At 44.1% G+C, this 72,089-nt stretch overlaps 1 protein-coding gene and 2 long non-coding RNA genes across 3 annotated transcripts; 2 read left to right on the top strand and 1 right to left on the bottom strand.

The window, feature by feature from the left end:
- The first annotated feature begins 13,051 nt into the window (after positions 1-13,051).
- On the top strand, positions 13,052-14,020 carry LOC125556291 (uncharacterized). Its single transcript, XR_007305051.2, has 4 exons — positions 13,052-13,138; positions 13,257-13,361; positions 13,555-13,651; positions 13,741-14,020. It is a non-coding gene; the product is annotated as an uncharacterized LOC125556291 (long non-coding RNA).
- A 32,929-nt stretch (positions 14,021-46,949) lies between these two features.
- LOC147972011 (uncharacterized) lies at positions 46,950-47,531 on the top strand. The gene is made up of 3 exons (XR_015603359.1): positions 46,950-47,029; positions 47,147-47,242; positions 47,418-47,531. It is a non-coding gene; the product is annotated as an uncharacterized LOC147972011 (long non-coding RNA).
- A 5,955-nt stretch (positions 47,532-53,486) lies between these two features.
- On the bottom strand, positions 53,487-58,412 carry LOC147972010 (G-type lectin S-receptor-like serine/threonine-protein kinase At2g19130). Its single transcript, XM_087522908.1, has 2 exons — positions 57,962-58,412; positions 53,487-56,245 (listed from the first exon to the last, which is right to left on the bottom strand). Exons 1-2 carry the CDS (start codon positions 58,149-58,151, stop codon positions 53,991-53,993), a joined length of 2,445 nt encoding a protein of 814 aa, XP_087379034.1. The 5' UTR covers positions 58,152-58,412; the 3' UTR covers positions 53,487-53,990.
- Between the last annotated feature and the right edge of the window lie 13,677 nt (positions 58,413-72,089).

The following is a 72,089-nucleotide window of genomic DNA, read 5'->3' as shown; positions in this document are numbered from 1 at the left end:
TTGGCCGCCGGCCCCCTTGGAGATTGGATCTCCTAGGGCCGGCGCCCCCCCTAGGGGTCCTATATATAGTGGGGTAGGGGGCTGGAGGGCAGCCGCACCCAAGTCCCTGGTGCCTCCCTCTCCCTCCGTGACACCTCTCGCTCTCGTTGGTGCTTGGCGAAGCCCTGCCGAGATCCCGCTGCTTCCACCACCACGCCGTCGTGCTGCTGGATCTCCATCAACCTCTCCTCTCCCCTTGCTGGATCAAGAAGGAGGAGACGTCTCTCTGTTCCGTACGTGTGTTGAACGCGGAGGTGCCGTCCGTTCGGCGCTAGGATCATCGGTGATTTGGATCACGACGAGTATGACTCCATCAACCCCGTTCTCTTGAACGCTTCCGCTTAGCGATCTTCAAGGGTATGAAGATGCACTCCCTCTCTCTCGTTGCTAGTATCTCCTAGATTGATCTTGGTGACACGTAGAATTTTTTTGAATTATTGCTACGTTCCCCAACAAATGCATCATCCCATTACATCACAATGATCCAAAATTAACATAGTCTTATAAACCACTAGCCAGAGGCTAGCCAAACAAATAGCCTTTAAAACGTAAATAGTTCATAATAACGGAAACACACACAAAAAACTAATAGAGCCCCATCTTCGGTAGAACAGTCACCGAGCGAAACCCCAATATTGGCTTGACATGCCATTTGATGCTCTCCCCGTGGTGTCATTCTTTATGCCCAAAAAGCTGTCCAAATCAGAAAACAGTCCGAAAATACATGGCAAAGAAACTCAAAATAGATTTGCAATCAGATTTATATCATGCATTTGAATTGTCTACGGAAAAGCATGTACTAAAAAAATTAACTGCCATGATAGCATGAAAAACAAAAATCAACAAAAAAGGACAAATAAAGTAGAACACATATTTTCCATACAAAAATTGCCATCGGATATGTATAAAATTTTCCATGGTAATGTCATATTAAATTGTCCTTCCGAAATGTGTGCTTTGACATTGTATATAAAATTTTTGGGCCATAAAAAATAAAATTGCCGTCCTCTTAATAATCACTTGGCCAAATAGTATATTTTCTATGTGTTAACATAAACTCCCACACACAAAAATTTCCATGATTGAATCGATAGAACTGCCATACCATTTAACTAAATTACCATGATCTAGATAATAAAATTTGCCATGATACGCTGAAAGAACACTTGAAAAAGACAGTGTATTTTAAGTTGCCGTGGTTGTATAATTCAAATTGCCACTTCAACAAAGGTTAAGTTTCTATGGCAAGAAGTTTTTTCTTCAATGATAATGATGCACAAATTGTAATCTTGTGAAAACAAAGAAAATTGCATGTTCAAAATAATTAAATTACCATGACATTAGAAAGAAAAATGTCGTGTTCTTCGTAATAAAATTTTCATGCGATATATTTTCTTAATAAAAGTGATATGCCATTAAAAATACATTGTCTTGCTCTTAATAAAATTTGTCGTTCTCTAATAATAAGAAAATACCATGATTTAGATGGGAAAAGGCCCAACTATCCCATGAGAACAAAAAATAATAATTATCTATAATTGATCTATAAGAATTATGTACATAAATAACTATCTACAAAAAATTCACAGGAGAAAAAAGCATAAAAAATTGCATGCCCATAAAATTGCCATCTCGAAAATTACCGTGAAAAAGTTTAAAAGTACATAACATGGATATTGGATAAAAATGATAGACAAGTAAGTTTTCCATGATTGTGATTAAAGTCCTCCTATATATAACATAAAAATGTCCCATATTCGACATTACATATATATGGATAAAAGATATAAATTAGAGAGAAATTGTCATGACAGAGTTAAAAAATCCACCTATATCTAAATTTAAAATTGCTATGATGCATTAAATAAAATTTCCATACTATACTAGATAAATTTCCCATGCTAGAAAATATAATCTGCCATGGTGATATAGAGAAAAAAAACATACACATGATAAATGGTCATGGTACTGTATGAGAAATTAGGAATAGTTCAATTTTTGGCATGGTCCATGGAAACTTTGATAGAAAATGTTCTATATATGGAAAACATGGCAAGTGTGTAGGCAATTTTGTAATCATCGCATGTCAACTTGTTTTAAAGAAGTTTAACTTATCACATAGAAAATTAGATAATTCTCGTTACATAATTCACTAAAACTTATACGTAGAACACATAGCAAATTGTTTTCATATGTATTTTGTATTTTGTTTTGTTTCATTTGTTTCATGTAGAGGGAGAATCACTAGGCATTGCACATGTCAATTCCACATAAAAATGGTGTTGGCAGTTTTTCTAAAATAATATTCTCAAGACAACATTGTTTTCATCATATCAAGTACTTTTATATACCCTGTGACACATATATTACATAGATCATGGAGAAATTATACATATTATGGAATTTTTTGATGAAAAAAATTATTTCTAATGCGTGACAAATTTAGAAGTATTTTTTTACTGGTCACATAGCAAGCTTTGGCAAATTTGTGATCTAGATCATGGCAACTGTACATATTATGATTTTTTTTGTACTAGTCACATGGCAAGTGAAGGAAATATGCCCTAGACGCAATAATAAAGTTATTATTTATTTCCTTATATCATGATAAATGTTTATTATTCATGCTAGAATTGTATTAACCGGAAACATAATACATGTGTGAATACATAGACAAACAAAGTGTCACTAGTATGCCTCTACTTGACTAGCTCGTTAATCAAAGATGGTTATGTTTCCTAACCATGAACAAGGAGTTGTTATTTGATTAACGGGGTCACATCATTAAGTGAATGATCTGATTGACATGACCCATTCCATTAGCTTAGCACCCGATCGTTTAGTATGTTGCTATTGCTTTCTTCATGACTTATACATGTTCCTATGACTATGAGATTATGCAACTCCCATTTACCAGAGGAACACTTAGTGTGCTACCAAACGTCACAACGTAACTGGGTGATTATAAAGGAGCTCTACAGGTGTCTCCAAAGGTACATGTTGGGTTGGCGTATTTCGAGATTAGGATTTGTCACTCCGATTGTCGGAGAGGTATCTCTGGGCCCTCTCGGTAATGCACATCACTTAAGCCTTGCAAGCATTGCAACTAATGAGTTAGTTGTGGGATGATGTATTACAGAACGAGTAAAGAGACTTGCCGGTAATGAGATTGAACTAGGTATTGGAATACCGACGATCGAATCTCGGGCAAGTAACATACCGATGACAAAGGGAACAACGTATGTTGTTATGCGGTCTGACCGATAAAGATCTTCGTAGAATATGTAGGAGCCAATATGACCATCCAGGTTCCGCTATTGGTTATTGACCGGAGACGTGTCTCGGTCATGTCTACATTGTTCTCGAACCCGTAGGGTCCGCACGCTTAAGGTTACGATGACAGTTATATTATGAGTTTATGCATTTTGATGTACCCAAGTTTGTTCGGATTCCCGGATGTGATCACGGACATGATGAGGAGTCTCGAAATGGTCGATACATAAAGATTGATATATTGGAAGCCTATGTTTGGATATCGGAAGTGTTCCGGGTGAAATCGGGATTTTACCGGAGTACCGGGAGGTTACCGGAACCCCCCGGGAGCTATATGGGCCATAGTGGGCCTTAGTGGAAAAGAGAAGAGGCAGCCCAACATGGGCCACGCGCCCCTCCCCACCCTTGGTCCGAATAGGACAAGGAGAGGGGGCCGGCCCCTCTCTCTCTTTTCCCCCCTCCGGGAATCCTATTCCAACTAGGATTGGGGGGGATCCTACTCCCAGAGGGAGTAGGACTCTCCTGGCGCGCCTCTCCTAGGCCGGCCGCACCCCCCCCCCCTTAGTCCTTTATATACGGAGGCAGGGGCACCCCAGAAACACACAGGTTGATCCACGTGATCATATTCTTAGCCGTGTGCGGTGCCCCCTTCCACCATAGTCCTCGATAATATTGTAGCGGTGCTTAGCCGAAGCCCTGCGACAGTAGTACATCAAGATCGTCACCACGCCGTCGTGCTAACGGAACTCTTCCCCGACACTTTGCTGGATCGGAGTCCGGGGATCGTCATCGAGCTGAACGTGTGCTAGAACTCGGAGGTGCCGTAGTTTCGGTGCTTGATCGGTCGGGCCATGGAGACGTATGACTACATCAACCAAACACTTCCGTTGTCGATCTACAAGGTATGTAGATCACACTCTCCCCTCGTTGCTATGCATCACCATGATCTTGCGTGTGCGTAGGAAATTTTTTGAAATTAGTACGTTCCCCAACAGTGGCATCCGAGCCTAGGTTTTTTTATGTTGATGTTATATGCACGAGTAGAACACAAGTGAGTTGTGGGCGATATAAGTCATACTGCTTACCGGCATGTCATACTTTGGTTCGGCGGTATTGTTGGACGAAGCGGCCCGGACCGACATTACGCGTACGCTTACGCGAGACCGGTTCTCCCGACGTGCTCTGCACAGAGGTGGCTTGCGGGTGACAATTTCTCCAACTTTAGTTGAACCAAGTGTGGCTACGCCCGGTCCTTGCGAAGGTTAAAACAGCACCAACTTGACCAACTATCGTTGTGGTTTTGATGCGTAGGTAAGATTGGTTCTTGCTTAAGCCCGTAGCAGCCACGTAAAACTTGCAACAACAAAGTAGAGGACGTCTAACTTGTTTTTGCAGGGCATGTTGTGATGTGATATGGTCAAGACATGATGCTAAATTTTATTGTATGAGATGATCATGTTTTGTAACCGAGTTATCGGCAACTGGCAGGAGCCATATGGTTGTCGCTTTATTGTATGCAATGCAATCGCGCTGTAATGCTTTACTTTATCACTAAGCGGTAGCGATAGTCGTGGAAGCACAAGCTTGGCGAGACGACAACGATGCTACGATGGAGATCAAGGTGTCGAGCCGGTGACGATGGTGATCACGACGGTGCTTCGGAGATGGAGATCACAAGCACAAGATGATGATGGCCATATCATATCACTTATATTGATTGCATGTGATGTTTATCTTTTATGCATCTTATCTTGCTTTGATTGACGGTAGCATTATAAGATGATCCCTCACTAAATTATCAAAGTATAAGTGTTCTCCCTGAGTATGCACCGTTGCGAAAGTTCTTCGTGCTGAGACACCACGTGATGATCGGGTGTGATAGGCTCTACTTTCAAATACAACGGGTGCAAAACAGTTGCACATGCGGAATACTCAGGTTTAACTTGACGAGCCTAGCATATAACAGATATGGCCTCGGAACACGGAGACCGAAAGGTCAAGCGTGAATCATATAGTAGATATGATCAACATATTGACGTTCACCATTGATACTACTCCATCTCACGTGATGATCGGACATGGTTTAGTTGATTTGGATCACGTGATCACTTAGAGGATTAGAGGGATGTCTATCTAAGTGGGAGTTCTTTAAGTAAATTAACTGAACTTAAATTTATCATGAAACTTAGTACCTGATAAGTATCTTGCTTGTTTATGCTTGATTGTAGATAGATGGCTCGTGCTGTTGTTCCGTTAAATTTTAATGCGTTCCTTGAGAAAGCAAAGTTGAAAGATGATGGTAGCAATTACACGGACTGGGTCCGTAACTTGAGGATTATCCTCATTGCTGCACAGAAGAATTACGTCCTAGAAGCACCGTTGGGTGCCAGGCCTGCTACTGGAGCAACGCCGGATGTTATGAACGTCTGGCAGAGCAAAGCTGATGACTAATCAATAGTTTAGTGTGCCATGCTTTACGGCTTAGAATCGGGACTTCAACGACGTTTTGAACGTCATGGAGCATATGAGATGTTCCAGGAGTTGAAGTTAATATTTCAAGCAAATGCCCGGATTGAGAGATATGAAGTCTCCAATAAGTTCTATAGCTGTAAGATGGAGGAGAACAGTTCTGTCAGTGAGCATATACTCAAAATGTCTGGGTATAATAATCACTTGATTCAATTGGGAGTTAATCTTCCAGATGATTGCATCATTGACAGAATTCTCCAATCACTGCCACCAAGCTACAAGAGCTTCGTGATGAACTATAATATGCAAGGGATGAATAAGACTATTCCCGAGCTCTTCGCAATGCTAAAAGCTGCGGAGGTAGAAATCAAGAAGGAGCATCAAGTGTTGATGGACAACAAGACCACTAGTTTCAAGAAAAAGGGCAAAGGGAAGAAGAAGGGAAACTTCAAAAAGAACAGCAAGCAAGTTGCTACTCAAGAGAAGAAACCCAAACCTGGACCTAAGCCTGAAACTGAGTGCTTCTACTGCAACCAGACTGGTCACTGGAAGGGGAACCGCCCCAAGTATTTGGCGGATAAGAAGGATGGCAAGGTGAACAAAGGTATATGTGATATACATGTTATTGATGTGTACCTTACTAATGCTCGCAGTAGCACCTGGGTATTTGATACTGGTTCTGTTGCTAATATTTGCAACTCGAAACAGGGACTACGGATTAAGCGAAGATTGGCTAAGGACGAGGTGACGATGCGCGTGGGAAACGGTTCCAAAGTCGATGTGATCGCGGTCGGCACGCTACCTCTACATCTACCTTCGGGATTAATATTAGACCTAAATAATTGTTATTTGGTGCCAGCGTTAAGCATGAACATTATATCTGGATCTTGTTTGATGCGAGACGGTTATTCATTTAAATCAGAGAATAATGGTTGTTCTATTTATATGAGCAATATCTTTTATGGTCATCCACCCTTGAAGAGTGGTATATTTTTATTAAATCTCAATATTAGTGACACACATATTCATAGTGTTGAAGCCAAAAGATGCAGAGTTGATAATAATAGTGCAACTTATTTGTGGCACTGCCGTTTAGGTCATATCAGTGTAAAGCGCATGAAGAAACTCCATACTGATGGACTTTTGGAACCACTTGATTATGAATCACTTGGTACTTGCGAACCGTGCCTCATGGGCAAGATGACTAAGACACCGTTCTCCGGTACTATGGAGAGAGCAACAGATTTATTGGAAATCATACATACAGATGTATGTGGTCCGATGAATATTGAGGCTCGTGGCGGATATTGTTATTTTCTCACCTTCACAGATGACTTAAGCAGATATGAGTATATCTACTTAATGAAACATAAGTCAGAAACGTTTGAAAAGTTCAAAGAATTTCAGAGTGAAGTTGAAAATCATCGTAACAAGAAAATAAAGTTTCTACGATCTGATCGTGGAGGAGAATATTTGAGTTACGAGTTTGGTGTACATTTGAAAAATTGTGGAATAGTTTCGCAACTCACGCCACCCGGAACACCACAGCGTAATGGTGTGTCCGAACGTCGTAATCGTACTTTACTAGATATGGTGCGATCTATGATGTGTCTTACTGATTTACCGCTATCGTTTTGGGGATACGCTCTAGAGACGGCCGCATTCACGTTAAATAGGGCACCATCAAAATCCGTTGAGACGACGCCTTATGAACTGTGGTTTGGCAAGAAACCAAAGTTGTCGTTTCTGAAAGTTTGGGGCTGCGATGCTTATGTGAAAAAACTTCAACCTGATAAGCTCGAACCCAAATCGGAGAAATGTGTCTTCATAGGATATCCAAAGGAAACTATTGGATACACCTTCTATCACAGATCCGAAGGCAAGACTTTTGTTGCTAAGTTCGGAAACTTTCTAGAGAAGGAGTTTCTCTCGAAAGAAGTGAGTGGGAGGAAAGTAGAACTTGACGAGGTAACTGTACCTTCTCCCTTATTGGAAAGTAGTTCATCACAGAAAACTGTTTTTGTGACACCTACACCAGTTAGTGAGGAAGCTAATGATGATGATCATAAAGCTTCAGAACAAGATACTACTGAACCTCGTAGATCAACCAGAGTAAGATCCGCGCCAGAGTGGTACGGTAATCCTGTTCTGCAAGTCATGCTACTAGATCATGATGAACCTACGAACTATGAAGAAGCGATGGTGAGCCCAGATTCCGCAAAGTGGCTTGAAGCCATGAAATCTGAGATGGGATCCATGTATGACAACAAAGTATGGACTTTGGTTGACTTGCCCGATGATCGGCAAGCAATTGAGAATAAATGGATCTTCAAGAAGAAGACTGACGCTGACGGTAATATTACTGTCTACAAAGCTCGACTTGTTGCAAAAGGTTTTCGGCAAGTTCAAGGGATTGACTACGATGAGACCTTCTCACCCGTAGCGATGCTTAAGTCTGTCCGAATCATGTTAGCAATTGCCGCATTTTATGATTATGAAATTTGGCAGATGGATGTCAAAACTGCATTCCTGGATGGATTTCTGGAAGAAGAGTTGTATATGATGCAACCAGAAGGTTTTGTCGATCCAAAGGGAGCTAACAAAGTGTGCAAGCTCCAGCGATCCATTTATGGACTGGTGCAAGCCTCTCGGAGTTGGAATAAACGTTTTGATAGTCTGATCAAAGCATTTGGTTTTATACAGACTTTTGGAGAAGCCTGTATTTACAAGAAAGTGAGTGGGAGCTCAGTAGCATTTCTGATATTATATGTAGATGACATATTACTAATTGGAAATGATATAGAATTTCTGGATAGCATAAAGGGATACTTGAATAAGAGTTTTTCAATGAAAGACCTCGGTGAAGCTGCTTACATATTAGGCATTAAGATCTATAGAGATAGATCAAGACGCTTAATTGGACTTTCACAGAGCACATACCTTGACAAAGTTTTGAAGAAGTTCAAAATGGATCAAGCAAAGAAAGGGTTCTTGCCTGTGTTACAAGGTGTGAAGTTGAGTAAGACTCAATGTACGACCACTGCAGAAGATAGAGAGAAAATGAAAGACGTTCCCTATGCTTCAGCCATAGGATCTATCATGTATGCAATGCTGTGTACCAGACCTGATGTGTGCCTTGCTATAAGTCTAGCAGGGAGGTACCAAAGTAATCCAGGAGTGGATCACTGGACAGCGGTCAAGAACATCCTGAAATACCTGAAAAGGACTAAGGATATGTTTCTCATATATGGAGGTGACAAAGAGCTCATCGTAAAAGGTTACGTTGATGCAAGCTTTGACACTGATTCGGACGATTCTAAATCGCAAACCGGATACGTGTTTACATTAAACGGTGGAGCTGTCAGTTGGTGCAGTTCTAAACAAAGCGTTGTAGCGGGATCTACATGTGAAGCGGAGTACATAGCTGCTTCGGAAGCAGCAAATGAAGGAGTCTGGATGAAGGAGTTCATATCCGATCTAGGTGTCATACCTAGTGCATCGGGTCCAATGAAAATCTTTTGTGACAATACTGGTGCAATTGCCTTGGCAAAGGAATCCAGATTTCACAAGAGAACCAAGCACATCAAGAGACGCTTCAATTCCATCCGGGATCTAGTCCAGGTGGGAGACATAGAGATTTGCAAGATACATACGGATCTGAATGTTGCAGACCCGTTGACTAAGCCTCTTCCACGAGCAAAACATGATCAGCACCAAGGCTCCATAGGTGTTAGAATCATTACTGTGTAATCTAGATTATTGACTCTAGTGCAAGTGGGAGACTGAAGGAAATATGCCCTAGAGGCAATAATGAAGTTATTATTTATTTCCTTATATCATGATAAATGTTTATTATTCATGCTAGAATTGTATTAACCGGAAACATAATACATGTGTGAATACATAGACAAACAAAGTGTCACTAGTATGCCTCTACTTGACTAGCTCGTTAATCAAAGATGGTTATGTTTCCTAACCATGAACAAGGAGTTGTTATTTGATTAACGGGGTCACATCATTAAGTGAATGATCTGATTGACATGACCCATTCCATTAGCTTAGCACCCGATCGTTTAGTATGTTGCTATTGCTTACTTCATGACTTATACATGTTCCTATGACTATGAGATTATGCAACTCCCGTTTACCAGAGGAACACTTTGTGTGCTACCAAACGTCACAACGTAACTGGGTGATTATAAAGGAGCTCTACAGGTGTCTCCAAAGGTACATGTTGGGTTGGCGTATTTCGAGATTAGGATTTGTCACTCCGATTGTCGGAGAGGTATCTCTGGGCCCTCTCGGTAATGCACATCACTTAAGCCTTGCAAGCATTGCAACTAATGAGTTAGTTGTGGGATGATGTATTACAGAACGAGTAAAGAGACTTGCCGGTAACGAGATTGAACTAGGTATTGGAATACCGACGATCGAATCTCGGGCAAGTAACATACCGATGACAAAGGGAACAACGTATGTTGTTATGCGGTCTGACCGATAAAGATCTTCGTAGAATATGTAAGAGCCAATATGAGCATCCAGGTTCTGCTATTGGTTATTGACCGGAGACGTGTCTCGGTCATGTCTACATTGTTCTCGAACCCGTAGGGTCCGCACGCTTAAGGTTACGATGACAGTTATATTATGAGTTTATACATTTTGATGTACCGAAGTTTGTTCGGAGTCCCGGATGTGATCACGGACATGACGAGGAGTCTCGAAATGGTCGAGACATAAATATTGATATATTGGAAGCCTATGTTTGGATATCGGAAGTGTTCCGGGTGAAATCGGGATTTTACCGGAGTACTGGGAGGTTACCGGAACCCCCCGGGAGCTATATGGGCCATAGTGGGCCTTAGTGGAAAAGAGAAGAGGCAGACCAACATGGGCCGCGCGCCCCTCCCCTCCCTTGGTCCGAATAGGACAAGGAGAGGGGGCCGGCCCCTCTCTCTCTTTTCCCCCCTCCGCGAATCCTATTCCAACTAGGATTGGGGGGGGGGGGCAATCCTACTCCCGGAGGGAGTAGGACTCTCCTGGCGCGCCTCTCCTAGGCCGGCCACACCCCCCCTTTAGTCCTTTATATACGAAGGCAGGGGCACCCCAGAAACACACAGGTTGATCCACATGATCATATTCTTAGCCGTGTGCGGTGCTCCCTTCCACCATAGTCCTCGATAATATTGTAGCGGTGCTTAGGCGAAGCCCTGCGACAGTAGTACATCAAGATCGTTACCACGCCGTCGTGCTGACGGAACTCTTCCCCGACACTTAGCTGGATCGGAGTCCGGGGATCGTCATCGAGCTGAACGTGTGCTAGAACTCGGAGGTGCCGTAGTTTCGGTGCTTGATCGGTCGGGCCGTGGAGACGTACGACTACATCAACCAAACGCTTCCGTTGTCGATCTACAAGGTACGTAGATCACACTCTCCCCTCGTTGCTATGCATCACCATGATCTTGCGTGTGCGTAGGAAATTTTTTGAAATTACTACGTTCCCCAACAACAAGTTTAGGAGATTTTTTCATAACATGGCAAACCCGTATTTGGTCACATAGATCTTTTTTACAAGCATGGCAAATTGTATATATCTTATTAATGTCCACATGGCAAATCTATGAATTTTTAAACTTGTCGCATGGAAAATTATATATTCTTGGACATGAAAAATTACGCATATTTGGTGTATAAGACATGGTAATCCCCCATCTCGTCCATCGGGCTAATTTGGACATGACAAATTACGCATATTGGTGTATAAGACATTATAAATTGTTTTCTTATCATATCATGTACTTGTATATACCCCACTCACCACCCTCGTTGGGGCTTCGTAGGGACACAGGAGCTGCCGCCACAGCACCATCGCCAGGTAGATGGACGATTTTTTTAATTTTTATTTGCAGGTTGGGGGAGATGGAACATTTGACGGGGAAGAAGGCGAAGAGAAGTGGGGGTGGGGTGAATGAGATACGCGAGTGGGTGACGTGAGTGGGCAAGGAGGCGGCGGGGGGGGGGGGGGGGGGCGAGGGAGGAAGAAGGGGGCGACAGCTTTCCTTCGCTTAGTCTTGGACACGGTGCGAACTATTCAAACACATGACGTGGCACTAGCCTTGCGCCGGTATCTGTATTGTGTGATCGGACGATAGAAAGAGCGTTGCACAAGATGGACAGAAATTTGACGTTACACGTATAACATTTAGGTTTAATAATGCACACATGGAGTAGTATACTGTATAGGTTAACACGCAGTATGTTGAAAATGCTATTTTTTGTGAACTACTTCTATAGTACATTGCAAAAAAAAATACTTCTATAGTAAAGGGCAGGTAGGTAACAGTCAACCTAGTGTGAAAAGAGAAGGAGAACACATGTGTAGTATAACCAGGTGGTACATCAGAAGTACACGTTCCCAGAAATACACAACCATCTTTCTAACCACCCGTTCAATACTAGTTCTTTCCATGGTTGGGGCATTTAATTAAGCTATATGCATGGCTGTACCTGTTTGTCCTCCTCATCCTCCTCTTCTTCTTCTCCAGACATAATAATCGGAGAACTAATTAATGTAGTACTCCACACGCAAACGACTCGGAGAAAAACTACATTGATCTGTCTCCTGAATTCATGTAGAAATCGAGCCTCTCAGTTAATTGGGAGTTGGACGCCCGCGCGTGTCGGTGTGTTTCAATTTGCATGGAAATGTGACCGAAATTACACATGATGAAACCTGCGATTTGAGTTCAGTGTCCAGGCATTCGTCAAGTCCATTACATTCATGACGTTTTCCATGGCAGAGCATCGATCTGTCCACAAGCTGATCAGAAACAACATTGATTAAGTTCGACGAGATTGATGGGAAAAGTTCCGACGGGCTGGTATAACAAATCTGCTATTGTCATATTCTGACGACTTTTGTTCAAGGGCGCACATTGCAGGCAATAACACCATTTGAATCGAAGGTCATTATTTCAAATAAATACTACGTCTACATCGTATCGCAACTGCAACCGTACCAGCCGGACGTATGTCTTCTTGATACGCGGGAGATCCAGCGAAAACGCGCTGGGTCAAGGCCTAATGGCATTGGCTCTGTACAGTAGGAAACTAGGAATACATGTACACGTATGCGATGTATAATTCTAAGAAAAATAAAACATGATGGATGCAACCAGGTGAAATTTCCAGGATTTCCCCCTCTGTCCGTGCGTACTACCTGTATAGATGTATATATACCCCATCGATGGGCTGGCCCCAAACCATCCAAGCATTGAGCAACAAACTCTTCCAAAGCTAGCAAGCTGAATAGAACACAAGCAGACACGAAGGCCTCCAGGACTGAGCATGGAGGCGAAGGGTGAGCCAGCCTTCTCCAGATATCCAATTCGTCCATTGCATGCACATGCACGGTCGGAGTAAGTAAATCATCAACTCTGATGTTCTAATGTATTCTCCATACATACATATATATGCAGCACAAAGTGGATTTGTGCCTCCAATGCGAGGGTCTTCCGACCAGCCGAATGATCGACCATATGCTCCGGCGGAAGCTAGCCAAAAGGCGCCGTCGCCTAGCAGAGGTTAGTGAGTGTCGCTCATCCGATCGTTCAACACCTGAGCATACGTGATACGTGCATGCATGCATAGCTCTCCCTTTATCAGATCCGAACCTTTCTGGTACTACCTTTCTATAGATTCGACGGTTGTGGTCTCTGATGCTTTCTTGGACTTTCTTGACGCCTTTTGCATGCATTCGTGCGCTCCGTAAAGCAGCTAAAGCATCGTCGACAGGAACAACCCCTGAGCCCAGCAACGGCAACAACTCATCGAGAACGCCATACAAAGCAGAGTAAAACGACCTCACAAAAAGGTAAGTCAAGCGCATGTTTTGCATGATATGACGCGAAAATACTGACGTGCATCCATTGTAATTAAGAATTTCGTTATTTGACTTTTCAGGCAAGGGCATATCTAGGGGGTGAATGGTCTGCGTGCGGAAGAAGAATCATGTGAATAAATATCAGTTTGTCCTAGTTATCTATCAAGTACGATATTTTGTGGTCCAAGAAACCTCTATACCTACATATGGGTAATGGATTGTATAGCTTGTGAAAGTGGTCGTGTAGACAAGTAGTATTTCATTTGTTCATGCATGTTCTTCATTTATATCTATACCTTAGTTATGTTGGTGAATTTGTACGGTGGGTCATATATATTTATATATAATGTAATTGTATCGGTCTCGGTTTGTATATGTTTTCGCCCGATTTTTCGTTAATTAACTGGGCAATTCTTATTCGCCAAAAAAAACCCGGGCAATTCTCTTCTGTTTAATTAATCGATGAGGCAATTTTTTGCCTCCGTTTTAAATAAACAATACTGGAATTGTATATTGAATTTTTTTGCATCAAGTATATTGAATTCGTTGTACTAATAGATGCTTCATGGGGCATTATTATGTACTGCTATTCATGACATGCATGTTTACGACCTTCAGCTCACGAACCTATCATTGGATTCTTCTTTGTACTTGGCATACTCCGGTCTTCAAATCATCTAAACTGATGACCAAACAAACTAGAGTACCCGCAAAAAATAAATTAGAGTACGGCAAGGTAGCACGTACTACCAGCTAACCAGCTCTACACCTCATCGACGAGTTCAGGAAAATCAAGGAAAGGACGATACGCCGTTGCGTTGGTCCCCATGCGTAAGAGAGACAACGCTCAAGAAGGATCGAACAAAGATACTTTCCTACTCCTGGAAATTTCGGTCCTGGAAATTTTGGTGTGGTAGTTACAGATGAGATGACATCGTCGACATCTATCTGTGGCCACGAAGGTTGATTATCTCCTAGTAGCTACAACGTTTGAACATTCTAGATAGCTCCTCGACATCCAGCGGTCGACCGATCATCTCCGCCCGGCTGCCACTCTAGTACCTATCCACCTTCGGAATTATGTGTCTTGCAACTATATTCAAAATACATAAACATATTAATATTTGAAATACCATATTATGGAATTATAGATGTATTTGTACATCTTATTATTTTTACATGTTTAGCATGAAATAGTTACTTGCTAAATTGTAGGAGCCCGATATCTCCCGACCGTTCGGTCTGGGCAGGTGCCAGACCAAACGAGACGTTTGGTACGATACCTCACCCCTGACGAACGATTTGGTATGATACCTCACCCCTGACGAACGATTTCGTTCGGGAGGAGAAGCCCCCCAGTGCGTACCCCTCCCCTACTCCTAACACCCCAAAAAGGTGAATCAGAAAACCCAGTAACAAAAAATAGAAGAAAAAAGGCAAGATTTTGTTTTTTTTGCTGTGACAAAAATAGGCTAGTGTTTTGCTTTGTTAAGTAAAAAACATGCCATCAACTTTTAAACACGGAAAATTGCCATGGGTGAACAAGATTATATTTTAACAATAACCAAAAAAGTCATGGTAATTTACATCATACAAACCGAATAATTTGCAATGGCAAATTCATAGTAAAAAATGTCATGGTATTTTTACTTAAACTTACATATAATGTATGCGAAAATTGCCATGTGTGATAAAACACAAAAGGTTGTAAAAATAAAAAAAAATGAACAAGAAAAACACCGTAACCAAAATCATATTAAATTTTGCATATATTTGACATGGCAAAAAAAATAATATCTACCATGTTAATAAAGGTCAAATAAATAGTAAAACTTAGCATGGAGGTCAGTGGCGGACGACCGCGGGAGCCTTGCCTGTCACTGCTAGACTTTTAGCGCCCGTCCGACATTCCTGCAGTAGTGTATTAATATTTAGGTTTAATAATGGACGCATGGACACATAGACACATGGAATAGTATACTGTATAGGTTAATGTGCAGTACGATTGAAAATGCTATTTTTGTGAACTACTTCTATAGTAGTAAAGCGAAGGTAGGTAACAGGCAACCCAGTCAAATTTATGTGTTGGACACGACGCAGTGCGATAAAAGGACAACACATGTGTATAGTCAGGTGGTACATCAGAAGTCCCTAAAATAAATGTGGTACATCGGAAGTAGAAGTACACGTTCCCAGAAATACTCAACCATCTTCCCATCCAAGGTGCCGACCACCCGTTCAATACTAGTACTTCGTCTTTTCCACGGTCGGGACACTTCACTGAGTTATGCATGGCTGTACCTGTTGGTTCTGGTCCTGTTCTTCTTCTTCTGACATAATACTCGGAGAACCTAATTAATTTAGTACTCCACACACGCAAACGACTCGGAGAAATACTACATTGATCTGTCTCCAGAATTCATGTAGAAAATAGGACTTGGACTACCCTTACAAAAAGGAGTTGGACGGCCGAGCGTGTCGGTGTGTTTCGATTTGCACGGAAATTACACATGATGAGACCTGGGATCTCAGTTTAATGTCCAGGCCTTCGTCAAGTCCATTACGTTCATGACGTTCTCCATGGCAGAGCATCCATCTGTCCACAAGCTGATCAGGCACATTGATTCATGTTCAACGAGTTGATGGGAAAAGTTCCGACAGGTCAAAATAATAAATTGGTATCCTGCTATGTTTTTTTCATTTTCTGATGACTTTTGTTCAAGGGCGCACATTGCAGGCAATAACACCATTCGAATCGAAGTTCATTATTTCAAATAAATAGTACGTCTACATCGTATCTCAACTGCAACCGTACCACGAACGTATCTTCTTGATACGCGGGAGATCCAGGGAAAACGCGCTGTGTCAAGGCCTAATGACGTTTGCTCTGTACAGTAGTAATACATGTACGCCATGTATAATACTGCGAAAAACGAACAACAGGCCAGGGCATATATATGATGCAACCAGATGAAATTTCTGATTTTGCCCTCTGCCCTTCTGTACCTGTATATATACCCCATCCATTGGGTAGCCTACAACTATCCAAGCATTTAGCAATAAAATCTTTCCAAAGCTAGCTTGCTGAAGTGAAGCCAGACAGATACGAAGGCCTCCAGGACTGAGCATGTCGGCGAAGGGTGAGCCAACATCCACACATCCAATTCATCCATTGCATGCACATGCACGATCGGAGTAAGCTAATTACCAACTCTTATGTACTACCAACATATTCTCCTCCATACATGCATATATGCAGGGACAAGTAGGCCTATGCCTCAAATGCCAGGGTCTTCGGGCCAGTATGATGATCGACGTCCATATGCTCCGGCAGAAGCTGGCCAAACGGCGCCGTCGCCTAGTACAGGTTAGTGTCACTCATCCGATCGTTCAACACCTGAGCATATGTGATACGTGCATGCATGGATAGCTCTCCCTTTATCAGATCTGCACCTTTATGCATGGCGGTAGGACCTTTCTGTATATTCGACGGTTGTGGTCTCTGATGCTTTCTTGCACTTTCTTGACGCCTTTTGGATGCGTTCGTGCGCTCCGTAAAGCAGGTAAAGCGTTGTCGACTGGAACAATCCCTGACCCCAGCAACGGCAACAACTCTTACGCATCAAGAACGCCATACAACGCAGATGATGGTAAAACGACCTGAGAAAAAGGTGAGTCAAGAATCCTGGCTGCATGTTTATGTATACTTCGTACTCCTAGTGTTTTGCATGATGTGATGCGCAAATACTGACTGCATCCATTCTAATTAAGAATTTCGTTATTTGACTTTTCAAGCAAGGGTATCATCTAGGGGGTGAATGGTCTGCGTGCGGAAGAATAATCGTGTGAATAAATATCAGTTTGTGCTAGTTATCTGTCAAGTACGATATTTGTGTGGTCCAAGAAACCTCTTGATAGGATCTCTCTTGCAATACTTGGATTAACCACACTAGCTCTCAGGTACAGGCTTGATTCGGGTACAAGAATGGAGAGGAAGAACTAGGGTTCGAGGGAAAGGGGAAAGTGGTAGTCACCGCCGTCTCCGTGATCCTCTGGATGCCTGCCTTCTGAGGGGATGCGGTTAAGTAGTCGTCGCGTAGGCCTGGGCCGCCGTCACCCACTCCGGGCCCAGCACTCGCTTGTTGGCCACACGTGCACGCTTGGGCCGTGCACCGTGGGTTGGGTCAGCTTCAAGGACGCTGACATCCTCCCCTCCTTGACAAGCGGCTTGCCCCCAAGCCGCCGCCAGCGGAAAACGAGCGTGAAGCGCTTCTTTATCTTCCCAGGTGACACCCATGGTTGAAGGGTTGGACCAGCGAACCTGTACTTGCTCAACAACCGCCCCTCTTCTCTTGCGCCATCTTGTTTGAAGGATCTCCACAGGCACCGCCAAATCGTCAGTGCAAACTGGAAGCACGGGAATAATAGTATACCTGGTAAAAGAGCTTGGCGGAGTTGCGATACATGGAAAACTGGATGCACCGTGGAAGAAGCCGGCAGTTGGAGTTCGTAAGCCACGTTGTTGATCTCGCGGATGATTGGAAATGGTCCGTAGAACTTGAACGACAACTTGTGATTGGCACGGGAAGCAACGGATGTCTGAATATATGGTTGCAGCTTCAAGTATACCTGATCACCCACTTGAAATGTCATGACCGAACGCTTCTTGTCTACCTGGTGTTTCATGCATTGTCGAGCTCAGTGGAGGTGCTGCTGGATGAGGTCTTGAACCACGCGACGCTCCTCCAGCCATGCCTGGAGTGATGGAACAGACACTGCAGCTTCTGGCGTGAGACCCCAATGGTGTGGCTCGTGCCCGTACAACGCTTTGAACGGCGACATCCCAATAGCAGAATGTGAAGAAGTGTTGTACCAGAACTAGGCGAGAGGGGCCTAGAAGCTCCATCGCCTTGGACATGCGTGCGTAATGCAGCGGAGGAAAGTCTCCAGGCACTGGTTGACTCGCTCGGTTTCCCGTCAGTTTGTGGGTGGTTAGCTGTACTCAGCCTCAATTCAGTGCCTGCATATCGAAACAGCTCTCGCCAAAAATGGCTGGTGAACATAGGGTCGCGGTCAGAGAAAATGGCACCGGGAACCCATGAAGCTTGTAGATCTGCGACATGTAGAGCTGGGCACTTTTGCTGCAGTGTACGGGTGTGCCAGGGGTAAAAAGTGAGCAAATCGAGTCCGCTTATCCACCAGGACCCACAAGCAGTTGTATTTTCCCGATTGGGGTAGGCCATCAATAAAGTCCATTGTTATGAGCTCCCAAGGCTGTGAAGGAATTGGCAAGGGTGTGAGCAGGCTTGGGGAAGCCGCGCGATCGGGTTTGGCTTGTTGACAGGTTGGGCAGCAGGGGACATATTGCTTGACGTGGGCCTTCATCTTGGGCCACGCAAACAGCCGACGCACACGCTTGTACGTCACCGGGAATCCCGAGTGACCCCCGAGAGCACTGTCGTGGAATGCTGAGATGATGCGTTGCTGAAGAGCAGTTGATCCCCCAAGCCAAATGTGGTCTCGGAAACGAAGAATGCCTTGGTGCAGACTGAATCTTTTCTTTGGGTCAAGACGAATGGCTAGTTGCTCAAGCAGCTTCTGCGCGTGAGGGTTGGCATTGTAGTTGTTGACAACATCCTCCAACCAAGCTGGTTGGCACGACGTGATGGCAGATAGCATCTCTTGTGGTCTTGCTCGAGAGAGGGCATCGGCAGCTGAATTGTCTAACCCCTTCTTGTATTTGATGCAGTATCGCAACCCCAAGAGCTTCGTGATGGCCTTTTGTTGCCATGCTGTGGTCAGCCGCTGCTCCTCCAAGTGTACGAGGCTGCGTTGGTTGATACGTCTCCAACGTATCTATAATTTTTGATTGCTCCATGCTATATTATCTACTGTTTTGGACTATATTGGGCTTTATTTTCCACTTTTATATTGTTTTTGGGACTAACCTATTAACTGGAAGCCCAGCCCAGAATTGCTGTTTTTTGCCTATTTCAGTGTTTCGAAGAAACAGAATATCAAACGGAGTCCAAACAGAAAAATCCTTTTTGGAACGTGATTTTCTTCTCGGATAAGGCCCAGGAGACTTGGACCCTACTCCAAGAAGTACCGGAGGCGGTCACGAGGGTAGGGGCGCCCCCCCCCCCCACAGGGCGCGCTCCCTGCCCCGTGGGCCCCTCGGTGCTCCACTGACGTACTCATTCCTCCTATATATACCCACGTACCCCCAAACGATCAGAACAGGAGCCAAAAACCTAATTCCACCGCCGCAACTTTCTGTATCCATGAGATCCCATCTTGGGACCTGTTCCGGAGCTCCGCCGGAGAGGGCCGTCATCACGGAGGGCTTCTACATCATCATAGCCCCTCCAATGAAGTGTGAGTAGTTTACCTCAGACCTTCGGGTCCATAGTTAGTAGCTAGATGGCTTCTTCTCTCTTTTTGGATCTCAATACAATGTTCTCCCCCTCTCTTGTGGAGATCTATTCGATGTAATCTTCTTATTTTGTGGTGTGTTTGTTGAGACCAATGAATTGTGGGTTTATGATCAAGTCTATCTATGAACAATATTTGAATCTTCTCTGAATTCTTTTATGTATAATTGGTTATCTTTGCAAGTCTCTTCGAATTATCCGTTTGGTTTGGCCAACTAGATTGGTAGTTCTTGCCATGGGAGAAGTGCTTAGCTTTGGGTTCAATCTTGCGGTGTTCTTTCCCAGTGACAGAAGGGGCAGCAAGACACGTATGGTATCGTTGCCATCAAGGATAAAAGGATGGGGTTTATTTCATATTGCATGAATTTATCTCTCTACATCATGTCATCTTGCTTAAAGCGTTACTCTGTTTTTAACTTAATACTCTAGATGCATGCTGGAAAGCGGTCGATGAGTGGAGTAATAGTAGTAGATGCAGAATCGTTTCGACCTACTTGTCACGGACGTGATGCCTATATACATGATCATGCCTAGATATTCTCATAACTATGCTCAATTCTGTCAATTGCTCAACAGTAATTTGTTCACCCACCGTAGAAAACTTATGCTCTCGAGAGAAACCACTAGTGAAACCTATGGCCCCCGGGTCTATTCTTATCATATCAATCTCTATCACTTTAATCTTGTTTTGCTATTTACTTTGCTTTTACTTTTTACTTTGCATCTTTATATCAAAAATACCAAAAATATTCTATCTATCAGATCTCACTCTCGTAAGTGACCGTGAAGGGCTTGACAACCCCTAATCGCGTTGGTTGCGGGTAGCTATCGCTTTGTGCAGGTACGAGGGACTTGAGCGTGGGCTCCTACTGGATTGATACCTTGGTTCTCAAAAACTGGGGGAAATACTTATGCTACTCTGCTGCATCATCCCTTCCTCTTCGGGGAAAACCAACGCAAGCTCAAGATGTAGCAAGAAGGATTTCTGGCGCCGTTGCCGCGGAGTCTACGCAAAAAGTCAACATACCAAGTACCCATCACAATCCCTATCTCTCGCATTACATTATTTGCCTTTTGCCTCTCGTTTTCCTCTCCCCCATATTCACCCTTGCCATTTTATTCGCCCTCTCTCTCTATCCTCCCTCTCTTTCTCTATTTGCCTCTTTTTGCTCGTTTCTTGTTTGCTCGTATGGTTGGAATAGTTGTTTATTTATTACTAAATAGAGAACTTAAGATCTATGGATCCTCATCCGCTTGCCAATCTTTTTAAGGGATCCAATTATGATAAACCAATTCCTAGTGATTTGGATGCACTAGATTATCTTTATAAGCTTTTGCCTGACATCCGTAAATCTGAAAATCGTGATGAAGTGCTTTATGAAGTGACTCGTGATAGATCTTTGAATAAAAAGCATGATTACAATGATTTTATTATAAATTCTCTTGATGTCAATTGTGCTAATAAGATGCAAAACCCTAAGCTTGGGGATGCTAGTTTTGCTATGTCTACTACTTGTTGCAATGATTATGATTGGGGTGATTCTTCTTATGATCTTGAAAATTTATTTAAACCCCATGATGAATATGAGATTGATAATAGTGTTTGCAATATTATTGAAAGTGGGTTTGGAAGAGTGTCAACTTTAGATCCCACATATTTGGAGAATGTTCAATCTTATGAAAATCTTATTAAAAGTGGGTTTGGAGAAGTCATGACTTTAGTTAATGTTAATCCCACTATTTTGGAAGAGTGTCAACTTTGCATGCATGTGGATCATGTTGAAAATATTGTATGTGATAGCTATTTTGTTGAATTTTCTTATGATCCTACATGTAATTACTATGAGAGAGGAAAATATGGTTGTAAAAATCTTCATGTTACTAAATTACCTCTCGTTATGTTGAGATTGCTATTGTTTCTTTCCTCTTCCTTGCATATGCTAGTTTTTGATTGCCTTGATAATTTGTTTGCCTATAAGATGCCTATGCATAGGAAGTATGTTAGACTTAGATGTGTTTGTCACATGCTTTATGATGCTCCTTTTGTGCTTCAATTCTTGTCTTTCATGTGAGCATCATTAAAATTATGAATTCCTAGCTATAAGGCTTTAAAGAAAAGCTCTTGTTGGGAGTCAACCCAATATTTATCCTTCCTGTTATTCAATAAATAAATTATTTAGCCTCTGTTTTGGTTGTGTTTTTTTTTGTTTAATTAGTGTTTGTGCCAAGTAGAACCGTTGGGAAGACTTGGGGAAAGTCTTGTTGAACTTGCTGTAAAAAACAGAAACTTTAGCGCTCACGAGAACTACTGTTATTTTTATTTGAAGAGTGATATTTAGTTAATTCTTTTTGAAGAGTGATATAGGCAGCGGAAAGTAAAGCATGCAACTTGCAAGAATGTAAAGGGAAGGGTTTGGAGAATTCAAACGCAATTGGAGACAAGGATGTTTTTCCCGTGGTTCGTATAGGTGGTGCTATCTTACATCCACGTTGATGGAGACTTCAACCCACGAAGGGTAACGGTTGCGCGAGTCCACACAGGGCTCCACCCAAGGGTAATGGTTGCGCGAGTCCACACAGGGCTCCACCCATGAAGGGTCCACGAAGAAGCAACCACCCACAAAGGGTCCACGAAGAAGCAACCTTGTCTATCCCACCATGGCCATCGCCCACACAGGACTTGCCTCACTAGCGGTAGATCTTCACGAAGTAGGCGATCTCCTTGCCCTTACAAACTCCTTGGTTCAACTCCACAATCTTGTCGGAGGCTCCCAAGTGACACCTAGCCAATCTAGGAGACACCACTCTCCAAGAAGTAACAAATGGTGTGTAGGTAATGAACTCCTTGCTCTTGTGCTTCAAATGATAGTCTCCCCAACACTCAACTCTCTCTCATAGGATTTGGATTTGGTGGAAAGAAGATTTGAGTGGAAAGCAACTTGGGAAGGCTAGAGATCAAGATTCATATGGTAGGAATGGAATGTCTTGGTCTCAACACATGAGTAGGTGGTTCTCTCTCAGAACATATGAGTTGGAATGGTGTGTGTGTTCTGATGGCTCTCTCATCGAATGAGAAGAAGGTGGAGGGGTATATATAGCCTCCACAAAAAATCCAACCGTTACATAGTTTTCCAATCTCGGTGGGACCGAATCAATAAACTCGGTGGGACCGAATCAATAAACTCGGTCGGACCAAAAATGTAAACCTAGTGACCGTTAGAGATTTTCAGTGGGACGGACATGCAACTCGGTAGGACCGATATGGTTAGGGTTTGGGCATAACGTAATCTCGGTGAGACCGATTACACAAACTCGTTGAGACCGAATTTGGTAATTAGCTAACCAGAGAGTTGGTCAGGCAAACTCGGTGGGACCGATTTGCTCTTTCGGTGAGACCGAGTGGAACTCGGTGAGACCGAAAAGTTACAAAGGGGAAACACTGAGTTTACATTGCAATCTCGGTGGGACCGATTCGCTCTTTCGGTGAGACCGAAAAGTTACGAAAGGGAAACAAAGAGTTTGCAACCCCATCTCGGTGAGACCGAGATCCCTATCGGTAGGACCGAATTGCTAGGGTTTGGCAGTGGCTAATGACAAGTGAAACTCGGTGGCGCCGGATAGGAAGAATCGGTAGGACCGAGTTTGGCTTAGGGTTTAGATCATATGTGGATATGGGAAAGTAGTTGAGGGTTTTGGAGCATATCACTAAGCACATGAAGCAAGAGGCTCATTAAGCAACACCTCATCCCTCCTTGATAGTATTGGCTTTTCCTAAAGACTCGATGTGATCTTGGATCACTAAAATATAAAATGAAGAGTCTTGAGCTTTTGAGCTTGAGCCAATCCTTTGTCCTTAGTATTTTGAGGGTTCCGCTTTCACATCCATGCCATGCCAATCATTGAGCTTTCCTGAAATAATCATCTTGGAATAGCATTAGCTCAATGAGCTATATGTTGTTATGAATTACCAAAACCACCTAGGGATAGTTGCACTTTCAATCTCCCCTTTTTGGTAATTGATGACAACATATAGATCAAAGCTTCGACAAATGATAATAAGCATGAAATATATCGTCGCTTTGAGAAGTATGTGATAAGTAAGAGCTCCCCCTAAATTTGTGCATATTTAAAATTTGCTTTGGACTGCAAATGCACAAAGAGTTAGAGTCATGGGTTACTCTTCCATGTCACATACATCTTGGTGGAGCGCTCAAAATGATAAGAATGAAATACATGCACTCATCACCAAGAATAGTGAATGATCACACAAGATAGATAGTATAATAGCAATAAGCAAGCATTAAGTGTAGCTTATGATCAAACACATGATCATCAATGTCTTACAAATAATGAGATAGTATCTCAAGCACTCAAAAGCAAACAAGTTTGAAAAACCACCAAATAAAGCAAGAGAAAGCAACACTCTCTCTCTCGAAGCCTAAGATCTATACATCTTCTCCCCCTTTGGCAACAAGTTACCAAAAAGTTCCTAGAAAATGCATAGTGCTAAATCGACGCTCAGGCTTGATCTTCTGGTGGTGGTGGAGTCCGGATCACTCCAAGGACGAAGGCTTCGGTAGATGCTGAAGTAGTCACTGGAGTTGGAGCTGAAGTAGATGCTGGAGCTGAGGCTGTAGCTGGTGCGGAAGTGGTGGCTCTGGTGTCAGCAACTGGCACGGCAGATGACCTCGGGCCTCGTGGCACTCTGGAAAAGGCATGAGTGGTAGTCCTGCCTCTCCTCTCCTGCATGTCCTCCTGGAGCTGCTCCACTGCAGACTGAACTTCCGTTACTTTGACATCCAAGTCATAGAACTTTTGTTCCATGATTCTCTCTAGGCTCTGCTGATTCTGAGTGAGGGTGGCCAGACTTTTCTCAATCCTCAGCGTGGATGCAATCAAGTAACCAAGCTGCTCTTGTTTGGTCTTCAAGAAATACTCAGATGCCTCCTCTTGAGTAGGCATCTTGGCAGCTTTCTCCTTCCTCGCTTTCTCCTTTTTTGCAAATGCTTGGGCAGATGATGGCTCATTCTCAGTCATGACAACTTGATTGTCCTCGAAATCTGGACGGATGGGCAGGTGTTCCTTGTCCAATAGATATATGCCCGTGCCCATCTTGGAGTTGATGAGCTCCTGAATCTGAGGGGCATATCCGCAGCTCCTCTTCTGATCTGCTGCAGTCCTCTTGATAGTTTCCACTATGAGGCTCATCACCTTGAACTTCTGAGGCACATCAAACACATGCAGCAAGTTGATAGCATGGCCTCTGATCATCTTGTGATCTCCAGACTTGGGCAATAAGGTGTGCCTTAGTATCCAATTGATCATAGGCAGTCCTGACAGAAGGTAATGCACAGACCCAAATTTGAAGGTGTCAAGAGCTTCATTGGGAATTTCCTTGTACATATTGGACATGGAGTTATGGTCCATCTTCTTCTTGGCATAGATATCCAAGTCATAATCTTGCTCCTCTGGGGCATTAATGATCTGTGCCCACTCAGCAACTGTGGATTGGTACCTTGTACCCTCAGACATCCAAGTGATCCTCCCATCTGGATAAAAGTGAGCTGTGGAGTAGAACTGCATGATAAGCTCCTCGTTCCACTTTGTGAGCTTCTGCCCAACAAAGTCAGCTACTCCACAAGCTATGAAGTTGTCTTGTACTCCAGGATAGTGCTCTTCGTTTTCCTTAATGTATTGCCAATCAACCCAACGCATATCGCAGACAATGGGCTTCTTATCTAGCAGCACTGTCTCATAAAAATCCTGCTGCTCCTTGGTGTGAAACCTGTAGTCCACGGCTGTCCTTCTCCTTGAAGCATATGGGTCTGCTTCTCTCCATTTCCTCAGTCCCGAATCTCTCCTGAGCTTCATGTCCTCAGCCACAGGATGAGCATCGTTGTGGTCTGGGATCTTGGGCTTTAGCTTTCTCAGGACATTCTCTTCCTCTTCTTCAGCAACAGTCTCAGGCACTGGGGCCTTGTTCTTCTCAGCTGCAGGAATGCTCCTTGTATTTCTCTTAGGCTTTGGCTTTGGAGCTGGCTTGGCCTTGGAAGCAGCTCCCCCTAATTTTATGGCATCTCCCATTAGCTTGGGTGCCTTGGGCGCTGGTGCAGCTGCCTCTTCTTCTTCTTCCTCTTCCATGATGGAAGCTTTGCCAAGCACTCTAGCCACAGTCTTCTTCACCCTTTCCTTCCTTTTCTTGCCCTCAGCTGCAACTGGCTCTATGGGCTTCTCAGTTGACATTCTGGCCTTTGACATTGGCTGCCTGCCTACTGGCCTTTTGATTTTCAGACCTGGCTTAGTGCCTTGAGCTGGCTCAATTCTCTTGGAAGTGGCCTCTTCCTCTGCCACATAGTCCTCATCTTCGGAATCTGAAGTCCTCTTCTTCCTTTGTCTCGTGGCAGCCTTTGGCAAATTGCTAGGAGTGCTCCTGTTGCCTTCATCAGATGAACTGGAGGGACTAGTGCCCTCACTCATCACCACTTGCTGCTCTGACATATTTTGGCTATCACTTTGATCAGACATGCTGCAAACTGACTAATGACCCTGTGAATAGATTATAGAAGACATAGAAAAGATGAGCATCACAAAATGCAGAGATTTTTGCAAAAGAATGATCCAAAAACTTAGTTTTAGTTTCCCACTGAAATCATCTCGGATCTACCGATTTTCAAACTCGGTGATACCGAAGCAGTTTTGGAACCTAAACTAGTGAACTCAGTAGGACCGAGTCACAGTTCGGTGGCACCGAGACTGCTAGGGTTTCACTGAGTTCAAAAATCGGTCACACCGATAAGTAATTCTCGGTCAGACCGAGTCTCACTTGTGCAATGGCATAAGCCAAATCGATGGGACCGAGTTTTTCAACTCGGTGGGTCCGAGATAGTTTCGGCGGAAACCTAAACCTAGAATTTTCGAATCAAACCTAATCTATGAGTGTTTTGACTGGATAGGAGTGTTTCAATCGTGGCTAGAATCAATATGATCACAATGTGCTAGGCAGATTGAGGAATAGCACAAAGATCAAGTCCATACCCTAGTTCGGTGGGGACTTGCTACGGCGGCAACGGCGGGGCAGAATTCCCGTTGACGGCGATGGAGACCAGTGACTGGAGGCTACTGGCGGCGAGAAGACGATCCGGAGACCACGAGGGCAGAGCAGGCTATCGCACGGGCGAAGGGGTTCGGAGAAATTTCCAAAATTTTGCCCGTGACTATATATAGCCCGACCCTGTCGGTGTGACCGAGTGGAACAACTCGGTGGCACCGAGATTCATAACTGCAAGCAGTTACTGAAACTCGGTGTGACCGAAAGGTTCAAATCGGTTGCACCAAGATCGAAAACCTAGATCAACTTAATGATCTCGGTAGGACCGAAAGTGGAGTATCGGTCAGACCGAGAATCATAAAGAGGTTTTGGAAGTTTAAGTCTATGACGAATCGGGGACTCCGAGCGCTCCTCACACAGAGTGGTTCGAATCTGACTTGATCAAATTTTGTGATGCAGCATGAATAGAGTTTGAGACGAGAAAAGCATAGATAGCTAGAGGAGGTTCTTAGGCATTCTTGTCCATCCACTTGGCAAAAGAATATAAAACCGAACAATCAAAACAACAAGTGGATGTCCTCGAATGAGTAAATTATGCAACCAGCATGCTCACACAATAAGATGGCAGATGAAATATGTGGCAAGGCATGCACAACCATTTCTAGCATCTATCAAGCAATTTGCGATGACTAGGTCATCTATATATGAGTATATTGACTTAGGAGTCAAGTGAGAGCACTTGATCATAGGTCATACTCATCGTTTAAGCTCAAGTGGGGTTACCACTTTTTCATAAAGCATTGTTTTGTTCACATCTTTAGAGTTGCTTTAGCTCAAGTCTTAGAGTAAAGCTCCCCCTAGATGTGATATCCCCCCCTAAGAGGGATGAACTAACCTTGGGTTTTGTCGATGATGACTTCATGTAGATATTGAAGATGTGGATGCTCAATGTTGATGTAGATCTCTTGGAGCTATCCATTTGAGTGAATTGCACTTTCAATACCTACATGGGTTAGTCCCACAAGGAACAAACAAGGATGTCCATAGACATAGAGTGATGCACACAAAGATGATGTCCATGAAAACTTTAAGGTTACCTTGTCCCTTGTCTTACCAACAAGAGGGTTTGTGACCCCTTAAACTAGTGCAAGATGTGGAAGTTGATTGCACTTTTTCTTGCCAAAATGATAAGAGTGAAGTACGTTGGCGGAGTCACCCTCAAGAACTCTCTAGTTCTTCTTCTTTTGGATCCACACCATCTTGATGGGAATCCTTGGAGTTGTAGTCGTACTTGATGAAGTTGAACTTGAAGTAGTCTTGGGAACCCACTTGACTAAGGTCTTTGGAGCTTCTTCAAATGCATCAATTTCCTCTTGAAGCTTGTCCTTGCCTTTTTGCTTGTAGTCTTGTGGTGGAAGATCATCTTGAGCTTGTGTCCCTTTGAAAGAAGTATACTTCTCTTGTTGAGGGACAAACTTTGTCTTGGGGTATTGATCTTCTTCCCACTCAACTCCATTGGCATTGAACTTTTGTTCAAAACCAATACCTTGATTCTTCCGGTGCATTCCTTGCTTGCGCACAATTTCCTCGAATTGCTTACTCCCGGCAAGGCTTTTGTACACTCCTTTCTCTATAATTCCCTTCAATAAGCTATTTTCTTGATCAAGTGTAACTTGGCTAAGAGAATCATTAGTGGAATCAAGAGAGCTACTAGAAGCAACAATATTGGATTTAGCATGATCATTGTTACTACTAGAGGAAGAATCTTTCTTGTTCTTGTTACTAGACTTGACTTGAGGCATGTAAGTGGATAAGAGTAAACGCTTGGCAATATAGGAAGAACTTTTCTTGCGGAGATCATCATTGATTGCCTTTAAGAACTCATGCTCTTGCTCAAGATTGAGCTTTTCAAAGCGTAATTTCTCATGAGCTCTTAAAAGTTCTCGATGATCTTCGAAGATGGTTTCATGAGCTAACTTAAGAGTGTTTAGTTCTTTAGTTAGGGCCTCAATCTTCTCCTTATCATTGTCATTCGTTTTATCTTGATTAGCATGTTTAATTGATATTTCATCATAGTATTCATCACTAAGCAAATCATCACCTAACAAGTCATCTTCATCACTATTGAAATCAACATACTCGGGGTGTGTTACCTTAGGACCTTTGGCCATGAAGCATCTTCCAATTCCTTCATTTGGTGAGTCAAATATGTCGTAGGAGTTGGTTGACACAAGTGCTAGACCGGCAACACCTTCATCTTGAGTATCTTCCGAGCCGGAGTAATAACTTCTCTCGGAGTGGCTGTCGGAGTCGGAGCCGGATACCCATTCACCAACATGAGCTTGATGTCTTCGTCTTGTGTAGCTCCTTGATGATTTTTCCTTCCTTTCCGAATCCTTGCTTCTCCGTGAGTATCTTCGTTCATAATGATCATCTCTACTCCTTCTTTCTCTTGGTGGTGATCCTTTGCTTCTTCTTTTTGGAGAATCTTCTCTTCTCTTGTAGGGAGCCGTACACTCATTGGAATAGTGTCCGGGTCTTCCACAATTGTAGCAGTTTCGCTCTCGACTAGAAGATCTTTTGTCATTGTAGGACCTTGACTTGGAGCTTCTATCTTTGCTTCTACTCTTGTAGAACTTGTTGAAGTTCTTCACCATTAAGCTCAATTCTTCATTGAAGTATTGTTTCTCACTTGATGATGTAGGGGCTTCACATGAGGCTTTATAGGCACCACTTGATTTGTTGTGAAGTTCCTCTTTATCCTTAAGTGACATCTCATGAGCAACAATTCTTCCAATCACCTCCGTTGGCTTGAGATCTTTGTAATTGGGCACCATTTGGATCAATGTGCACACGGTATCATATTTTCCATCCAAGGCTCTTAGAATCTTCTTGATAATGAATTTATCGGTCATCTCTTCACTTCCTAAGCCGGCAATCTCATTTGTGATGAGAGCAAGCCTAGAGTACATTTCAGCGACACCTTCACCATCCTTCATCTTGAACTTGTCAAGTTGGCTTTGAAGTACATCCAGCTTGGATTCCTTGACGGAGTCGGTACCTTCGTGCATATCAATCAAAGTGTCCCAAATTTCCTTTGCATTCTCAAGGCGGCTGATTTTGTTGAATTCTTCGGGGCACAATCCGTTGAAGAGAATATCACAAGCTTGAGCATTGTATTGCAACATCTTCAACTCATCCGCGGTAGCTTCACGGTTTGGTTCTCTCCCATCAAAGAAGTCACCTTGCAAACCAACACACACAATAGCCCAAACGGCGGGGTTATGTCCAAGAATATGCATTTTCATTTTATGCTTCCAACTAGCAAAATTAGTACCATCAAAGTAAGGACCTCTACGGTGATAATTTCCCTCGCTAGACGCCATACTCTCCTAGGTTGTGAAACCAAGGCTATGACCACCAAAAGCTATGGAGATCAAAGCAAATGGAAACCTGGCTCAGATACCACTTGTAGGATCGAAAGTATGTCTAGAGGGGGGTGATTAGACTACTTGACCAAATAAAAACTTAACCTTTTCCCAATTTTAGTTCTTGGCGGATTTTAGCTAATTTAGGACAAGTCAAGCAATCATCACATAATTCAAGCAAGCATGCAAAGAGTATATAGGCAGCGGAAAGTAAAGCATGCAACTTGCAAGAATGTAAAGGGAAGGGTTTGGAGAATTCAAACGCAATTGGAGACAAGGATGTTTTTCCCGTGGTTCGGATAGGTGGTGCTATCCTACATCCACGTTGATGGAGACTTCAACCCACAAAGGGTAACGGTTGTGCGAGTCCACACAGGGCTCCACCCACGAAGGGTCCACGAAGAAGCAACCACCCATAAGGGGTCCACGAAGAAGCAACCTTGTCTATCCCACCATGGCCATCGCCCACACAGGACTTGCCTCACTAGCGGTAGATCTTCACGAAGTAGGCGATCTCCTTGCCCTTACAAACTCCTTGGTTCAACTCCACAATCTTGTCGGAGGCTCCCAAGTGACACCTAGCCAATCTAGGAGACACCACTCTCCAAGAAGTAACAAATGGTGTGTAGGTAATGAACTCCTTGCTCTTGTGCTTCAAATGATAGTCTCCCCAACACTCAACTCTCTCTCATAGGATTTGGATTTGGTGGAAAGAAGATTTGAGTGGAAAGCAACTTGGGAAGGCTAGAGATCAAGATTCATATGGTAGGAATGGAATGTCTTGGTCTTAACACATGAGTAGGTGGTTCTCTCTCAGAACATATGAGTTGGAATGGTGTGTGTGTTCTGATGGCTCTCTCATCGAATGAGAAGAAGGTGGAGGGGTATATATAGCCTCCACACAAAATCCAACCGTTACACAGTTTTCGAATCTCGGTGGGACTGAATCAATAAACTCGGTCGGACCGAAAATGTAAACCTAGTGACCGTTAGAGATTTTCGGTAGGACTGACATGCAACTCAGTAGGACTGATATGGTTAGGGTTTGGGCATAACGTAATCTCGGTGAGACCGATTACACAAACTCGGTGAGACCGAATTTGGTAATTAGCTAACCAGAGAGTTGGTCAGGAAAACTCGGTGGGACCGATTTGCTCTTTCGGTGAGACCGAGTGGAACTCGGTGAGACCAAAAAGTTACAAAGGGGAAACACTGAGTTTACATTGCAATCTCGGTGGGACCGATTCGCTCTTTCGGTGAGACCGAAAAGTTACGAAAGGGAAACAGAGAGTTTGCAACCGCATCTCGGTGAGACCGAGATCCCTATCGGTAGGACCGAATTGCTAGGGTTTGGCAGTGGCTAATGACAAGTGAAACTCGGTGGCGCCGGATAGGAAGAATCGGTAGGACTGAGTTTGGCTTAGGGTTTAGGTCATATGTGGATATGGGAAAGTAGTTGAGGGTTTTGGAGCATATCACTAAGCACATGAAGCAAGAGGCTCATTAAGCAACACCTCATCCCTCCTTGATAGTATTGGCTTTTCCTAAAGACTCAATGTGATCTTGGATCACTAAAATATAAAATGAAGAGTCTTGAGCTTTTGAGCTTGAGCCAATCCTTTGTCCTTAGTATTTTGAGGGTTCCACTTTCACATCCATGCCATGCCAATCATTGAGCTTTCCTGAAATAATCATCTTGGAATAGCATTAGCTCAATGAGCTATATGTTGTTATGAATTACCAAAACCACCTAGGGATAGTTGCACTTTCACAAAAGCTTGGGGATGCCCCGGAAGGCATCCCCTCTTTCGTCCACTTCCATCGGTAATTTACTTGGAGCTATATTTTTATTCACCAACATGATATGTGTTTTGCTTGGAGCGTCTTGTATTATTTGTGTCTTTGTTTGTTAGTGTGCCGCAATCATTCTTGCTGTACACACCTTTTGAGAGAGTCATCTATGAATTAAAATTTGATAGAATACTCTATGTGCTTCACTTATATCTTTTGAGCTATGTAGTTTTGCTCTACGTGCTTCACTTATATATTTTGAGCATTATAATTTTGCTCTATGTGCTTCACTTAGATCTTTTAGAGCACGGTGGTGGTTTGTTTTAAAGAAACTATTGATCTCTCATGCTTCACTTAAATTATTTTGAGAGTCTTAATAGCATGGTAATTTGCTTAATATAAATATGCTTGGTGTTCAAGATATGTGAAATTTTCTTTTGAGTGCGTTGAATACTAAGAGAAGATTGAAGCATGATAATTGTTTTGAGATATGGAGGTGATAATATTAGAGTTATGCTAGTTTAGTAGTTGTGAATTTAAAGAATACTTGTGTTAAAGTTTGTGATTCCCGTAGCATGCACGTATGGTGAACCGTTATGTGATGAAGTCGGAGCATAATTTATTTATTGATTGTATTCCTTATGAGTGGCGGTCGGGGACGAGCGATGGTCTTTTCCTACCAATCTATCCCCCTAGGAGCATGCGCGTAATACTTTGCTTTGATAACTTCTAGATTTTTGCAATAAGTATATGAGTTCTTTATGACTAATGTTGAGTCCATGGATTATATGCACTTTTTCCCATCCTTCCACCATTGCTAGCCTCTCTAATACCGCGCACCTTTCGCCGGTATCATACACCCACCATATACCTTCCTCAAAATAGCCACCATACCTACCTATCATGGCATTTTCATAGCCATTCCGAGATATATTGCCATGCAACTTTTCACCGTTCCGTTCATTATGACACGCTCCATCATTGTCATATAGCTAGCATGATCATGTAGTTGACATCGTATTTGTGGCAAAGCCACCATTCATAATTCTTTCATACATGTCACTCTTGATTCATTGCATATCCCGGTACACCGCCTGAGGCATTCATATAGAGTCATATTTGTTCTAAGTATCGAGTTGTAATTGTTGAGTTGTAAGAAAAATAAAAGTGTGATGATCATCATTTTCTAGAGCATTGTCCCAAGTGAGGAAATGATGATGGAGACTATGATTCCCCCATAAGTCGGGACGAGACTCCGGACGAAAAAAAGAGGCCATAAAAAAGAGAGAGAAAAGGCCCAAATAAAAAATGAGAGAAAAAGAGAGAAGGGACAATGTTACTATCCTTTTACCACACTTGTGCTTCAAAGTAGCACCATGATCTTCATGATAGAGAGTCTCTCGTTATGTCACTTTCATATACTAGTGGGAATTTTTCATTATAGAACTTGGCTTGTATATTCCAATGATGGACTTCCTCAAATTGCCCTAGATCTTCGTGAGCAAGCGAGTTGGATGCACACCCACTTAGTTTCTTTTGATGAGCTTTCATATACTTATAGCTCTAGTGCATCTGTTGCATGGCAATCCCTACTCACTCACATTGATATCTATTGATGGGCCTCTCCATAGCCTGTTGATACGCCTAGTTGATGTGAGACTATCTTCCCCTCTTTTTTGTCTTCTCCACAACCACCCTTCTATTCCACATAGTGCTATGTCCATGGCTCACGCTCATGTATTGCGTGAAGATTGAAAAAGTTTTGAAAAAGTTAGAGTACGAAACAATTGCTTGGCTTGTCATCGGGGTTGTGCATGATTTAAATACACTACAAGAAACCTGTTAATACGTGACGGATTTCTGTTGACGTTCTCAGAAATCGTCACAGACAATGACAATTTCTCTTATCCATCACGGAAATCGTCATGGATCAGCAGGATGTGACTGCCCTCCCAAAAAGGTAGCCCCTTTATGATGGACATCACTGGCCGTCACAAAAATTGTCACCATTTGACTTGCTAGTGCTTAGTTGTTTCTTTCTTTATACACCATCCGGACCGTCACCGATTGCCGCCGATGTGTCCTGTGTGACTTTTATTTGTCCCATATGTCAGTTGGATATAGCCAATGGTTTATATGTATTATAAAAAGTTAAAACTAAAAGAGAACGCGCGAACTTTCCAGAGCGCACGCGGAAATGTAAATTTTTAAGTCGCCCACGCGGCCGGTGGCCAAAATTTCGAGCCAGACTACTTAAGCCCACGAGCCACACCCATGTCACCCTAATCCCCATTCTCTCCTCCCTTCCTCAGCCACCACAGCCGCCCGCGCCCGATTCCTGCGATTGCAGCGGCTATAGCCGGCGCGGAGCACACCACCGAGCTCGCCTCGCTCCGGTCCATCCTCCCCTCCGGCAAGATTTCCCCCTCCTGGCTTCTACCGCTTTCCCAAAATCCACTCCCGTGCTAGGTTTTAGACTCCAGCACCGCCTTCGTCGTCGGCGCATCCCCGGCGGCCTCTGGCGGCTCTTCTTCGTCGTCTACGGCACCCCCACGCGCGCCCTCGCCTCCTTGTGGTCCACCTTGAGCAGGGCGGCGTGGAGGATCTCCTCCCGCAGGATCCATGGACGTGGCGCACCCTGTATTCGCCTGTCCGGGACGAGGGCGGGCACGGCGAGCTTGTCCTTCTCGACGACGATGCCGGCGAACGCTGGTGCTCCTCCTCGTCGACCTCTAAGGAGGAGCGCCGTTACAACATAAGCACGTCCTGCCGCTGAACCCCCTTCTCCCCCATCCAGTGGCGCGTGCAGGACGTCGGCAAATCCAGTAACCCCTTGGCCTCTGTCTCCTGTCCTCTAGCTCCAATAGTTTTTATTTATTGTTAAGGTACATGAATCACTCTGGAATGATTCTGATATGTATGTACATCGACTTGGTTCTTGAGCAGGAGGAGTTAATGCAGAATCAATATCAGAACCATCAGAAGTTCAGGATTGGGCGTGGTGTTATTTTGCTCCAGTTTCTGACAGAGCCATATATGTACGTATATCTATGTTGTCTGCAGTATGCTAGTATGTTCAAATCATCATTCCAATCCATATATACCACATTAAAATTATATTACATGCATCGAGAGTATGTCAACGCAATGCAAGCACAATGTCTTTCCCTTTGTCATCTTGATAAACTACACTTTTCAGTATCTCTGCTGCTTAGGGCATCTCCAGCCGTTGGCCCCCCAGGGGGCGTCTAAAAGCGCCGCCTAGGGGTGAGCTGGCGAAAAAACGGCACTGGGGGCGAGTCGGTCCCCGGCCGTCGGCCCCCAGGGCCGCCCCCAGGCGCGTATCTTAAAAAAAACAGAACCGTGATGTGCACCATGTGTAGGTGGCGTATAGTCAGTTCCCTTCACTCTCCCTCTCCTAGCTTTACAGTTTTTACCCATCTTTTATTTTGAATTCAGAAATTTATGACAGCTTTATGTTCATTTCCTACATAACAGTCGTAGGTAGGAGTTTGTGGCTTTGTGATTGTAGTTGTATATCATGATGTGCACCATGTGTTTTCTTAAACTGCAGAAACTCTGTTACAACAAACTGTGTATACAGGAGCGGCACAACTCAACTAAATAGTTCATTTAGATGCTTAATTGAGAGATGATAGGGTCCCAACAGCGATACAATATAGTCTGGGTTGTTTTTAAGATAACTCGGACACCAGTTGGCAGGTTATCATAACTGTCGCTTAGAGGCTGATTTTTTACTAATAATTATAGCTCATTTAGAAAGGGAGCATGACTCCACCAATGGAGATGCACCTTTCTGTCATTAAAATTTAAACGCTCAATATAGTTATATTTTTCACGTATGTCGCAGTGGAGAGTCAAAATATGGCCTCTTTTTATTAGGAAATTATATCTTTGGATATTTTGGGTACATTCCTTCAATTTTTGCATCGCAATCTCTCCGTAATACTCCTTCATTATGTTTCTAAATGTATTTTGTTTGTTCTAGAATAAAACATGTACTGCATTTTGCATCATGTAAATGCGTTGGTTCTGATCATAACTCCACTTTTGTCCTGTATGTTTTGTGAAATGGAGTAATTAACTTCAATTGTTAATGTGTTTCACATCTTTGACATGTACAGTTCATATAGCTAATGTGGTTCTGAGTATGTTTACGATGAGCATTAGTTTTAGATTGCATAATTATTCTTATAGCAGTTTTTTCAGAACTGATGACAGTGGGAAAGGCTCCCACTGACTTTACATTAATATGTTAGTGTGTCAAAACAGTCCAATCAGTTTGTGTTACATGATGAGAAGGAGGTGGGGGGAGGGGTCAGGAGAAGTAAATATGAGTGGCCTAGTAAGAATTACCATGTGGCTACCAAGGACAGAATGTAGGGGCCAAGCTCCTGTTCATAGATAACATAGGAATACGTTTTCAAGCTTACTTAGTGTTGTAATATCATTGTTGTCCAGTATATTATTATGATATGTTTTTGCAAAATAACTAGCCTGTGTAGAAGCATGTGTTGTTAACTGGTACTCCCTCCGTCCCAAAATACTTGTTGGAGCAATGGATAAAAAAATGGATGTATGTAGAACTAAAATACGTCTAGATACATCCATTTCTCCGACAAGTATTTTCGGACGGAGGGAGTATCATCTAATTGATATGCGGCTAGCACTTCTCATCACAGAATATTTAGCTGGGCTGCATGTCTTATCGAGTTTAGTGTAGTGGAACTTTTTATGTCAAATAACCACAATGGAGTTTAGTTCTTTTCTCCCTACCAACTCTGTTGACCTATGTATATTCATCATTCCTTTTTGTTGTCGCTAGTTGTTTCTTTTCCCATGTTTGATTAAATTTGTTGCACCACTTTGCATCCAGGGAGTGAAAAAAATTATAGAACCTTATAACGTGTAGTTAGCTACTTCTAGTTTTACCTACTTGCTATAATATTTTATAATGTGACATAATTTTCATCATGTGGCAGATATTGGTTTTTGGGAGCATTTTCAACAACAAAGATGTGCATGCTGATGACTTTGGTGTGCAGAAACATGGGATGACCCCTAGTCAATGTTTGACGAGAGCTGGCCTCGATTGATTTGGGCGTTACTGGCTGTAGAGTAGCATAGTGTACTTTGAGACATGCTTGTACAATTAATGTTTTTTGTGTCTTCTTTTTGCTCCCGTACTGGTATACTTTTGGTGTACTTCTGTAATTTTCTTTTTTAATGACAGGAGCATATATTTTTCGTCAAATTCTTAGTGGCTTGAAATTTTCATGGACCAAGAGAAATGAGAGATGGGCCAATGTCTTGGACTGAAATTAGTGGGCCTTACTTGAAATTATTATGGGCAGCCACTTTTGGACTCAACTGAAATTTACTAGGCCAAAACTTTAGATGGGCTGATTACTACATGGGCTGCCACGTCAGATCCATGTCAGATGATGATTTGGTCGGTAAGTTAACGCCGTTATGAGTATGTCAGTTAACTGTTATCCATGACAGTCAAGAACCGTCATGGTCCATGACGGTTTTGGATGATCCGTCATGGAGTGTGCGGTGGTAAAATTATGACGCGATATACATGACGGATTTTGAATCCGTCACGTATGCCCTTCCATGACAGTTTTGCACAGGCCTGTGACGGATTCATTCTGTCATGAATTAACAGAATTCTTGTAGTGATACTTTGTGTGGTGAAGATAGAGCATAGCCAGACTATATGATTCTGTAGGGATAACTTTCTTTGGCCATGTTATTTTGAGAAGACATAATTACTTTATTAGTATGCTTGAAGTGTTATTATTCTTTATGTCAATATGAACTTTTGTCTTGAATCTTTCTAATCTGAATATCCATACCACAATTAAGAAATTTTGCATTGAAATTATGCCAAGTAGCACTCCGCATCAAAAATTCTCTTTTTATCATTTACCTACTCAAGGACGAGTAGGAATTAAGCTTGGGGATGCCTGATACGTCTCCAACGTATCTATATTTTTTGATTGCTCCATGCTATATTATCTACTATTTTGGACTATATTGGGCTTTATTTTCCACTTTTATATTATTTTTGGGACTAACCTATTAACCGGAGGCCCAGCCCAGAATTGCTGTTTTTTGCCTATTTCAGTGTTTCGAAGAAACAGAATATCAAACGGAGTCCAAACAGAAAAATCCTTTTTGGAACGTGATTTTCTTCTCGGATAAGACCCAGGAGACTTGGACCCTACTCCAAGAAGTACCGGAGGCGGTCACGAGGGTAGGGGCGCCCCCCCCCTACAGGGCGCGCCCCCCTGCCTCGTGGGCCCCTCGGTGCTCCACCGACGTACTCCTTCCTCCTATATATACCCACGTACCCCCAAACAATCAGAACAGGAGCCAAAAACCTAATTCCACTGCCGCAACTTTCTGTATCCACGAGATCCCATCTTGGGGCCTGTTCCGGAGCTCCGCCAGAGAGGGCCGTCATCACGGAGGGCTTCTACATCATCATAGCCCCTCCGATGAAGTGTGAGTAGTTTACCTCAGACCTTCGGGTCCATAGTTAGTAGCTAGATGGCTTCTTCTCTCTTTTTGGATCTCAATACAATGTTCTCCCCCTCTCTTGTGAAGATCTATTCGATGTAATCTTCTTCTTTTGCGGTGTGTTTATTGAGACCGATGAATTGTGGGTTTATGATCAAGTCTATCTATGAACAATATTTGAATCTTCTCTGAATTCTTTTATGTATGATTGGTTATCTTTGCAAGTCTCTTCGAATTATCCGTTTGGTTTGGCCAACTAGATTGGTAGTTCTTGCCATGGGAGAAGTGCTTAGCTTTGAGTTCAATATTGCGGTGTTCTTTCCCAGTGACAGAAGGGGCAGCAAAACACGTATGGTATCGTTGCCATCGAGTATAAAAAGATGGGGTTTATTTCATATTGCATGAATTTATCTCTCTACATCATGTCATCTTGCTTAAAGCGTTACTCTGTTTTTAACTTAATACTCTAGATGCATGCTGGATAGCGGTCGATGAGTGGAGTAATAGTAGTAGATGCAGAATCGTTTCGATCTACTTGTCACGGACGTGATGCCTATATACATGATCATGCCTAGATATTCTCATAACTATGCTCAATTCTGTCAATTGCTCAACAGTAATTTGTTCTCCCACCGTAGAAAACTTATACTCTCAAGAGAAGCCACTAGTGAAACCTATGGCCCCCGGGTCTATTCTCATCATATCAATCTCCATCACTTTAATCTTGTTTTGCTATTTACTTTGCTTTTACTTTTTACTTTGCATCTTTATATCAAAAATACCAAAAATATTCTATCTATCAGATCTCACTCTCGTAGGTGACCGTGAAGGGCTTGACAACCCCTAATCGCGTTGGTTGCGGGTAGCTATCGCTTTGTGCAGGTACGAGGGACTTGAGCGTGGGCTCCTACTGGATTGATACCTTGGTTCTCAAAAACTGAGGGAAATACTTACGCTACTCTGCTGCATCATCCCTTCCTTTTCGGGGAAAACCAAGGCAAGCTCAAGACGTAGCATTGGTCGGTGAGGATCAGGAACTCCGCGTGTTGCAAGTAAGGTCTCCATTGGTCCACCGCTACAAGGATTGCCAGGTACTCTTTCTCGTACGCAGACATCCCTTGGTACCTCGGGCAGAGAGCTTTGCTCATAAACGCGATCGGGTGACCACGTTGCTGGAGGACTGCTCCCACTCCTTTGTCGCCGGCGTCCGTCTCAATAACGAATTGCTGAGAGAAATCTGGCAAGGCAAGGACGGGGGCTGTGATCAGCTGATTCTTCAAAGCCTGGAAGGCTTGTTTTGTGATGGAAGTCCATACAAAGGGCGTTCCTTTCTTGAGCAGGTTGAACAAGGGCCGTGCGAGCATCCCAAAGTGCCGGATAAAGCGTCTGTAGTAGCCTGCAAGGCTGAGGAAACCTCGGACTTCTTTGACATTGGTCGGTGTTGGCCACTCCGCCACGGATTTCACCTTGCTTGGTTCTGTAGCCACCCCCTTGGAACTGATGACGTGCCCCAGATATGTCAGTTGTAGTTGACCGAACGCACACTTACTCAGCTTGACTTTCCATTGATCCCTGCGCAACAAGGCCAAGACCTGCCGAAGATGCTCCTTGTGTTCATAGAGTGTGCGGTTGAAAATGAGGATGTCATCGAAGAACATCAACACACATTTCCTGTTGACCGGTTTCAGAGTTGTGTAAACTGCTCCATTGAAGTGACCTCCCACCGAGCCAAACGATAACACCTTGAATTCAAACTGCCCGAAGTGGGTTTGGAATGTTGTTTTGAACTCATCACCTTCAGCGATCCGTATCTGATGATACCCTGCTCGCAGGTCTAACTTAGAGAACCACTGAGCTCCTTGTAGCTCGTCCAATAATTCCTCAATTATAGGGACCGAAAACTTCGCCACGCATGTGAGAGCATTGAGCTGCCTGTAATCGACACACATTCTCCATGTGACATCCTTTTTCTTGACCAAGATCACCGGGGATGAGAATGGACTATTGCTGGCTTGGATCACCCCCGATTTCAAGAGTTCTGCAACTTGTCGCTCTATCTCATCTTTTTGCTCCGGCTTGTGTCTGTATGCTCTTATACTGAAAGGTTGAGCTCCTGGAAGCAGTTGTATCTTGTGATCACACGAGCGCTTGGGTGGCAATCCTTCTCGCTCCCCAAAGACATCGACGAAATCGTTCAGGATAGGTTGCAGACATTCAGGAATCTGCTGTCCCTCCATTTGATCTTTAGATATGGGACACAGATGCACAATATTGCTGACAGCCTTGTTTTTACACAAGCTTTGGAGTTGCACTGCATTGATGAGTAGGCAAGTCGATGATTCCGCGTCGTGCCCCTGCAACTTGATTTTGCCCAACGGAGATTGGGATTCCAGCGACTTGGCACGCCAGTCCACCGTCATAGGACTATGGTTCTCCAGCCAGTCCATGCCGAGGATTGCATCATATGTGCCCAAGGCGAGCACCTTCAGATTTGTGCGGAAATCATGCCCCTGAGTGCACCATTCGCAGGCTGGCACCACTGCAAAACAGAGTTCACCCCCGTCCGCCACACGAACACAACAGGCACGCGGGAGAGGGCGCGCGCCGGACAGACTCGCAGCGAGTTCTTGATCGATGAATGAGTTGGTGCTGCCGGAGTCCACCAACATGAGCACCTCGCGGCCTTGAATCCAGGCGCGCAACCGGAATGCTTTGGCTGATACGCCCCCGGACACAGTCGAGAGAGAGAGAGCCATGACTGTGTCTTTAGGCGGTGGTAGCTGCATGTCAATGGTGCTGTCGATGCTGAAGACGTCCAGAAGTTCTTCGACAACGTGCAGTTGGACCGAAGTGGGACAGACGTGATCGTGCCCCCACTTCTCGCCGCACTTGAAACACAGGCCGCGGGCGCGGCGGTAATCCCGCAGCGCCTTGAGCTTGGTAGATTCAGCGCGCGCGGCGTCCGTGCCACGTCGATCAGTCGCCCCTGCTGTGGGTGCGGGGCGGCTCGGGGGTGGCGGTAGCGGCAGCGGGAGTGCTGCTTTGGCTGTTGCGTCAGGTGGTCTGGGCAGTGCCCCGAACGTGCCACCAAGCACCTCCTCCTGCAAGAGCGCCAATGAGCACGCCGTGTCCAGGTCGGGGGGTCTCTGGACCAGCACCACTGCTCGGATATCGGTCCTCAATCCCTCCACAAAACGAGTGAGAAAGTAGTAAGGATGGATAGAATCAGAATATGAACTCAAGTGATTAATGATCATCTCAAATTTTTCAATATAATCAGCTATTGAAGTGGTCTGTCACAAAGAATAGAACTGGCGAATCAGCATTTGGTGGCGATCCCGACCAAAACGGGTGCACAACAGGGAGGTAAATGCTTCCCAATCAAACTCCGACAAACGCTTCTAAATCGTCTGCAGCCAAACTGATGCAGTACCAGAAAAATTGAGCGCCGCCATCGGAACGCAAAAAGATGGATGGATGCCGAACATGGAAAAATATTGTTCGCGCAGGGTTTTCCAGAGGTTCGGATTCTCGCCCGTAAATTGAGGAAACGAAATAGACGGGTGCACTTGGCCCAATCCAGCGAGCATCTGGCTCGCATGAGCAAAGGGAGAGACCATAGATGGAGACAAGAGGGAATCAGGCTGAACGCTTGCCGGGAGCGGCGACGGCGTCTGGAACGACACCGCCGTCGGCCCCTGTGTGATGTTGAAAACGTCGTGGCCATCGGGCCCTTGTTGATGGGTCGCCGGCCAGGCACGAGTCCGATGGGGACGCCGTGCGTCGCGGGCGGATCCTGCGTCGAGGGTGGTTCCTCGCCCTCCTTGGGCGCCGTGGGCTGAGCGAGTTGCAGCGCCGCCACCGCATCGCTCAGATCCGCCACCCGACACTCCAGATCGGGCCGCCACTTGAGTACCTTGTCAATCTTGGCGGATGTCGCCTGCTGGGCCTTGGTCTGCGCGTCTATAGAGGCTTCGATTTTGGCCTCCAGCTTGGTGAGGAACCAGAGACACTCGGATCCATGGCTTCGAGATGCGCCCGGGCTTGATGCAGGCTCCTGGTCTCGACGAGACGCGCCAGAACGACGCGAAGAGGGTGGAGTTTGGTCTCTGATACCATATGATAGGATCTCTCTTACAATACTTGGATTAACCACACTAGCTCTCAGGTAGAGGCTTGATTCGGGTACAAGAATGGAGAGGAAGAACTAGGGTTCAAGGGAAAGGGGAAAGGGGTAGCCGCCGCCGTCTCCGTGATCCTTTGGATGCCTGCCTTCTGAGGGGCTGCGGTCAAGTAGTCGTCGCGTGGGCCTGGGCCGCCGCCACCCACTCTGGGCCCAGCACTCGCTTGTTGGCCACGCGTGCACACTTGGGCCGTGCACCGTGGGCTGGGTCAGCTTCAGGGACGCTGACACCTCTATACCTACATATGGATTGTATAGCTTCTGAAAGTGGTCGTGTAGACAAGTAGTATTTCATTCATTCATGCATGCTCTTCGTTTATATCTATACCGTAGTTATGTTGGTGGATTTGTACAGTGGATTGTATATGTACATATACCGGAATTGTATATTGCATCCCTTTTTTTTGCATCAAGTATATTGAATTCGTTGTACTAATAGACGCTCCATGGGGTATTATAATGTACTGCCATTCATGACATGCATATTTACGACCTTCAGCTCACGAAACTATGGATTCTTGTTTGTACTTGGTGTACTTTCGTCTTCAAATCATCTAAACTGATGACCAAATTAACAAACTAGAGTACCCAGAAAAAAATAGAGTACTGCGAAGAGTAGGACGTACTACCAGCTAACCAGCTCAACAACTCATCGGCGAGTTCAGGAAACGTTGGTCTCCTCCAGATATTCAGGGTCGGGCTCGGGCCCCGCGCATAGAAGGATCGAACAAGGATTCTTTCCTGCTCCTGGGAATTTCGGTCCTGGAAATTTTGGTGAGAATGGTAGTTACAGATGAGATGACGTCGACGAGATCTATCTGTGGCCACGAAGGTTGATTAGCAATTGCTAGTTGCTACAACGTTTGAACATTCTAGGATAGCTCCTCGACATCAAGCGGTCGGTCCATCATCTCCGCGGGTTGCCACTCTGGTACCCGTCCACCTCTGGAAATATATGTCCTGCAACTATATTTGAATTATATGAAAATATTAATATTTGGAATACCATATCATGGAATTATAGATGTATTCGTACTTCAAATTATTTTGCATGTTTAGCATAAAATAGTTACTTGCTAAAATGTGCTCCCTCTTTCGGACGATCGGAGGGCCGAACTGCAGTTTGGTTGCGATCTGGACCTGCAGACATTCCTCTACTATGTAGGAACGAATATTTCAACAGTTGAGCAATGAAATCCTTTTAACCCTGCAAAAAAATAAAATGTGCTCCCTCCGTCCCATAAAATAAGGGCATTTTTTACACTACACTAGTGTGAGAAATGCTCTTATAATATGGGACGGAGGGAGTAGGACCCTGATATCTCCCGACTGTTTGGTCTGGGCAGGTGCCAAACCGAACGAGACGTTCGGTACAATACCTCACCATCGACGAACGATTACGTTTGGGAGGAGAAGCCCCCCAATGCGAACGCCTCCCCAGCCCCTAACAGCTCAAAAAGTGAATCAAAAAGCCTAGTAACAAAAAATTAGAAAAAAAAGACAAAATTTTATTTTGTTTTTGCTGTGACAAAAGGCCAGTTTTTTGCTTTATTGAGTAGAAAATATGCCATCAACTTTCAAATGCAGAAAATTGCCATGGGTGAACAATATATTTTAACAATAACCCAAAACAAGTCATGGCAATTTCCATCATACAAACAAAATAATTTGCAATGGCAGATTCATAGGAAAAAATGTCATGGTATATTTTTAATTAATACATCTAATTTATGCAAAAATTGCCATGTGTGAAAAGGCATGAAAAGTTAAAAAAAGAACAAGAAAAGCGCCATAACCAAAATCATATTAAAATTTGCATATATTTGTTATGGCAAAAAAGTAAAATCTACCATGTTAATAAAGGACAAATAAATAGTAAAACTTAGCATGGCAATAAAAGCTAAATATTGCCATGGGATGTAGGTAAATTTGACATGTTAATAAAGGTAAATTAGCCATGAGTAAAACTTGCCTCGGCAATAGAAGTTAAATATTGCTATGCGGATTTAGGTAAAATTGTCATGTTAATAAGGGTCAATTTGCCATCGGCAAATGAAAAGTAAAACTTGCCATGGAAATAAAAGTTAAATATTGCCGTGGTTCATTAACATATGCTGCAATGTATTGTAATGTCTTATCAAAATCACTATAATGTCACAACATATTGCAATTTATTATATATATTTTATGCAAAAACACAGCCATTGCAGCTCAATGTTGCCGTGGCTGCAATTTTTTTTATTTGCATGCCTAAGTAGTCAGTGGCGGTCACTCAAATATGCCTGTCACTGCTTAAACACTCAACAGTGGCGGGCGCCAAAGCCATGCCCGCCACTAAAGAGTTTGTACCAGTGGCGGGCGCATGCCCGTCACTGATGCCATTTTAGCAGTGGTGGACGCCCGTGGGAGCCTTGCCACTGCCGGGCTTTTTGCGGTGGTCATTGCTAGTCATTCCTATAGTAGTGTATTAACATTTAGATTTAATAATGGACGCATGGACACATGGAGTAGTATATATACTGTATAGGTTAACGTGCAGTATGTTGAAAATGCTATATTTGTGAACTACTACTATAGTGAAGGGAAGGTAGGCAACAACCAACCCAGTCAAATTTGTGTTGGACACCACGCAGTGTGATAAAAGGACAACACATGTGTATAGCGAGGTGGTACATCAGAAGTCCCTCAAAAACAAAAAACAAAGGTGGTACTCCCTCCGGTCCTTTTTAGTTCGCATATAAAGTCTGTCCGAAGTCAAAGTATCTCTACTTTGATCAAAATTTTAGAAAAAGGTATTAATATTCACAATGCCAAATCAACATTGTTAGATTCATTATGAAATGTAGTTTCATAGTATACATATTTGATATTGTAGATGTTGATATTTTTTAATATAAATTCGGTCAAACTTTGCAAAGTTTGACTTGACACAAACCTAATATGCAGAGTAAAAAGGACCGGAGGGAGTACACAGAAGTAGAAGTACACGTTCCCAGAAATACACAATCATCTTCCCATATAAGGTACCGACCACCCGTTCAATACTAGTACTTCGTTTTTCCACGGTCGGGACAGTTTCATTAAGTTATGCATGGCTGTACATGTTGGTCCTGCTCCCCCTCTTCTTCTTCTCCAGACATAATACTTGGAGAACCTAATTAATGTAGTACTCCACATGCAAACGACTCGGAGAACAAACTATACTGATCTCTCTCCGGACTTCATGTAGAAATCGAGCCTCTCAGTTAATTGGGAGTTGGACGCCCGCGCATGTCGGTGTGTTTCGATTTGCACGGAAATGCGACGGAAACTACACATGATGATACCCGATGATACCTGGGAGTTCAGTTTAATGTCCAGACCTTCGTGAAGTCCATTACGTTCATGACGTTTTCCATGGCAGAGCATCCATCTGTCGACCAGCTGATCAGAAAACATTGATCATGTTCGACGAGTTGATGGGAAAAGTTCCGCGGGTTGGGATAATAAATTGTTGTATCGCTATGTTTTGTCATTTTCTGATGACTTTTGTTCAAGGGCGCACATTACAGGCAATGACGCCATTTGAATCGAACTTCATTATTTCAAATAAATACTACGTCCACATCGTATCTCAACTGCAACCGTACCAGCCGGACGCATCTTGTTGATACGCGGGAGATCCAAGGAAAACGCGCTGGGTCAAGGCGGGCCTAATGACAATGGCTCTGTACAGCAATACATGTACACGTACACCATGTATAATACATCATGGATTCAACCAGATGAAATTTCCATGATTTTGCCTTTTGTGCGTGCGTACTCCCTGTATATATACCCATCCATGGGTAGCCTACAACTATCGAAGCATTTAGCAACAAACTCTTCCAAAGCAAGCTAGCTGAAGAGAAGACAGGGAGACACCAAGGTTTCCAGGACTGAGCATGGCGGCGAAGGGTGAGCCAGCCTCTCCAGATATCCAATTCGTCCATTGCATGCACATGCACGATCGGAGTAAGCAATTTGTCAACTCTGATGTTCTAATATATTCTCCATACATACATATATATGCAGGACAAAGTAGATCTGTGCCTCCAATGCAAGGGTCTTCCGGCCAGCAGAGGGCCGCGTACACGGAGGGCCAGAAGCCGCCGCCGCCGCCTACTGCAGGTCAGTGAGTGTCACTCATCCGATCAACACCTGAGCACACGTACGTGCATGCATGCATGGATAGCTCTGCCTTTATCAGATCCGCACCTTTCTGGTACTACCTTTCTATGGTCTCTGATGCTTTCTTGCACTTTCTTGACGCCTTTTGCATGCATTCGTGCGCTCCGTAAAGCAGGTAGTAAAGGGATGACGACGAAGACCGCTGTGTCGAGCAACGGCAGCAACTCTCACGCACCAAGACAGCCGTACAAAGCCGATGATGCAAGTGCCGGTGGTGGTAAACCGACAGGTGAGTCAACCAGCCTAGCTAGCTAGGTATCAACTTGTATAATCCTTGCTGCATGTTTACTGGTGTTTCCGATCGTTCCTAAGAATTCCGTTATTTGACTTTTCAGCCAGGGGCTTATCAAGGTGGTGAATGGTGTGCGTGCGGAAGAAGAATCATGTGAATAAATATCAGTTCGTCCTAGTTATCTGTCAAATCTACGATTCTGTGGTCGAAGAAACCTCTCTACATCTGGATTGTATAGCTTGTGAAAGTGGTCGTGTAGACAAGTAGCATTTCATTCGTTCAGGCATGCTCTTCATTGATATCTGTATCTCAGTTATTATGTTGGTGAATTTGTACGGTATATCATACATATATATTTATATATACTGGTATTGTATATCGAATTCGTTCTAATAGATACTATTTGATACGTAATATCAGTTATTATGTTGGAGTATTTATTACAGCCATTCAGCACATGCATGTTTGCAACCTTAAGCACTGACGAACCTATTTTTGGATATTTTTCTTTGTACTTGCCGTACTTCAGTCTTCAAAATCATATAAATTGGTGTTTACATGCTGACTAGGAATTTTTTTCATTTACTAATCAATCACAGACTTGCCCCCCCCCCCCCCCCCCCCCCTTGATTTTCAGGGGGTGAGTCGCCTCCTTACCTATTGACCAATCAAATTAATCCTCTTTGTAAAACTTATAACTAGTTTGTACGTGTAGCATTACTCTTAACAAACTATCGCGAAGAAGGACGTACGACTACACCAGCTCTACGCGTCATCGGCTAGAGGTTCACGAAAATTAAGGAAAGGACGACACATCATATGACGTTGCGTTGATCCTCCAGATATTTAGGGTCAAAATTTCGACAGATGACGAGATTTATCTATGGCCAGGCCACGAAGGTTGATTAGCAATCGCGACAACGTTGAATATGCCAGGCTAACTCCTCGACATCGAGCGGTCTGTGGATCTCCTGCGCGGCACCCGCGTCCACCTGGAGGCCCGCGTCGCCCAATGTCTTGCCCCTCTCCCCTACCTTCTTCCTCCCAGCGCTGTGCCAATGTCTTCCCGTAGTGTGAGGATGAGCCGGTCCCGCTCCGAGATGTCCTCTCCCTCGGTATAGAACCCTCCCTCGTCCGCCCGCCGTTAGCGCGCGGGCGCTGCGAGGGATGGTAGAGGGCTAGTGTATGTGTCTCTCGCCGGAGCCAGAGCTCGGAGGGAGCGTCGTCTCCAGCCGCTCCTCGCGTCCCTGATGTTGCACAACCGTCTGCCCGAATCCTGCGCAATGCCTGCAGTGCGTTGGCGAGGGCCAGCTCTCGGCGGCGTGCAAACGCCCGTGCAGCTTGACATCAACGTCGGCCCCGTAGTGTGAGGATGCGCCGGTCAACTTGTCGCGGAGGGCGCCCACGCTCCTCTGCCCGCGCCCCCCGCCGCCGGGCGCCATGCGGTTGCAGCGATCTTGAAGTGGTCACGTTCGTGAGGGGTCGGCGAAGAGCTCGATTCGTGGACCTTCGTTCAGCCAGGGGTCCATTCGAGGCGACGGCGGCTACTGCCGCTGTTCTGCGTGATCCTTCGATTGGTAGCCGCTTCCTCGAGCCCTCTGACGAGCTACTGCAAATGGAGAACGAGCTTATGCGCGGAGCGGTCGTGGTCACCATCACCGGCACCGGACCTGAGGTCTATCTGGGTGAGGTGGCTGCAGCAATCCAAGCCGAGTTTGCAAGCATCCGTCCATCCGCCGATCGCCCGATCCGTGCCTTCTCGCCGGAAGACTTTCTCGTCCTCTTCAAAGAGCAAGGTACTCGGGAGTCGGGAACGTCTGGTCGCCCCGAGCAGCATGTTATTGCCGAGGTTCTCTGTCTTGCTACGACCGTGGCTTGTCACTCGAGCTCGTCTCCATCCCAGGCCATGGCCCATGCGTGGTGCTGCCGGGCTGCCGATCTGGTGCTTGGGAGTTCTGGCCTTATCAGGGATATCCGGATGCAGTGGCGGAGACAAGGGGGGGAGAGCAGGGGCCTGGCCCCCCCTAACGATCGAGCGATGCAACGTAATTAGCGATACGAACGCACGTATTTCTCAGGTTTATACATACTCGGCCCCCCCTATCTCAACACTAATTTAAGAAAGAAAGGAAAAGGCCCATGTGAAGCCCAGTAGTTACGTACGTTCTCACGTGTGATTAGCCTGCATGTTGGTTAGTACGCGAAAGTAGTCGCTGCCGTTCTTGCCCTCGCACGCCCGGCCGCCTCTGCTCGCTCTCCTGGACCTGCTTCTGCCGATCCTATTCATACCGCGACGGTGCGACGCAGCCTTCTTCAGTTGTCAAATCATCCGGATCCAACCAGCGGGAAGTTGCCAAGAACCCAAGGTTTGACACATCAGTACATCACACCATGCATCTACTAATCTAAATCCCTAATTCCTCATTTTGTATCTTTGTTGAACTTATACACCAGATTTGTGTTGTTTATTTGTTTTGCTTCTGTGATTTATGATGCTATCATTCTATGAAGAATTTCTACCTTGTATGTGTCCTAAAAATTATCATGATCATGATGCAAATTATCTTGCATTAGTTCTTATTTGTGATGCAAATTTTTTCTATGTCCTACTTGTCCAATATACAGTAGCTTATTGCGAGACTGCAATTCAGCAGCTATGAGGAGCAAAACACCATTAAGATTAATTCATTTTTTAAGCTAGTTGCTTAAAATTCTCAACCTACTAAAATTATTAATGAGGCTGATGTGCAAGTTACAAATCCTAATCCAATTGACAATAATGATCAGGATATGCCGGACATGGTTAATGTTGGAGAACATGCAAAAACCTGTCAAATTGGGAGGTGCCACTGGACAAGCAAGATGAATCTCAATATTTTTATATATCTAACGGACCATATCAGCTAGCAAGTGCCCTGAAACACTCTAAATATCAATCTATCCTTTTAACGCCAACTGGGAGACTTTCTTCGGCATTGCATGATCATATACGTCGAAAGAAATTAGAAGGTAAGTTCTCTTCATTATTAACCTTTTGTCATCTTATTGGCAATGGTAGAGTTAGATTCAAACTCATACAACTATATCCATGTCGCATATTACAGTAGGATGATAGTTATCTTTTCTGTCTAGAAAAAAAGTTATGAACTTGACTTGCCCTCCCCCCCCCCCCCCCCCTCCCTATACCAAAATCCTGGCTCCGCCCCTGTCCGGATGTGGCAGCTAACCGGTAGTCGCAACTACATAGTGCTCGCGATCGGCGGATGGACGGATCCCGCCTCCCGGAGTGTGGCAGTTCCCGCCTCCCGCGCCGCCGCCGCCGCCTACAATCCCACCTCCGACCTCGCCGTCCGGCCTCATGGCGCTGGAATTCGGCAGGATGGAGTACCCGCCGCCCCCCGGGTGCCCCATACCATACAGCGCCGCCGCCTCCATCGTCGCCGCTCCGTCCGCCCGCGCCTCCCACGGCCCCAACTCCTTTCGACGCCGGCATCAAGAGGAAGAGGCAGGGGAACCACCTCGTCCAAGACTGTGTAGCCGGTACCGCACCACTGACCTTCGGCCCTCCGATTCCACCTGCCAAGGCTGCGGGCGGGAGGAAGAAGATCCCCTCTACCGGCCCGGCCATTGCGCGGACAAAACCAAGGAAGAAGGCGATCACGACAAGGGGCCGGGCTCCTCCTCCTCCTTCGGCTGACCACGACATCCACATTCACGGTGAAGCCGCCGGCCACACCTACACTGTGTTCGATGAAACGACATGGAGGTATATTTTTTTTCTTTTCCTTGGTTTGCTCCCGTGATCTATGCTTCGGCCATTCGGACCACTTGCTTGATCTATATTTCGGTGGTGGTGGCTTCGGCATGGGTAGTGGTGCTTTGTGGGGGCGGGGGGGGGGGGGGGGATGTATTTGGTGCACCGGGGCAATTTGTGTGCTGTGTGCTACCGGTGCACTGTCGCCTGTTGCACATTCAAAAATATTCGAAAAAATCCGAAAAAATTAGTGCATTGACACAACATGAATGTATGTTGTCACAAAAATTTTAGATCAATATTCAAAACATTGCTCGAGATATAAAAATAACAAATTTGACACTAAATAGTACATAACACAAGTTGGGCTTCAGTTTTGGCCCATTAGCACATTGATGTCAAATTTGTCATTTTTGTATCTTGACCATTGTTTTGAATTTTAATTTTAATTTTTGTGACAACATACATTTATGTTGTATCGATACACTAAATTTTTTCCGGATTTTTTAAAACATTTTTGAATGTACAACGGGGTCCAATGCACCGGTAGCACCAATTGCCTTGGTGCACCAGATACGTTCCTGTGGTGGTGATGGTGGCGGCAGCGGCTTCGGCATGGGTGGTGGTGCTTCGGCAAGCCATGTGAATGGTGGTGGTGGCGGTGCTTGATGATGATTTACTAGTGATGATGAACTTTTATTCCATGGTTTTATTTGCGGTACCGCGAGCCCTGTGGTGCAGAACAGATCCCGTAAACGCGTCCCGCAAAACATTTGCGGGATGGGTTTCTGGGATATGTTCGGCCAGAGCGCTCGCAGTATCGTAAAAAAGTTTTGCGAGCCGACCTTTTGTGGGATCTGCTAGCGATGCTCTTACCTACCAATAACGCATCCGACATTCACATGTGCATCAAGATCTGTGTGGTATCACTATTTTATTTTCATTATTCTGCTATACAAAAATTATACCGGACCAAATACATCTAGTGGATCCCACTTAAGCATCCATAATGGAGTACTACTTTTTTTCGGTCTACTTTTTGTGAGACAAGGACACACATGCACATGTCTCTTCTCTCTCTCGCAAATAAATCCATGGACTTTATTTCATCTTAGCCAAATAAAAACATTCATATCTTTTAAATCACAAGTTAGTTTTTTAAATAATTTATATATTTGATGGTGGCAAGGCCTTTAGAACTAAACCAATCTTGGATACATTTTGAACAGATTTAAATTTCAATGTTTCACATTTTGTGTGTGGAAAAAACCTATTTCGCTTGAAATAGATGTTTTTTGTGAAACATAGGTTCTAAATTGTGTAATAGTAACCAAAAAATAAAATTATAATGTATCAATGTGCAACTGATTATTTGAAAATGTGAAACAATTTATTTCAAAAGAGTGAAATAGGTTATTTGAGAAACGTTCAATTGATTTAGTTTTTGTTGTGAAACAAGCCATTGAAAAGTGGAACGTAGGTTCTAACCTGTGAAATAATAACCAAAGAAAGTAAAATCGTAATGCATCAGTGTGAAACTGATTATTTAAAATGTGAAATGATTTATTTCAAAAGAGTGAAATAGGTTATTTGAGAAATATGCAATTGAAATAGATGTTAGTTTTGTGAAACAAGCCAGTGACAGTGAAATGTATGTTTGGCGTGAAATGGTAACTACAGAAAGTGAAATTGTACTGTGAAACAAATTGTTTCAAAATGTGAAATATATGTTCAAATTTAAACATGGCTGAAAAATATCATAGATTGGTCTCATTTTAAAGGTTTTAGCGTAAGAAGTTCAAATATATAAAAAAAATAAAAACAAATATATGATTTAAAAGATATGCATGTTTTAAATTAGTCAAGGGAAAAGAAAATGTTGGATTTATTGTTTCACAGAAGAGAGAGAATGAGTCTGTGCTCTTGCATTTACACGATGGTGGGCCAACTGCTGAAATACCTATCTTTCTTAAATAAGGAAAATCTTACAAAACATGAGTATGTATACAATGTGAGGTGTCATTGAGTGGTTGGGTGGGCACTGCTCAATTTCCTGCTTCACGCTCGACCCTTGTCTTCTCTCGTCGCCCGTGGAGCGACAACCTCTAGCCCCCATGTTGTCAGTTTTTAAATCGTCCAACCACACACACATAGCCGAGAGAGAGAGAGAGAGAGAGAGAGAGAGAGAGAGAGAGATGCATACTTCGCGGCGCTGCTGCCACAAACCACGTGATCTATTCATGAATGATTTGTGCTTCATGTATATGCAGTCGTGTACGCGGAGCACTGCTAGGTACCTTGGCACAATGACGAGGGAGGGTTTTGCCATCGCGAACTTGAGTAATGATCCAATTCATTTGTGAGTCTCATGAACATTCTCACATATAGATAGATGAGAGGCGTTTTAGCCTAGCTTTAAATTAACACACACAAAGATGACATCATATTATATTAAAAGTTCAACAAACTACATATTTAAAATATATTGTCAAATGGCAACACTTTTTTCAAGGTCGAATGCTTCAAATAAGTTTATCTCAACTAAAAACATGTGTGAGCTTACAACCTCAAGTACTTGAGTAAAAGCACAAATATAAATACATAATGAGCTATTCTTTATGGAAAAAGTGTATACATGTGCATAAGAAACACGTACATGGAATTCTTAATAAACAAAATACACAATACTAGTTTTTGACTGATTATTCGATTGATGAGAGCATCGATTCGCCCGCCGATTCAGCTAGAACCTGAAGATATCGTGGAACTGGCGGCATATTAACCTCCACGAGACCTTCCAATATCTGTACAATTACTCCCATGGTCGGCCTAGAGCGCTCATCTTGTTGGACGCACCAACAAGCAACCATGCAAGCCCTGTCGAGCTCCTCCAAGTTGACATCTCTTCTCAAGTGAGCATCCAACAATTCATGCACATCTCCTTCTTGAATCTTCGTTGCAACTAGTATCGGAAAGAACTTGTCTGCGCATCGCTTCCCATGCTCCACATTTCTTTTCAGCGAGATGATCTCAAAGAGCATCATTCCGTAGCTGAACACGTCAGCTTTCGCAGTGATGGCGGTACCACTTATCCATTCGGGTGCCAAATACCCGATGGTTCCTCGCATTGTCGTGATGACCCTGCTAAAGTCCCGGCCTAGCAGCTTCGCCAGTCCAAAATCCGCCACTTTTGGGGAAAATGTTGCATCCAATAATATGTTTTCTGGCTTGATATCACAATGGATGATGCAATTCATGCAGTTGTCATGCAAGTAAGTTAAACCTTTGGCAATGCCGATGGCTATTTGGTATCTTGTGTTCCAAGGCAGAACATCACCAAGACCAGCCCTAAACAGGTGTTGGTCTAGTGCGCCATGTGGCATGTACTCGTAAATGAGCATCCGATGCTCTCCTTCTGAGCAAAACCCAAGCAATTGGATCAAATTTACATGGTGAATAGTTCCAAGTGTGCTCATCTCTGCCCGAAACTGCTTCTCGCCTTGACGAACACCTTCAAGCTTCTTAATCGCCACAGTTGTGCCATCTTGAAGGACTCCTTTGAACACGGAGCCGAAAGATCCAGCACCTAGCTTTTCTGAAAAGGTCTTAGTTACCAATTGCAGATCTTTGTACCTAAAGGTGGTCATGTTAATGTCAATGTGAGGTAAACCCTTGAAGCTTCTTCTTTTATGAAGAAGACACAAAACAGCCACAAGGCATACACCCAATGCGAGTATTGAGCCTCCAACAATAACCCATAATGGTCGCCCTCTCGAAGATTTGGTGTGTGGTATCTCAGAAGCAGGAAGTCGAATGAATATACTATTAGTTGTGTTATCAAGATTTTCTTTTAGGTTCATCAGATCGGTGTACCACAAAGAGCAGGTCTCGTTGTAAGAGTAGGCCATGCAAGAACAGTTGTTAAGGCAGGCTACCTCACACTCAATTGCGCTTGCTGCTCTCACAGTCTGTGACCCATCAGGCAATCTCACGTTATTGGCCACATAGAATCTATCCTCTTCATATCTATGCACTAATGGCACCGAACCTCCACCATTTAAGCTGCATGGCAATGCAACATTCCTGGTGCAACCTCCCGTGTAATTTCCCGAGCTCCATTCAATTGCACTTTGTGCGCTGAAGCCCCTAAGGCAGCTACACATTGGGATGATGTTTTCGGCGCACCAACTGAAAGCCCCGCACATGGAGTAGACTGAGCACTTCTCACTGGGCTCCGCAAAGTATAACATCCAGTCTTGCTTGTCCTCTAACCATACCATCCCCTTCTGTTGGCCAAATGGGTCAATCACAGTGCGGAGGAAGAGGTTATCATCCTTGACTGTGAGCAAGAAGTACTCCTCCTTGTCATTTTCGACATACTCATATGAGTATATAGAGTTTGGCATCATCATCACCGTCATCGATGGGATGCTGCTAAATGCGCCTGCTTGCGGATTGAACTTTCCAGGGGTGTAATAAGGTCGGGAGTTGTTCCATATGAGCAAGTATTGTGCTGCTACGCTCGGATCCATCGTGACCGAGAAGAGGCCTGGAGATGGGTCCATATAGTTTCTCCATGAGACCTGGCGGTCACTCACGCCTGTGAGCTTGTTTCGCCCAAACTTCATGCCAGGAAGTTGAGTGTCAGTGGGGTGATTGAAGCTTTGCCATATTATATTGGAGGTGTTGGATGCATATGTAAGAACTAGATTACCAGTGTTGAGGAGCACAACAACAATGGTTGTGTTGGAGGCTCCAGTGGTGGTTGTGGTGTTGCTAGACCAAAATATAGACCTAGACTTGTTGAGAAGAACCAAGTTGCCATCAGTCCATATAGTTAACTCTGATGATGCCGGGTCTGAGATGGGTGTTTCCCTATTGGCTATCCACACTGGAGTAACTTTTTGCACCTTGTTATACCATATTGCAATATACCACTTGTCTTGGGGTCCACCACCTACAATATTGTTTTGCATGCATCATGGTAGAGAACACAAATTTTAATGAAAAGATACCGGAAATGATGAGATAGAAAGCTATCAAAACGGGCCATTTTCTTATTCAGAGTACATTTTAAGTAGAAAGAGTCAGTTTTGGCTTCACAACTATTCTCGAGTCCAGTTTACCTTGACCTTATAGACCGTTTGGTTTTTCTACAAGCAAATGTACGCAATAGACTTGGAGTTAATGAGTGGATAGTGTGCAAGGATACTCTCTCTGCCTGAAAATAAGACCTAGTTTGTCTGCCTAAATCCATGATTTGTCCATAAATCTCTCATAGAATATCTAGTCAACGTCTAAAAAAACATAATTGAATGAAAAGGCTTTAAATACAAATCTAATTATGTTTAATTTCTACAAAATAAACTACATTTTTTGACCTAAATCTTGGTCAAAGCATGTATTTGGGCAATCAAACTACATCTTTTGTTTTGAAATGATAAAGGTAGTACTACAAGGTAGTGTTGGGGCCATACACATGTACCCTAACCCCTATAAAATGAAGGGCAGCCACAACATAAACACAATGACATATTCACATAGGTACACAGGAGATTTGGCAGAATATGCTATTATGGGGGTTTCATGGGGGAACCAAAGTACCAATATGCACACAATGTCTTCTTTACCCACCAACTCATCCAAAAAAATATCATTTGATTTAATGCAAATTTATGGTGGGAATGTGAGGTTAAAATGTAAATACCAAAGATTTACACAAACCTAATATGGCCCCTCATGGGCATATATCACCTAGCTTCTCTACATAGTAGATAAGACTGTACCTGACGGATTTCAGTTGCTTGTATGTATATTTTTCTTGCTAACATGTTTTTGATCGACATATGGATTTTTTAGGAGACCGAACATTTGTGATATGAAAATTTCCATTTCCATTTGACATCCAAATAAAAAAGTGGACATGGAATCTTGTAGAAGCCATTTCAATTCAGCATAGGGGTTTGAGGAACTGAGTTCTTTGAAGCCAAACTGGGTTTAAATTATCTTATACTATGTAATTCTCCAAAAAAACACATACTTTGTTTTAGATGCGGTGAGAATATGTAGCATAATAGCACACATTCTACGAGTAACTACAATATATTTAAAGATATATTTTAATCATTTCATGACTCTTAGGATCACATAAGTTGTATAAATAATGTAAAAGAAAGGTTGTTGCAATAACTTTTATTACTAGATGGTTAATCTGCTGTAGTAGATGCATTATGTTTATCACCTTTTCTCTTAGTTAAAAAAAGAATGCCCACTCCCTGCAAATAGATAAATAATGCCTACGGCAATCCTTTTCCTGACAAAAGGATTATTGTGCTATCTTGATCATGTACTTACTGCAAAACAAGGGCAGAGCGGCAGCGCGCATATATAATTTGAAATACTACATGTAGCATATAACTTCTTTAATTTCTTTCTAGACAAATCTTCCATATATGTTCATTGAGGGGCGATATTAGGTTTGCGAAAAACAGAACAATTGCTGTTATATTTGTTTCTCACAAACAAAATAAATAACAGAAGAGAAAAGGAAAAATAAAGACAATCCATTGGCATATGTTCTACTCCCGTTAGTTTGCAAAAACGATTTATATTATGAGACGGGGGGAGCAATTAAGAAGATGCATGGGAATGGGATACAGATGAAGTCAGTTACCTGGCTGGTAAAACCCCAAAGCGAACTTGCCACCCTGGGAGACCAACTTCTGTTTCCCAGAGAGCGGCCGCGTGGATGTGATCACATCAGTAGCTCCCGCGGTAGATCCTTGTATGGAAAAGAGCAGTATGAATAACTTGTACAACACAACCGAACACGGGGTGGCACTGGTAGTGCCAGCGTGCGCCATGGATTTGGAAGCTATCTTCCAATGGATGCCAGAATTCTCTTATTGTGGCGATGCCCTATTTATCAGATGGATTGTGCTAGCTGTAGTAGCGGATGTGACTACCGCACTCAGAAGTGATCTGGCATGCAGTCGGTCAGAACTCATAAGTCAGAACACATGCAGTAGACTTTCGCCGTCCCGGACGCCCGAAGCTAACGTCTAGCGCGATGTTGATGGAAGTTTGACCGCCGCACCAACAGATTAGCTCCTGTAGAGCGACGACTTAATTTGATGGTACTAGTAGTAGTAATTTAACCAGTCATGCTTCGATCGGCCTTAGCAGCCGCTAGGTTGGTGGCCGCTGGCCGATATTTCCGAATTAGTTCGGACGACTGACTTGGAATCTAGTCTAGACATTTAATTGGCTCCTGCAGAGCGACGACTTAATTTGATGGGAGTAATTTAACCGGTCATGGCTCGATCGGGCTTAGCAGCCGCTAGGGTGGCCGCTGGCCCATATTTCCGAATTTCACCATTCGTCCAATAATGTAAGTGGCTGCTTTGTTTTTTTTTTATGTTGTTTTGTTTGTTGTATGGGTTGCGTGATTAAGGCATCTTTAAAGCGGATCCTCAAATCGCTCGCATCCATTTGAGACGTGCTGACCAGACTCGTTTTGCCATCCAACGTGATATCCATCCTCATCGGGTCTGCAGAGCGTTCTGGATGTCCGTTTCTCTGCAAACTAAAACCAAACAAAAAAGACTTAGCAGGAGTTTGAACATCTGTCTGGCCAATCTAATGCCGCCACGCACCCTTCTCTATTTGTCCAGATGGCGGAAGACTGGCAATTAGCATTAGCGTTTGGCAAAAGCTACCAATTAGAGCATCTTCAACAGGCGCGCGGTTGCGCGGCGCGCTAAAATATTTATTCAACATTGAAATAGCGTTTTTTTGTGCACATGAGGGCGTTTGCTCCAACAGGCACAACAAAATATGGCGCCGCTATAGCTCCAGCAGGCGCGGCAAAATCCAGCGCGCGCGAGCAGCCGGTACTATGATGCAACACATATAAAAAATATGAAACTGAAGGAAATATGCCCTAGAGGCAATAATAAAGTTATTATTTATTTCCTTATATCATGATAAATGTTTATTATTCATGTTAGAATTGTATTAACCGGAAACATAATACATGTGTGAATACATAGACAAACGTAGTGTCACTAGTATGCCTCTACTTGACTAGCTCGTTGATCAAAGATGGTTATGTTTCCTAACCATAGACATGAGTTGTCATTTGATTAACGGGATCACATCATTAGGAGAATGATGTGATTGACTTGACCCTTTTCGTTAGCTTAGCACTTGATCGTTTAGTTTGTTGCTATTGCTTTCTTCATGACTTATACATGTTCCTATGACTATGAGATTATGCAACTCCCGTTTACCAAAGAAACACTTTGTGTGCTACCAAACGTCACAACGTAACTGGGTGATTATAAAGGTGCTCTACAGGTGTCTCCGAAGGTGCTTGTTGGGTTGGCGTATTTCGAGATTAGGATTTGTCACTCCGATTGTCGGAGAGGTATCTCTGGGCCCTCTCGGTAATGCACATCACATAAGCCTTGCAAGCATTGCAACTAATAAGTTAGTTGCGGGATGATGTATTACGGAACGAGTAAAGAGACTTGCCAGTAACGAGATTGAACTAGGTATTGAGATACCGACGATCAAATCTCGAGCAAGTAACATACCGATGACAAAGGGAATAACGTATGTTGTTATGCGGTCTGACCGATAAAAGATCTTCGTAGAATATGTGGGAGCCAATATGAGCATCCAGGTTCCGCTATTGGTTATTGACTGGAGACGTGTCTCGGTCATGTCTACATTGTTCTCGAACCCGTAGGATCCGCACGCTTAACGTTACGATGACAGTTTCATCATGAGTTTATATATTTTGATGTACTGAAGGTTGTTCGGAGTCCTGGATATGATCACGGACATGACGAGGAGTCTCGAAATGGTCGAGACATAAAGATCAATATATTGGACGGCTATATTCGGACACCGGAAGTGTTTCGGGTGATTTCAGAGAAAACCGGAGTGCCGGAAGGGTTACCGGAACCCTCCGGGGAAGTATTGGGCCTTAGTGGGGCTGAGGGGAGAGAGAGGGCAGCAGCCCAGGAGGTGGCGCGCCCCCTCCCATGGGGAGTCCGAATTGGACTAGGGGAGGGGGACGCGACCCCTCTTTCCCTTTCCCTCTCCTTCTCTTTCCTTCCCCCTTCCCTCTTCCTAGTTGGACTAGGAAAGGGGAGTCCTACTACTAGGAGGAGGACTCCCCCCTCCTTGGCGCGCCTGAAGGGCCGGCCGGCCTCCCCCCCATGCTCCTTTATATACAGGGGCAGGGGGGCACCTCTAGACACACAAGTTGATCTTCGTGATCGTTCTCTTAGCCGTCGGTGCCCCCCTCCACCATAATCCTCGATAATATTGTAGCGGTGCTTAGACGAAGCCCTGCGACGGTAGAACATTAAGATCGTCACCACGCCGTCGTGCTGACGGAACTCTTCCCCGACACTTTGCTGGATCGAAGTCCGGGGATCGTCATCGAGCTGAACGTGTGCTAGAACTCGGAGGTGCCGTAGTTTCGGTGCTTGATCGGTCGGGCCGTGAAGACGTACGACTACATCAACCGCGTTGTGCTAACGCTTCCGCTTCCGTTCTATGAGGGTACGTAGACAACACTCTCCCCTCTCGTTGCTATGCATCACCATGATCTTGCGTGTGCGTAGGAAATTTTTTGAAATTACTACGTTCCCCAACAGTGGCATCCGAGCCTAGATTTTATGCGTTGATGTTGTGCACGAGTAGAACACAAGTGAGTTGTGGGCGATATAAGTCATACTGCTTACCAGCATGTCATACTTTGGTTCGGCAGTATTGTTGGATGAAGCGGCCCAGACCCACATTACGTGTACGCTTACGCGAGACTGGTTCTACCGACATGCTTTGCACACAGGTGGCTGGCGGGTGTCAGTTTCTCCAACTTTAGTTGAACCAAGTGTGGCTATGCCCGGTCCTTGCGAAGATTAAAACAGCACCAACTTGACAAACTATCGTTGTGGTTTTGATGCGTAGGTAAGAACGGTTCTTGCTAAGCCCGTAGCAGCCACGTAAAACTTGCAAGAACAAAGTAGAGGACGTCTAACTTGTTTTTGCAGGGCATGTTGTGATGTGATATGGTCAAGACATGATGCTAAATTTTATTGTATGAGATGATCATGTTTTGTAACCGAGTTATCGGCAACTGGGAGGAGCCATATGTTTTGTAACCGGGTTATCAGCAACCGAGTTATGGCTGTAATGCTTTACTTTATCACTAAGCGGTAGCGATAGTCGTGGAAGCATAAGATTGGCGAGACGACAACGATGCTACGATGGTGATCAAGGTGTCGCGCCGGTGACGATGGTGATCATGATGGTGTTTCGAAGATGGAGATCACAAGCACAAGATGATGATGGCCATATCATATCACTTATATTGATTGCATGTGATGTTTATCTTTTATGCATCTTATCTTGCTTTGATTGACGGTAGCATTATAAGATGATCCCTCACTAAATTATCAAAGTATAAGTGTTCTCCCTGAGTATGCACCGTTGCGAAAGTTCTTCGTGCTGAGACACCACGTGATGATCGGGTGTGATAGGCTCTACTTTCAAATACAACGGGTGCAAAACAGTTGCACACGCGGAATACTCAGGTTTAACTTGACGAGCCTAGCATATAACAGATATGGCCTCGGAACACGGAGACCGAAAGGTCAAGCGTGAATCATATAGTAGATATGATCAACATATTGACGTTCACCATTGATACTACTCCATCTCACGTGATGATCGGACATGGTTTAGTTGATTTGGATCACGTGATCACTTAGAGGATTAGAAGGATATCTTTCTAAGTGGGAGTTCTTAAGTAATATGATTAATTGAACTTAAATTTATCAGGAACTTAGTACCTGATAGTATCTTGCTTGTATAGATGGCTCGTGTTGTTGTTCCATTGAATTTTAATGCGTTCCTTGAGAAAGCAAAGTTGAAAGATGATGGTAGCAATTACACGGACTGGGTCCATAACTTGAGGATTATCCTCATTGCTGCACAGAAGAATTACGTCCTAGAAGCACCGCTGGGTGCCAGGCCTGCTGCTGGAGCAACACCAGATGTTATGAACGTCTGGCAGAGCAAAGCTGATGACTAGGGGAGTCCGAATTGGACTAGGGGAGGGGGACGCGACCCCTCTTTCCCTTTCCCTCTCCTTCTCTTTCCTTCCCCCTTCCCTCTTCCTAGTTGGACTAGGAAAGGGGAGTCCTACTACTAGGAGGAGGACTCCCCCCTCCTTGGCGCGCCTGAAGGGCCGGCCGGCCTCCCCCCCATGCTCCTTTATATACAGGGGCAGGGGGGCACCTCTAGACACACAAGTTGATCTTCGTGATCGTTCTCTTAGCCGTCGGTGCCCCCCTCCACCATAATCCTCGATAATATTGTAGCGGTGCTTAGACGAAGCCCTGCGACGGTAGAACATTAAGATCGTCACCACGCCGTCGTGCTGACGGAACTCTTCCCCGACACTTTGCTGGATCGAAGTCCGGGGATCGTCATCGAGCTGAACGTGTGCTAGAACTCGGAGGTGCCGTAGTTTCGGTGCTTGATCGGTCGGGCCGTGAAGACGTACGACTACATCAACCGCGTTGTGCTAACGCTTCCGCTTCCGTTCTATGAGGGTACGTAGACAACACTCTCCCCTCTCGTTGCTATGCATCACCATGATCTTGCGTGTGCGTAGGAAATTTTTTGAAATTACTACGTTCCCCAACAGTGGCATCCGAGCCTAGATTTTATGCGTTGATGTTGTGCACGAGTAGAACACAAGTGAGTTGTGGGCGATATAAGTCATACTGCTTACCAGCATGTCATACTTTGGTTCGGCAGTATTGTTGGATGAAGCGGCCCAGACCCACATTACGTGTACGCTTACGCGAGACTGGTTCTACCGACATGCTTTGCACACAGGTGGCTGGCGGGTGTCAGTTTCTCCAACTTTAGTTGAACCAAGTGTGGCTATGCCCGGTCCTTGCGAAGATTAAAACAGCACCAACTTGACAAACTATCGTTGTGGTTTTGATGCGTAGGTAAGAACGGTTCTTGCTAAGCCCGTAGCAGCCACGTAAAACTTGCAAGAACAAAGTAGAGGACGTCTAACTTGTTTTTGCAGGGCATGTTGTGATGTGATATGGTCAAGACATGATGCTAAATTTTATTGTATGAGATGATCATGTTTTGTAACCGAGTTATCGGCAACTGGGAGGAGCCATATGTTTTGTAACCGGGTTATCAGCAACCGAGTTATGGCTGTAATGCTTTACTTTATCACTAAGCGGTAGCGATAGTCGTGGAAGCATAAGATTGGCGAGACGACAACGATGCTACGATGGTGATCAAGGTGTCGCGCCGGTGACGATGGTGATCATGATGGTGTTTCGAAGATGGAGATCACAAGCACAAGATGATGATGGCCATATCATATCACTTATATTGATTGCATGTGATGTTTATCTTTTATGCATCTTATCTTGCTTTGATTGACGGTAGCATTATAAGATGATCCCTCACTAAATTATCAAAGTATAAGTGTTCTCCCTGAGTATGCACCGTTGCGAAAGTTCTTCGTGCTGAGACACCACGTGATGATCGGGTGTGATAGGCTCTACTTTCAAATACAACGGGTGCAAAACAGTTGCACACGCGGAATACTCAGGTTTAACTTGACGAGCCTAGCATATAACAGATATGGCCTCGGAACACGGAGACCGAAAGGTCAAGCGTGAATCATATAGTAGATATGATCAACATATTGACGTTCACCATTGATACTACTCCATCTCACGTGATGATCGGACATGGTTTAGTTGATTTGGATCACGTGATCACTTAGAGGATTAGAAGGATATCTTTCTAAGTGGGAGTTCTTAAGTAATATGATTAATTGAACTTAAATTTATCAGGAACTTAGTACCTGATAGTATCTTGCTTGTATAGATGGCTCGTGTTGTTGTTCCATTGAATTTTAATGCGTTCCTTGAGAAAGCAAAGTTGAAAGATGATGGTAGCAATTACACGGACTGGGTCCATAACTTGAGGATTATCCTCATTGCTGCACAGAAGAATTACGTCCTAGAAGCACCGCTGGGTGCCAGGCCTGCTGCTGGAGCAACACCAGATGTTATGAACGTCTGGCAGAGCAAAGCTGATGACTACTCGACAGTTCAATGTGTCATGCTTTACAGCTTAGAATCGGGACTTCAATGACATTTTGAACGTCATGGAGCATATGAGATGTTCTAGGAGTTGAAGTTAATATTTCAAGAAAATGCCCGGATTGAGAGATATAAAGTCTCCAATAAGTTCTATAGCTGCAAGATGGAGGAGAATAGTTCTGTCAGTGAATATATACTCAAAATGTCTGGGTATCATAATCACTTGACTCAACTGGGGGTTAATCTTCCTGTTGATAGTGTCATTGACAGAGTTCTTCAATCACTGCCACCAAGCTACAAAAGCTCCGTGATGAACTATAATATGCAAGGGATGAATAAGACTATTCCTGAGCTCTTCGCAATGCTAAAATCCACGGAGGTAGAAATCAAGAAGGAGCATCAAGTGTTGATGGTCAATAAGACCACTAGTTTCAAGAAAAAGGGCAAGGGGAAGAAGAAGGGAAACTTCAAGAAGAACAGTAAGCAAGTTGCTGCTCAGGAGAAGAAACCCAAGTCTGGACCTAAGCCTGAAACTGAGTGCTTCTACTGCAAGCAGACTGGTCACTGGAAACGGAACTGCCCCAAGTATTTGGCGGATAAGAAGGATGGCAAAGTGAACAAAGGTATATGTGATATACATGTTATTGATGTGTACCTTACTAATGCTCGCAGTAGCACCTGGGTATTTGATACTGGTTCTGTTGCTAACATTTGCAACTCGAAACAGGGGCTACGGATCAAGCGAAGATTGGCTAAGGACGAGGTGACGATGCGCGTTGGAAATGGTTCCAAAGTCAATGTGATCGCGGTCGGCACGCTACCTCTACATCTACCTTCGGGATTAGTATTAGACCTAAATAATTGTTATTTGGTGCCAGCGTTGAGCATGAACATTATATTTGGATCTTGTTTGATGCGAGATGGTTATTCATTTAAATCAGAGAATAATGGTTGTTCTATTTATATGAGTAATATCTTTTATGGTCATGCACCCTTGAAGAGTGGTCTATTTTTGATGAATCTCGATAGTAGTGATACACATATTCATAATGTTGAAATCAAAAGATGCAGAGTTGATAATGATAGTGAAACTTATTTGTGGCACTGCCGTTTAGGTCATATCGGTATAAAGCGCACGAAGAAACTCCATACTGATGGACTTTTGGAACCACTTGATTATGAATCACTTGGTGCTTGCGAACCGTGCCTCACGGGTAAGATGACTAAAACGCCGTTCTCCGGTACTATGGAGAGAGAAACGGATTTGTTGGAAATCATACATACAGATGTATGTGGTCCAATGAATGTTGAGGCTCATGGCGGATATCGTTATTTTCTCACCTTCACAGATGATTTAAGCAGATATGGGTATATCTTCTTAATGAAACATAAGTCTGAAACATTTGAAAAGTTTAAAGAATTTCAGAGTGAAGTTGAAAACCATCGTAACAAGAAAATAAAGTTTCTACGATCTGATCGTGGAGGAGAATATTTGAGTTACGAGTTTGGTCTACATTTGAAACAATGCGGAATAGTTTCGCAACTCACGCCACCCGGAATACCATAGCGTAATGGTGTGTCCGAACGTCGTAATTGTACTTTATTAGATATGGTGCGATCTATGATGTCTCTTACTGATTTACCATTATCATTTGGGGGTTATGCTTTAGAGACGGCTGCATTCACGTTAAATGACACCATCGAAATCCGTTGAGACGACGCCTTATGAACTGTGGTTTGGCAAGAAACCAAAGTTGTCGTTTCTGAAAATTCGGGGCTGCAATGCTTATGTGAAAAAGCTTCAACCTGATAAGCTCGAACCCAAATCGGAGAAATGTGTCTTCATAGGATACCCAAAGGAGACTGTTGGGTACACCTTCTATCACAAATCTAAAGGCAAGACTTTTGTTGCTAAATTCAGAGTTTTCTAGAGAAGGAGTTTCTCTCGAAAGAAGTGAGTGGGAGGAAAGTAGAACTTGATGAGGTAACTGTACCTGCTCCCTTATTGGAAAGTAGTACATCACAAAAACCGGTTTCTGTGACACTTACACCAATTAGTGAGGAAGCTAATGATGATGATCATGAAACTTCAGAACAAGTTACTACTGAACCTGTAGATCAACCAGAGTAAGATCCGCACCAGAGTAGTACCGTAATCCTGTTCTGGAAGTCATGCTACTAGATCATGATGAACCTACGAACTATGAAGAAGCGATGGTGAGCCCAGATTCCGCAAAATGGCTTGAAGCCATGAAATCTTAGATGGGATCCATGTATGAGAACAAAGTGTGGACTTTGGTTGACTTGCCCAATGATCGGAAAGCAATTGAGAATAAATGGATCTTCAAGAAGAAGACTGATGCTGATGGTAATGTTACTGTCTACAAAGCTTGACTTGTCGCAGAAGGTTTTCGACAACTTCAAGGGATTGACTACGATGATACCTTCTCACCCGTAGCGATGCTTAAGTCTGTCCGAATCATGTTAGCAATTGCCGCATTTTATGATTATGATATTTGGCAGATGGATGTCAAAACTGCATTCCTGAATGGATTTCTGGAAGAAGAGTTGTATATGATGCAGCCGGAAGGTTTTGTCGATCCAAAGGGAGCTAACAAAGTGTGCAAGCTCCATCGATCCATTTATGGACTGGTGCAAGCCTCTCGGAGTTGGAATAAACGCTTTGATAGTGTGATCAAAGCATTTGGTTTTATACAGACTTTTGGAGAAGCCTGTATTTACAAGAAAGTGAGTGGGAGCTCTGTAGCATTCTGATATTATATGTGGATGACATATTGCTAATCGGAAATGATATAGAATTTCTGGATAGCATAAAGGGATACTTGAATAAGAGTTTTTCAATGAAAGACCTCGGTGAAGCTGCTTACATATTGGGCATTAAGATCTATAGAGATAGATCAAGACGCTTAATTGGACTTTCACAAAGCACATACCTTGACAAAGTTTTGAAGAAGTTCAAAATGGATCAAGCAAAGAAAGGATTCTTGCCTGTGTTACAAGGTGTGAAGTTGAGTAAGACTCAATGCCCGACCACTGCAGAAGATAGAGAGAAAATAAAAGATGTTCCCTATGCTTCAGCCATAAGCTCTATCATGTATGCAATGTTGTGTACCAGACCTGATGTGTGCCTTGCTATAAGTCTAGCAGGGAGGTACCAAAGTAATCCAGGAGTGGATCACTGGACAGCGGTCAAGAACATCCTGAAATATCTGAAAAGGACTAAGGATATGTTTCTCGTATATGGAGGTGACAAAGAGCTCATCGTAAATGGTTACGTTGATGCAAGCTTTGACACTGATCCGGGCGATTGTAAATCGCAAACCGGATATGTATTTACATTAAACGGTGGAGCTGTCAGTTGGTGCAGTTCTAAACAAAGCATTGTGGCGGGATCTACATGTGAAGCGGAGTACAAAGCTGCTTCGGAAGCAGCAAATGAAGGAGTCTGGATGAAGGAGTTCATATCCGACCTAGGTGTCATACCTAGTGCATCGGGTCCAATAAAAATTTTTTGTGACAATACTGGTGCAATTGCCTTGGCAAAGGAATCAAGATTTCACAAGAGAACCAAGCACATCAAAAGACGCTTCAATTCCATTCAGGATTTAGTCCAAGTGGGAGACATAGAAATTTACAACATACATACGGATCTGAATATTGCAGACCCGCTGACTAAGCCTCTTCCACGAGCAAAACATGATCAGCACCAAGGCTCCATAGGTGTTAGAATCATTACTGTGTAATCTAGATTATTGACTCTAGTGCAAGTGGGAGACTGAAGGAAATATGCCCTAGAGGCAATAATAAAGTTATTATTAATTTCCTTATATCATGATAAATGTTTATTATTCATGCTAGGATTGTATTAACCGGAAACATAATACATGTGTGAATACATAGACAAACATAGTGTCACTAGTATGCCTCTACTTGACTAGCTCGTTGATCAAAGATGGTTATGTTTCCTAACCATAGACATGAGTTGTCATTTGATTAACGGGATCACATCATTAGGAGAATGATGTGATTGACTTAACCCTTTTCGTTAGCTTAGCACTTGATCGTTTAGTTTGTTGCTATTGCTTTCTTCATGACTTATACATGTTCCTATGACTATGAGATTATGCAACTCCCATTTACCGGAGGAACACTTTGTGTGCTACCAAACGTCACAACGTAACTGGGTGATTATAAAGGTGCTCTACAGGTGTCTCCGAAGGTACTTGTTGGGTTGGCGTATTTCGAGATTAGGATTTGTCACTCTGATTGTCGAAGAGGTATCTCTGGGCCCTCTCGGTAATGCACATCACATAAGCCTTGCAAGTATTGCAACTAATAAGTTAGTTGCGGGATGATGTATTACGGAACGAGTAAAGAGACTTGCCGGTAACGAGATTGAACTAGGTATTGAGATACCGACGATCAAATGTCGGGCAAGTAACATACCGATGACAAAGGGAATAACGTATGTTGTTATGCGGTCTGACCGATAAAAGATTTTCGTAGAATATGTGGGAGCCAATATGAGCATCTAGGTTCCGCTATTGGTTATTGACCGGAGACGTGTCTCGGTCATGTCTACATTGTTCTCGAACCCGTAGGGTTCGCACGCTTAACGTTACGATGACAGTTTCATTATGAGTTTATATATTTTGATGTACCGAAGGTTGTTCGGAGTCCCGGATATGATCACGGACATGACGAGGAGTCTCGAAATGGTCGAGACATAAAGATCGATATATTGGACGGCTATATTCGGACACCAGAAGTGTTTCGGGTGATTTCGGAGAAAACCAGAGTGCCGGAAGGGTTATCGGAACCCCCCGTGGAAGTATTGGGCCTTAGTGGGCCTGAGGGGAGAGAGAGGGCAGCAGCCCAGGAGGTGGCGCGCCCCCTCCCATGGGGAGTCCGAATTGGACTAGGGAGGGGGCGCGGCTCCTCTTTCCCTCTCCCTCTCTCTCTCTTTCCTTCCCCCTTCCCTCTTCCTAGTTGGACTAGGAAAGGGGAGTCCTACTCCTACTAGGAGGAGGACTCCCCCTCCTTGGCGCGCCTCAAGGGCCAGCCAGCCTCCCCCCTTGCTCTTTATATACAGGGGCAGGGGGGCACCTCTAAACACACAAGTTGATCTTCGTAATCGTTCTCTTAGCCATGTGCGATGCCCCCCTCCACCATAATCCTCGATAATATTGTAGCGGTACTTAGGCGAAGCCCTGCGACGGTAGAACATCAAGATCGTCACCACGCCGTCGTGCTGACGGAACTCTTCCCCGACACTTTGCTGGATCGAAGTCCAGGGATCGTCATTGAGCTGAACGTGTGCTAGAACTCGGAGGTGCCGTAGTTTCGGTGCTTGATCGGTCGGGCTGTAAAGACGTATGACTACATCAACCGCGTTGTGCTAACGCTTCCGCTTCCGGTCTACGAGGGTACGTAGACAACACTCTCCCCTCTTGTTGCTATGCATCACCATGATCTTGCGTGTGCGTAGGAATTTTTTTGAAATTACTACGTTCCCCAACAGAAACAACACATAGATTTAGATTCATAGCATAGTTCAAGCCCAACACCACAAGCTAGTCCATATGGTACAGATAAAATCTAGACAAATATAGTAGATAAAGCGCGTCGATGATAAAAACTAGATAACTACTTCTCCTCCTCCTCCTCCTCCTCGGTAATGTAGTCTGACGACAGAAATGCGTCGTCCCATCGAGGATCATTGTTGCCCGAGGTCGACACAGGTCCCAGTTCGCACTGGGCTTCCGCCAGTGCCTTCTGCTCATGCTTGTCCGCCCGATCCATGGCTCGCTCCGCCCTCCTCTATTCCCAGAATTCATTTTCGGCGGCGACATCCTCGAGAAGCGCTCACGCCACACCGTCATGGCGTGCTCATCCGCGCGTCCGAGAAGATCATCAACGCCCGTGGCCTCCCAAGGCGCCACGCCGCTGCGTCGTACGCGCGGGCGGCCTCGTGGGCGGTCTCGAACGTCCCAAGCCCGGGGTGTGTATCACCAGAGAGGATCTCCGTGTAATACACGCCGAAGGGGTGGGCTCGGACGCCGCGGTAGCCGGAGCTGCTCCGGGGGCGCGGCGACATGGCGGCAATGAGGGAGAAGGCGCTGGAGGCAAGGAAGAAGGGCGCGGCGGCAGCGGGGGGTGGGGGGTGCACCGTCGGAGTTGAGGAAGAAGGAAGAGAGAGGTGACGAAGACGGCGGTTGGCGGGCGCCCGTGTGCAGATTTTATCGAGAACGTGCTGGACGGTGCGCGCCAAAATTGACGGATGCACATATTTTTTCAGCATGCCGGACTTTCCCGCGCCTGCTGGAGCGCACCAACCGGAATTTTTGTCATATAAGACCACCTATGCTTTTGTATTAACAGAAAAAATCACATCCAGACCGTATTGACAAAAAAAACACGTAAGTTGTGGCGGCAGGTCCGATAGCCGACACGTGACACCTGCCGCCACAGCAGCCGACGGTTAGACCTGCCGCCATAGCCTAAGGTGGCAGCTTCCGTGTAACAGATTCTTCATCTATGCATCAATTCACAACGGAATGGAAAGGCTAGGTGGGCCCTGTCGCCATAGAGGGTGGCGGCAGCACTGCGCTAGTTAACCACTCGTTGGTTGTTAATTACAAGAAAATAGCCCTGGCTAGCCGCTCGTTGAATGCATGCAGTTCTGCTCGTTTTGTTGACTAGCAAGAGTGCGTTGAACTTGGGCCGAGACTGCATGGTGGAGTAGGGAAAGAAGCTGCCGCCACCGTCTTTGACGGCACGGCCCACATGCCAATCTCCGTTCTGTTGCGAATAGCTGCAGAGGCGAAAAACCTGTTACATGCAAGCTGCCGCCATCGGCTGTGGTGGCAGGACCGGCCGCCGCTGGCTGGACCTGCCGCCACAGTGTACGTGGTCTTTCTTGTCAATACTATTTGGGTGTGTTTTTTTCTAACAATATGAATGTTTAGATGGTTTTATCTAATAAAAAATCTATCAACCAGGCGCATAAAAAACCGTCTTTTTTTCATGCAGGCCATATCTAGCGCGCCCATTAAAAATGCTCTTAGAGCATTATGGTTTTTCCTAGAAAAGCATGCATTTGGCGGAAGGTTCACTAATTTGGCTGACCCACTTAATCAAAGCATATATTTGGCAAAAGCTTCTATCAATATACCAATATAAACTTCGGATGTTATATTTTCAAAAGGTATAATTTTTGTGTTATATAGTTTATATAAGGGTGATAAAATTGACAACCTAGGTATACGCGTAGGACTTGTAAACTGTGACGGAGGGAGTAATTAGCATTGAATGGCGGAAGCTACGAATTGGCGTGCACACTAATTAGACCTCCTCCAATGCAAATGTGCTTTAATGAGGTGCTAAGTATATTAAATGCCTTAGCAACTCTAGTCCCCAATGCAAAGGTGCTAAGCTTCATGCATTTAATTAGTCGTAGACTCAAAATTATGCTTCCACCTAGGTACACGTGCTTAGCACCGTTTCCTTCTGAGGTCACCATACTATTCTCTCTCCTCTTAACTAGCATGCCACATCAGGGTTTTTGCTTGGTTGGCAACCTTAGCACCTGTCCAAGGTGGAGCATTGGGAGAG

The sequence above is a fragment of the Triticum urartu genome, chromosome 5A (genome assembly GCF_056163025.1).
Source record: "Triticum urartu cultivar PI428250 chromosome 5A, HENAU_Tu73, whole genome shotgun sequence".
Taxonomy (NCBI): Eukaryota; Viridiplantae; Streptophyta; class Magnoliopsida; order Poales; family Poaceae; genus Triticum; species Triticum urartu.
This window is presented reverse-complemented; position numbering and strand designations above follow the sequence as displayed.

Bases quoted from the DNA above. Each gene is read 5' to 3' on its own strand.
- LOC147972010 (XM_087522908.1), bottom strand. From the start codon at position 58,151: ATGGCGCACGCTGGCACTACCAGTGCCACCCCGTGTTCGGTTGTGTTG. The intron at 56,246-57,961 runs GTAACTGACTTC...ACAATATTGTAG, and splicing joins TTTGGGGTTTTACCAGCCAG to GTGGTGGACCCCAAGACAAG.